Here is a 71,435-nt window from a genome sequence, read left to right on the forward strand (position 1 = left end):
GTTTCTGAACATTTCGGTTGTGTTTCTTGTCTATGGAGGGTCAGGTATCTCTCAGATTTCATCATTAATATCTTAATTTGTGTTCTGAAGATGAACTTAGAGAAGGTCTTACAGGTTTGGAAAGACGCAAGGATGAGTAATTAATGAAAGAATTTTTATTTGGGGTGAACTAATTCTTTAACATAAGAGAAAGCGATTTATTGCACCAGGCTGAAAAGACGATCTTTCTGCAATAAACAAGTGGACTTTTGATCATAATATAAAAACTCCTAAGAAAGCAAAAGTATATTATATCAAGAAGCAAAATGAAATATAAGACTTAACTTCCTGACATTGTTCTTTGGGGAGGAACATTTTTGTGTTGATCTGAACCTCAAGAGTCGAAGCTCCCGATGAAGATGACAAACTTGTAATGTCTGGTTTGGACAGATTTATCCAGATATTTTATCGATTTAATGCATTGTTTGTTGAGGACGCTCATCTGAAGACGATCTACCTACTGTGATTGCTTTTGGTATGTCTGTGTAAAGAAGAGGACTGATTAAAACGCTTCCCACATTCAGCGCACTGATACGGTTTCTCTCCGGTGTGGATCCTCGTGTGATTTCAGAGTCGCTGACAGACTGAATCTCAGGTCGCAGTGTGAACACTCGTAGGGTTTCTCTCCGTGTGGATCCTCTCGTGCGTTTTCAGATTTGACGACAGGCTGAATCTCTTGTCGCAGTGGGAACACAGTGTACGGTTTCTCTCGGTGTGGATCCTCGGTGCAGCTTTAAACTGTTTGCCGAAGTAAACGCTCTTCTCGCACTCAAAGCACATGTACTCTTTCACACCAGCGTGCGCTTTTCTGATGCACCTTCAAATTCTGTAGACACGAAAAGTCTTTCCACAGGAGTGACACGAATGCGGCTTCTCCTTTGTGTGAACCGTCAGGTGTGCTCTCAGGTTTGAAGGCCTCAAAATGTTTTGTCGCATCGATCGCACGAGTACAGTTTCTCTCCGTGTGGATCGTCTCGTGTGTTTTCAGGTCTCCTGACCGACTGAATCTCTTGTCGCAGTGTGAACACTCGCATGCGGTTTCTCCCGGTGTGCATGTTCATGTGAACCTTACGGTGCGACGACTGCGTGAAAAGTCTTCCCGCACTGATCACAAGCGAAACGGTTTCTCTCCGGTATGAACTCTCATGTGGCGCTTCGAGACTTGTTTTTGCGCGTGAAACTCTTTCCACACTGGGTGCAGGTGAAAGATTTCTTGTTTGCCGCTTTCGTTAAATCTTTCTGTTTCATTTGAGACAAACTCAAAGGTTTTTCTCAGGTTTCGCATGATTTTTCTCCTCAACGTCACTCAATTCATTTTCCTCATTTTCTTCAATATGCTCTAAAATAAAAGTAAACAATTGTTAATTTCTAATCACTCATAGAAAGCAGATAAATGTAGATATAACAGTGTAACCATTTTTTAATATATATCAATTATATGTCCCTGGATTTTAATTTTTGAGACCCCTGAACCTAACCCCGAAACTACCCGTTTTATATAAAATATAAGACGCAATTGGCCGAAATATGCAGGAAAACAACCATACACTTTTTTAAATTATACTATTTATATAGCATATATGAATTTCTATCATTTCATCAATAAGCCTTTTAATTTTAGCCCCTCAACCCAAACCCGCCACCTTTATATTGTCTATAAAACGCAAATACCTGTAAAACGTAATTAAATTGACATTTTATTAAACAACATTTTGTAAAATGCACAACAATCATCATGAGATCACGTTGAAATCACAAATTTATTTTTATGTACACGAATGTGCATTTTATGTACAGAATTAATATTTTAATCCACAGGCCTGCGTCTGAATGAATGAATGAATGAAGGCAACAATCAATCACTGAACAAACAAAAGCGATGCACGGTTGGTTTTCACTGCGCATGTCTGCCCCGTATCACGTGTAGGTCAATTCATCTGAGGTGAAGATTGGTCGCAAGGTTCGTCGTCACTAATAGAGTTCGATACAAGCTCGCGATGCTTTTGGGAAACGCGCCTCTGATCGAGACTTGGCGCGCTCTCCATCAGAAGTATGGCATCTTCAGGGGCTTATCCTTCGAGCATCGCTTATTACACCCGAGATCAAATCACACATCCAGGATGATGTTATCCCCCTAATCCGGATCTGGCTAATTCAGTTCTTTGAATGCACATCTTGTTGATTTGTACGGCTGGATTAATATCTAAACTAACTGAACGTCCATTGGCTGGATTAAAAGGGATTAACACCAACCTCCTCGTTCCTCTCGTTTTATTCTCCAGGGTTTTGGTTCTTTCATGTTCTCTTCACCCTCCCCTTCAGTAAACACAATCTTCACAGCAGCAGATCTCAGCTCAGATGATACTCCTGCTTGCATCAAGACTTGAAGTTGAGATTATTAGAGGTATTAACTGACCTGATCAAAAACGGTATTTTTTTTAACGCATCATCATGACAAAACAACAGAGCGAGGTGAAACTGAACTTCTTCCTCTGAGGTTTAATGGTAAACAGTAAGTGTTTTAAGCGCCACCCGCTGGACTGGAGACTGAAGAGGGAGATCATACGTTTCCGATAACGTTGTCTCTTAGCGCTCTACGGAGACTCTAAAGGTGTGCCTCAAGTCGAGGTGTAGCTGTTCTAGGCGTGTTCCCCGGATGATTAAAGCAAACCTTCTTACGCGCGACGTTTCCAGGCGCTGTCCACGACCTGGTGCTGAACCGGTTGACATCGATGACTCGAGAATGGGTTACTCACTCTGTGAGAAGACGAGCTCTTTGATGTTTTACTTTCGTTTTCCAGCATACATCACGTCAGGGAAGAAAACCAAGAAAGATCAAAATATTAAATCAAATATTCTTCACCGCGCACACCAAATACAGCGGGGAAAATAAATGGGGCGTTGCATTATAATTTGACAGCCTTTCAGAAATGAAAAAATAATAATTTCAAATTATCAGGACTCATGGCATCTTATAAATATGATCCAAATTGTAAAGTAAGTCTAACCCTGGATATCTTACACCCGCACTTATCATGAGTCTCCACTGGCCTTTAAAAGGGTCAGTTATATTAACAAAATATAAATGTTTAATTTTCCATATGTGTATTTGGGAGTGAGGATAAGTTATTAGTCAAATATTTGACAGATTTGGCATCAACTATGAGCATCTTTGACTTTCAAAATAGAAAAATCTGCACCTTTTAGTTTTAGTTTAGTACAGTTTTGTCTGTAATACTTATATAAGGGCAAACAAAATTGCATGGAGTCATAAAGATTTTAATCTTTTGGTGTCTTCACAGTATTTAACCCCTGTCCAGGTAAAGGTTTTTCATGTTACAACAAATTAAAATCTATTCAAGCTCTACAACCACCTGCATATTATTAATGAAGAATGAAACAGACACCGCCCTGTTTGTTCTTCAGTATCTTCTGTGTGTTTGATTCTGTAGCTCGTGAGATCTTCTCGCTGTCCTCTTTACCGATCTCTGATGATTTCAGCTCTTCCTGATGGATTTATTGATACATTTCTGTGGGAGGAGCTTCGCTGATTATGTAATTATTGTAGGAGGAGCCAGATTTTAAACACTTTTAATATTCTGCTTGTCTTAGTAAACAATATAATTACAGAAGGGTCACGTTTTAAATAGGAAACAACTTGAAACTCTTTGGTTATTATTGAGCGCAAGGCTACTGCTCTAATCAGATCCAATGATCTATGCTGAGAAAGATCTATCACCAGACCCGGAGATTCAAAAACGTAAAACTCATCTTATTAACTCTGGGGGACTTGGAGAATGAGCCTATTTTAACACTCCTGATTATCCTCAACTGGTTGCTTAGCCTATCCATCCATTTCAATGCATTCAATGGCACCTTTAAACTATTTTCAGGTAGGCTTAAAAAAACGAGGATGTCATCAATGACAGATTATCCAACAATTATATCTAAAACAACAAAACATTCATACATCAGACTCAATCAAGAGTTCCTAACAGACAAAGCAGCAGTGTCATTCACGCGTGCAGTAAATATCATTTATTAGGCAATTGAAAGCTTCACAGGAAATTGTAAATAGGATGTTCTCTCAGTAACGGATAACGGTTTGTAAAAAGCTTTAACCTTCCGTCGTGTGAGTAAGACAACTGAACATAGCATGAAATAATAAGAAAGAGCAGTGATATCATTTATAACATGAGGTAAAATGATTTGGTATGTGAAGATGCGTGTTGAAAACAAAATTAATCGTCTGAGAATCAGGAAGCCATTTAGTTATTGTGAAGATATCCAGTTGCACCTCCAGAAGAAGTATCACGAGGGAGCATTTCTCGATGGTATTTTATATTAAATGTTTACCATGAAATAGGTCACCTTTAACAACATCCAGCCCTACACGGTGCGCAAGTTTCAGTCGTCAGAGGAAAGAAATCACTTGTTTAAAAATAAATGTGTTTTGGCAGCATGAACTTTAAGGTGTCCTTTCTGTGTAAAGCTCTTTCCACAGTCAGAGCAGCTGAAAGGCCTGTTCCCGGTATGAACTACCATGTGATTCCTCAGGTTTCCTCTGCATATGAAACCCTTCCCACACTGAGAGCAGGTAAAAGGCTTTATTTCAGCATGAATTAACATGTGAGTCTTAAGGTATCCTTTACACGTGAAACTCTTCCCGCACTGAGAGCAAGTGAAAGGGTTTTCCGAAGAGTGAGTTACCAGATGATCCTTAAGGTGTCCTTTCTGCGTGAAAGTCTTTCCACACTGAGAGCAGCTGAAAGGTTTTATCCCAGTATGAACTACCATGTGATTCCTCAGGATTTCTTTACATACGAAACTCTTCCCACACTCCGAGCAGCTGAAGGGCTTTATCCCGGCGTGAATCAACACGTGCTTCTCAAGACTAGCTTTGCGTGTGAAACTCTTCCCGCACTGAGAGCAGCTGAAAGGCTTTTCTGAGGAGTGTGTCACTAAATGATTGTCAAGGTGTACTTTCTGCGTGAAACTCTTTTCACACTGAGAGCAGCCGAAAGGCTTTATTTCATTATGAATTAACATGTGCTGATGAAAGCTCGCTTTACGAGTGAAAGTGCTTCCACCGAGAGCAGCTGAAAGGCTTCTCTGAAGAGTGAGTTACCAGATGATTCTCAAGATGCACTTTTTGCGTAAATCTCTTCCCGCACTCAGAGCAGCTGAAAGGTTTTATCCCGGCGTGAATTAACAAGTGATCTTTAAGGTTTTTGTTACACGTGAAAGCTTTTCCGCACTGAGAGCAGACGAATGGCCTTTTCTCGCCATGAATTCTCATGTGTTTCATGAAGCCTCCTCTACGCTTGAACGTGTTTCCGCACTGAGAGCAGACGAATGGCTTTTCTCGCTATGAATTCTCATGTGTTTATTAAGGCTTCTTTTATGTTTGTACACCTTTCCACACCGAGAGCAGCTGAAAGGCCTTTTGACCTCAGTAGTTTCTCCACTGACATCCTGATGTTCCTCCTCCACCTCGTTCAGATCTTGTCCTTCTTCTTTCACTTTCATGAGGCCTAAAATGAAATCATCAAAACGATGAAAATCAATGGGAAAATTAGGAAAATAAAGGAATAACAGAGATCCAGAAAAATGACTAAAAGCACTATTATGACAGGCCAGTAGATGCTGATGTCATTCTGCAAGGAAACGCTACACGATTTCGGCAAGGAAAACTTCAATTAAGAAAACAGACAAAGCGGGTTAGTGAACCAGCATAGAAAACAAGCAAATTAAACATTTTAAACATTAAAAATCAAAACAAAACAGCTACAAAGGTTGTCATTTGTGTGTGCATGCATTTAAGACCCCCTTGAAATGAAACGTCACATCTCAAGGGGCTAGCCTTTCAGTTAAATCGATTTAAAAGCATGCGTCTAATCTGCATGAATTTACATCTGTCTACAGAGAACCTGCAGATATCAGCAGATGCAATAAGTCTTAAAGGACTTTGTTTTAAAGGTTTTTGACTTTGTTTTTAATCTCTTCATGCTGATCGGCCGATACCGATTCTGATGCTTCAAGCTTTATATAAGGGATATGTAAGCTCACGGTTAACCCAATTTTAGATAAAGTAATACTACAGATGGTGTCTTTTTGTTATGCAAGCAATATCGAGAAGACGTGCTGTATCCTGAAGAAATTACGGCTGAAGGGCGTTAGACACGGCGTGAACCGAGATCGTTAAATGCTGTCCTTCTGTTAGAAATATTCATGCTTCTTTCTCTTCTCAGGTCTACGCTTTGAACCGAACACTCGAGTACTTGAATGCTGTTGCACATCTAATTAACACATATAATTAAATATCCATTTTATACTCTGATTTGAGCTGTCTGTTCGAAGATGGCGTCTGCTGAGATATTTGCATAGCAAGCATTATGTTAAACATGTTTTTTACCACAACAGCTGTCTAGATGAACTAGATGTATTCCCATCACATGAATGTATGCAGCACTCTCTGCACTCTCAAATGCTTTCATCAAAACCAACAGGAGAAAATGTAACTGATATATGTTAATGAATGCAAATTAATTAACTGTAATTAAATGTAAACTAAAACGAAGGTTCTAAGTGTCCAGGTAAACTGGGATTTTTCGTTGATCGGTTTCAGTATATAATTTAACCGTTGTTTAGATTTTTTTATAATAATAAAAATACATATATATTTTAGTGTTCGGTTCAAAGCATACATGTTTTTATTTGTTATTTCCTATTAGGCATAGCTATAGCATGGTGTATTTTTTGTTAATAAAATGTTCTACATTGTATTTTGACGTTGAATTGCCGTGAAAGTAATATTCGCATGCTTCTTTTTAAAAGTAGGCTATTTAAAAGTGAGGGACGGAGGGAAAAACTCAAACGAACTAAAAGCAAACAATTGCTTGGTGATGCAAATTTAAAGCGAAAGTAAAACACACAGGGCGCTATAAAAGCGGGGGTGATATCGGTACTGTTACACGATATTAAACACAACCCGATTAATCACAATATAAACAATATAAATAACCTTATATCAGGAGTTATGTTGAGTTTGGTCCTGGTTTTATTAACCGATACACACACAAATGGGACAAGTAAAATCCGTCTTATTTTGAATAAATGACAAATCAGAAATCCCGGTTTGACTTTATTTTGATGGTCCCTTCCATTATAGTGTTAGAGTATTAGTAGACTGGTAGGGTTAGAATAAGTTGACATGTTCTTGAAGATTGTTAATAATGTTATCGAAATAGAACAAAAACAAGTTTACATCTATATCTTACAGTGAAAGTCTGTTTGCAAACCTGCTACAAAACTGTTACTGATTTTCAGCGAAATGCACTAAATGAAAAAAAAATAATAGCGTACTGAGACCTTCACATGGTTGAGAATAACCACAGTTCTATAGGACTTCATTTAAAAATACTTCTACCCAAACAAATTCTATCTAAAACGCTCTCACAGAAGTTTTATATTTTAATAAAGTCTAATACATACATCTGCTTTGTGTAGATTCAGACATGTGTCCACATTGATTCAACGTTTTTAATAGCAGTTAAGGTCCTGTTTTTACATTTGGATCTGTGAATGTACTGAGAATAAACACTAACCTCCCTGTTCCTCGTGTTTTATTCTCCATGTTTCTGGTTCACTCGTGTCCTCCTCACTCTCCTCTTTAATAAACATCATCTTCACAGCAGAAGATCAGTTCAGATGATTCTCCTCCAGATATTCCTGTTTACTTCAAACCAGCATCACGAGCAAAAAAGAGCTCAGTGAACCTAATCTTCTTCATCTGATGTTTAATGGTGTTAAAACACTTGTTAGCGCCATCTTCTGACTGGAGAGGAGGGAAATAAAAAGGCGCGTGGATGTTCTTCTCCTCCAAGCCTCCAGGGCTTAAAATGGTGCGTCATCTTTTGTCTATCACAGCAGCAGCCACGGAGATGCTAACCATAACCGTAGCAAATGATTCATAAAATCATTTCTGTATTACAAACCATCATCAAAATGATTTTTAAAAATGTGATTTTTTCCTCTGGTGTTTACCATGAAATAGGTGACCTATTTCATGGTAAACATTTAATATAAAATACCATCGAGAAATGTCACACAAACTAAACGACTTAATTAACTCAAAACACCTGAACACAATAAGACAGAAAGTAGATCACAGAGCACGTGGGACATGAAAACAACAACAAGAATCCAGATACGTGACAATCCCTAGATAAAAGGTCTCATGAGGAATTCAGTCTGGAGGAGGCAACCGGGTCTTTAGCCTGTGGGTTTATATCGTGTGATGCTCGTGATGCTCTGTGTCTTTAACTTCTGCTCCAGAACTCCTTCCTGAGTTGGGATGATCAATAAGTGTTGTTTTTTTGTGGTAATGTTGCTGGTTTGTGAAAGAAGATCTGCTTTGATCATGGTATCGTGGGCAGATTTATGGCGTTGTTGTCCGGTCCTGGGCCTCTTTGTGGAATTTCAGCTCCTCATTTTTCAGTGTTCAGATCGAATTGATGTCTGATTCTCTCTGATACCCTACAGATTGTTAAATTATGGGACGCTAGATTTAAAAGACCTACATGCCTGAGTCTGGTTTCTCCCAAGGGTTTTTTCTCCATTCCTTGCCACCGTCGCCTCTGGTTTGCTTAGTTGGGGACACTTAACTTCTAGCGATTATTGTTGATTTCATTACAGAGAACATTGAATAAAAAATTAAGTGTTTAATCTTGTCATTATACATTATTATGAATCTATTCTTCTATTTGATACTGTTCAGTGCTTCGACACAATCTGTATTGTTAAAAGTGCTGTATAAATAAAAGTGATTGATTGATTGATTGATGCCATTGGATTCCATCATTTGGGCAAAATCTATCCACAGAGACACAGTGATATATTCAGGTGTGCAATATACCATTCAGTTAATCTGAAATACGTTCTGGTGGCCTTCTCTGGTCAATACTCTTATGTTCTTTTCACGAAAGTTTGCAGCCTGACCACCAGTTCCTCAGAAATCTTCCGAGTACCGATACAATCCCCTTCCTGTTCTCATTTCCAGTTCTGTGTAATCTGTCTCTGACAAAATAAATGCTAATATATAAAGCCACTGTGATTTTTGTGGCAGTCGTCTAAACAGATCACAGAGCTCTGTTGATCGTAAAGCAGGAAGCTGCATGGAATGTATGCCTCATCAAGTCCAACCAGTTTCTGAGTTTTTCCTCTGTGAGGACATCACAGCTTTTTATAGCTCGCAACATAGTTTCTTGCTACCTGAAGTGATTTACTGAGGTAGAATTGGGTGAAGATGGATGATTCTGGCCGATTACCCAGACAACCCGGTGAGTATGTTAACACATAATACGACCATAAGCTTTCAAATAAGTGCAAACCGTTCATATGGATTCATTACAGTACTGTTGTGTCAAGGAGAGGAAATATCTTCGCCGGATTACACTTACTTTCTTGGTTCTTATTAAGATGGCAAGAATAAATAAAAGAGGGGGGTTTCTAGCTTGCCATATGTTTCGACCTTTTAAAGGTCTTTAAACTGTGGTTTGTAGTTTTTCACTTTTCAAATGTCAAAACACGACGTGAGTCTCCTGAAATGTGTTATTTGCGTATTGCATTTATAGTTTCTCTTTCATTTGAAAGCCTCCGCAGCAGACACACACTCCTGAAAGACCAATCGCTTTGCAGATTGTGCTCTTTGTTTTTATATTATTTTATTTCTTTGTTTATTTTGAGAGACCAAACTAAAACATAATTGTTTTGGACTCCTCCAGGAAGGATAGGAGACCAGCCACTACTGGAGAACGATGAGAAGATCCTGGAGGGAAACAGAAACCAGAACTTTTTGAGGTTAAGGACTGCTGAAACAACAAACAATCCATTTCTGGGTAAACACTGACTTCAACCATTGACTGAATATTTATATCTAATTAATAAAGACACGTAACTCTATGAAACTCTATAAAGCACAGTTTAATAAAGTGACAAGAGGCCTAACTGTGGATGATATCAATTGCTCCCCTCTCAAGGATTACGTCCCAGTTTTCGTAAACTGACTCGTAGGATAAACCAATCACAAAGTGAGTATTATTATTATGTTTATGATGATGATGATTATTAATAATATCTCATTCATTTTGTTTTGTGCTGATTTCTGATTGACAACATTCCTTACAAGAACTACTCAAAATGACAGAGACCAACTACAGCGGCCTTGTGACTAGTTTACAATGACTGTCTGATTACAGAAATGACAAAAAACAGCACACATACACACACACATTGTGTTTCCATGTTTTATGGTGTAATGTCTTTATTCTGTACAGACTGTATGTGTGATTGTCTTCTTACAGGAAACTACTCACGTTTTTACATTCTCAAAAAATTAAATGCTGTATGTTTTATAAGTTTGTTTCCTCATGGAGACCTAAAAACAACATTTATTGGTATTCCTATCCTTGTGGAGACATTTGGTACCATAATGTGATAAATACCACACACACACACACACACACACACAGTCTCAAACTCTCCATTAATGAATATCCTGAGCTTTAAAATCTTCCATAAAAATGCCTTGGAGAGTCTCCTAAAAATATTCCACCAGAAATGTTTTATGGGGACATCTATAGATTTAATTATTTTATACTCAATATTTGATCCCTTAAGTCTAAACCTACCACTAAACTAACACAGAAAACCTTTTGTAAAACATCACAGGCTCAGAAATGACTGTTATAGCTTTTTGTAATCTGCAGAGATGTGTTGTTTGGAAGCGATCATCAACTAAATCTTAAACTGTGCCTGACGTCTCTAAATGTGCTTCTCAGGGTCGCTGAATTCCTCTGGAAAGCAGAAGCTGAATCTCGTGCTGTGTGGATGTGATAGCACCCACAAGGTCTCAGTGTCCAGACTTTTACAGGGGAAAAAGATAAAACGCTCACGTCAGAGAGCTCTCAGTGAAGAGTGTGTGAAGAGAGAGGAGAAGATACATGGACGTGTGCTCAATCTGCTGGAGCTTCCAGCTCTTACTCGGCTCTCAGAAGAGGAAGTGAAGCGTCAGACGCTCAGCTGTGTATCTCTCTGTCATCCTGGAGTTCACGTTTTCCTCCTCATTGTTCCTGCTGTTCCACCTAATAATGACGAGAGAGCAGAAATAGAGAAGATCCAGAAGATGTTTTGTTCCAGAGACCATTTCATGGTGCTTTTCACAACAGAGCTCGTTATTAATAAAAAAATTACTGATTTTGTTGAATCCAACCCAGAATTTCGGAAGTTAATCAGTTGTTGTGAAGGTCAGTACAAAGTGATGGGCTTAAATGAACCTGAAAACTCAAGACAGATCCCAGATCTACTGGATTATATAGAGAACATGAAAACTGAACCCTATTCACTTCAGATGTATGTGAACGCCCAAGAGAACAGAGTCAGACAGGAACTGGAGGAACAGCTCAAAAAGACATGGAAAATAAAATCAAAGAGCTACAAGGTCAAGGTCAGCCTGAAGGTGAATATATTCATTTTTGTGGTGTGTGACATCTTCATGAAGTAGTTGCTCTCGCTCTCATTTAAGCAATTTGGAAAGTGCATAGAAAGAAAGAGTAAAAGTTTAATTTGCACAAAGGACGACTGTATTTGTTCAGTGCTACACGACCCCATTGTTTTCAATTGTTTGTCTTATGTGTTATATGAAACATATTTCATTCTTTGTATTTTACAAGTATAAGTGATTTTATAAATACTGTATAAACACATGTATTTAATGCAAAAACTGAATACAAAAACACATAAACACTATAAAAGTAAAAACAGGCAGAAGTAGGTAGGAGTATCCCCAAAAACATCAACCGCGGAGGCATATTCTTCTTTCTTTGAAGGCTTTTCCAGTTTATTTTCCTCTCGAGGTGCATGCTTTCTTTCTTTGTGAAATCTGCGTTCGCTAACTTTTTGTCGTTCTGTTCAGGCGCTGAAGGTGGAGCAGATGATCTGGAGTGTTTGAGGATTGTGTTGATCGGGAGTACAGGAAGCGGAAGAGTGCAACAGGAAACACTATTCTGGGAAGAAATGAATTTCACAGCCGAATGAGCCCAGATTCAGTGACGACTGCTTGTGAAAAGAGACTTGGTGAAGTGGATGGTCGATCATTAGCTGTGGTTGATACTCCAGGACTGTTTGACACATCACTGAAAAACGAACAAGTGGCGGAAGAAATAATGAGATGCGTTTCACTGTCGTCACCTGGACCTCACGTGTTTGTCATTGTGTTGAGTTTGGGAAAATTCACCAAAGAGAAGGTGGACACTATTGATCTGATAAAGAAGATCTTCGGTCCAAAAGCTGCTCAGTTCAGCATCGTACTCTTCACTAGAGTAGATGAACTTGAGAACGAGTCCATAGAGGATTACGTGAAGAGAAGTAAGTCTGCACAACTCAAGAAACTGATCAGAGATTGTGGAAATAGATTCCTGGTTTTCAATAACAGAGAAAAACACGACAAAACTCAAGTGATTCAACTGATAAGCATCATAGAAGAGGTGAAACATGCTAATCAGGGTCGATATTTCACTAACAGCATGTTTGAGGAGGCGGAGATATCCATTAAGAAGAAAACGGAGGAAATAATGCAAGAGAAAGAAAAAGAAATTCAGGTCATGAAAGATAGGCTGCAACAACAGCAACAGAAACATGAGAAGGATAAAAAAGACATGATGAGGAAACATCAAGATGAAGCCAGAAAACAAGCAGAAGAATTTCATAAGTCGACAGAAAGAAAACTGCAGCATGTTCTGGAGATCACAGAGATGCTTCAAGAGCATCAAAAACACTCAAGGCACTATGAAAAATTGTAAAAATGTTAAAAAGAAGAGGAAGAAAAGAGGATAGAAAATCAAATAAAACAATTCAGACTAAAGTTTAAAGAGCATATTTGATGATTATGTATTACAAAATTATATTAGCCTATTTGAAATGTTTTGTTACCTGATGCTAACTGGCTAGCTGATGCTAACTGGGAAATTTTTAAATATAAAATTTAAACTAGTTATACTAGAATACATATGATGGAAAATCAAAGGATTTGATGCTGTTTATTAAATAACAGGTGCTGCCTATCTACAGGCCCTACTGTCCTCATAGCTGTGATGTACAACAGTTATGGGTTACAACTGGGCTTTTAACAGTTTTAGCTCTTGGAATGCAACGTTCATCAGGGGAACCCTGCCAAAAAAATGTGTATTTTCCCGTACGTGAACACAAGTTTGAGCAGCAATTGGGCAGGCTTTGTATTTACCTGAAATGCTAAAATTGTGTGGTTTTATATGCAACACACTAATCTCACTGTTAAATTATTATGATCACCGCTGATGCACCATGAGCAGAGAGTGCTAACCTCAGACACTATACTGAGACATTATATAAATATTTATGTTCTACATTTATAATGATGTGTTTTATCAATAGTTTCATCAGTGCTGCTAGCTGTTATTTGGGTTGAACAGTGTAACAGCTGTACTTTGGCCCCAGCCTCGGATGAAGATTAAACTAATCCACAAGAATTCCCACATTACTGACCAGACTGACTGTCGAAAGGAAACAAAAACAATCTTATTAAGAATTAGAGAGGTTGAGATGTTGATGTTTTATATGAAAATGTATTTTATTGTAAATCGTAAACGCAACACATTTTTTATGAGCTGAACTCAGACAAAGGGCCTGTTTGTCTCCAATATTGTTCACAAATCTGTCTTAATTCACCTGACGTTTAATTGTACGAGACCTGGCAGCTAACGTCATTTTTCCTAAGATCCGAAGCCTTTCAATCTGAGTCATGATGGAGTTTTGTCTAGTGGCTGAAGCCTTTCAGTCTAAGACATGACGCTTTTTCAGTTTATGATTGAGGTCTGAAGATGTCCTAAAATGTACAGCGTACAAAGGATACCCCATGCATTAGATTATTGTGTCTTGCACACATTGCAGCAGCCAGAGAAACAAACAGAAAGCGTCATGGGTCAAGAGTCCAACGAAATGAAACATTAACCCCCATAATGTCGACTTTACGATATCATCATATAAATCTCTGTAATTACCATTGATAACTTATGTAGATGTTCGTCAGGACGTCAGTGAGATTAGCAAAGAGCTTATTCATTAACATTTACATTTCATTATTTAGCAGATGCTTTTATTCGAGGAGAACAACAGAAGCAATCCGACCAACGAGAGACCAACGAATGCTACGACAAGTCTCAGTTAGCCTAGCGCAGTATGTGTAACTGAGATAGAATAGAAAAAACTGAATTAGAATTAGAATAGAATTAGAATAGAATAGAATAGAATAGAATAGAATAAGTGGCTAGTATCAGCTGTTCAGGTGTTAACGAAAAAGATGTCTTTGAAGATGTTTTGTCTGTTCAAGTCCACTATAATAAACTCATGGAGTGAATGAGGTTGTAAAGTGTGATTCGGTGACAGTTTCTGAGTGTTGACTCTCAACATTAATAATTTACTGTATTATGCAATAGTAGGAAAACAACAGATACACCCAGAATGCATTGTATCATCGCTATATATTATGGTGTTAACAGAAAACAGTATGCTACTGTTAGAATTCATTTTTACATTGTGCTTTTATTTGCTTGCTTGAATTACTGTTTAATTTATGTGAATAACAATAATGTGAATAAAAGAGTTGATCTTTAACATCTTCAAGACCGAGCACCAATCAGGAGCCTCCTCTCACAGTAACAAAGTGCAGCATTAACTGAAGTGAAAGTAAATCTAAACCTGGCAGCTGCTGCTCTCTCAATTTTTTTCTTTGTTGCGTGTGATTTATTACTATTTTAAGGTTTTGTTTTCTGTGAAATATCATCCTTGTCTGGAGTCACTTTCGACTATCGATTAAAGATCTTCAGTCTTCCACACCTACAGGTAAGACACATTTCTCCACACAGACTCAAAGACTTTATTTTTTGTTGCCAAACTGACTTCTCTTCCTCGAAGTATCTTCCTCATGTTTTTTACGACTTATCTTTCATTACCCGAATTTCTTTTTCTTTCTCTTGCATTATTTCCTCCGTTTTCTTCTTAATGGATATTTCCACCTCCCAAAAAAGTGTAGTTTGATTATTTAATATAATCCATTCCTGTGGTGCACTTTAATCACTGTGCTCTGAAAAAAACATTTGTAAAAATTAAAGCTATTTTGGCTTTAGTCGAATATTACTTATAGAATATAGAATATTACTTGATGAACTAATTAGATGTAAGTTGCATTACCATCAATGTTTTTTATTACATTAGAGAGGACTTTAATGTCATTTTAAGGTCATCATTTTTTTATGACATCAATTTTTTTGTTGAAATTATTATTGATTACTCTACTTTGCTCTTTAATTGTATTTAATCTCATAAATCGTATTCCTATAACACATTGAGTCTCACACCAGCCGGTATACAGACTGAATAATATCCTAGACGTAATATCCTCATTCTAGAATAATTGTATTAGTTCCCATAGATCTATACACACTTAAGATAAGACTATATCTAACCAGAGGTCATGATCTTTACTATAGAACCAAGTTGATCAACTTAAAGCTGCAGTCCAGAAAACTTGTGTATGCCACAAGCGAGTACATTTTCCAAACCACGTTTTTGGCTTGTCCTGAATCAGTGCAGTACACCTTTAAAAAGTGTTTACAGACTATCCAGACTGGTTCGTGTAGCCCAGTACCTGAGAGATTTGTCACAGACATAAATAGAGAAGTAGCTCCGGCTGCAGTGTTCACAAGACACACATTTCTGTTTATTAACCGCTAGAGCAGCAAAAGTTACGCAATGGAGCTTTAACTTCTTCTAAGTTACTTTAAATAATGCTGTGATTTCTCATATATGCTTAGTTAGACTGTAGAAGTAAAGACACCATTATATTTTAAGTAAACATTAGAACTGTCTGTAAAATGAACCCAGGATTTGCGCTACTCAAAAACTAGCCAAAAATTATTTGAAATAAACAAATTTAAGAGCCAGTAAAATAACCTAGTTGGCTAAAAATAACTTACGTTTTGTTTGGGTTTTTTTGGAGTCTGTATTGTGTACGCATGGCCTGCATTGACCTGTGCTAATTTTGATCTTATTCCATCCATACGTCACTTTCAGAGATGTCAGCGATTAGTCCAGTTGATCCGGTGATCCGGATTCTTCTGATGGGCAGATATGGTTCTGGGCAAAGCTCATCAGGAAACACCATACTGGGAGAAAAAGTGTTTCAAGTGAAGAAACACGAGACTGAAGTGTGTGAGGGTACGACGCAGATCGGTGGAAAGCATATACAAGTAATTAATTCTCCAGATCTGCTGGATCCAGATCTGAATACAGAGCAGCTGATGGTGATGAAGGAGAAGCTGGTCTCTCGATGTTCAGCGGGTCTCAGTGCAGTTCTGCTTACCGTTTCTCTAGAGGAACCTTTGGAAAATGAGGAAGAGACCCTGGATTATACCCTGAGTTTATTTGGTCCTGACGTTCAGAAATACATCATGATTCTGTTCACACATGTAGATGAACTGGAGGAGCTGGATCAGACCATTGATGGATATCTACGGAAGGAAAGCAATGCAGATGTCCAGAAACTGGTGGATGAATGCAGAGGAAACTTTCACTGTTTTAATAATAAGAGTAAATCAAACTATCAAGTAGAAGAACTAATGCAGAAGATCGAAACAAAGCTGAAGAAAAATGGGGGGAATTTTTTTATTGAACGAATGAGGAGGAGTGACAGCAAACGAGATCCCCCTGTCATGTGTAAGTTGTGTTTTATTATTATAAATAACACGTATGATGATTTGTTCATAACTAATATTTCATTGCATTTCTCATGTGAGAAGATCCCTGAAGTATGTACTGACTTGATTTGATCTGTAGTTTCAGGAGAGTCTTCATCAACAGATCTAGATGATATTGGTGTGATTCCGTTAAAAAAAGACCAGATCAGACTGGTTCTTCTGGGAAAAACCGGATGTGGGAAAAGTGCTACTGCAAACACTATCATCGGAAGAAACATGTTTACATTTTCAGCTAGCTCAAAATCTCAGACCAAACAGTGTCAGTCAGAGACTAGAGTGAGGTTTGGTAAAAAGATCACAGTGATCGACACGCCTGGATTTTATGATACTGAACTCAGTAAAGAACAGGTTCAAAGAGAAATAGTGAAATGTGTAGCATTATCCTCTCCTGGACCACATGCTTTTATTATCATCATTAGAGTGGGTCGATTCACCGAGGAGGAGAAAAATACAGTGCAAAATCTCAAAGAAGTGTTTGGAGAACAGATGCTAAAATACACCATGATCATCTTTACCCACAAAGATCAATTAAAAGAGGAGAAGAAAACCATTGAGCAGTATCTGCAGGATTGCGATCCAGATCTCGGAAAACTCGTAAGAAGTTGTGGAAGTCGATTCTTCTGTCTGGACAACAAGTCTGCCAGTTTCCCACAGTTCAAAGATCTGATCAGTAGAGTCGAGAGGATGGTGGCAGAAAACGGAGGGACTCACTTCACCAATGAACTCGTTGAGAGAACAGAGAGATGCATTCAGGAGATTCAGAAACAGAAACGGCGCGAGAAGGAAAAGCAGTATAAACAGACTCACAGACGGCTCCATAAAGCAGAATGGAAGAAAATATGCTTTAGTTTAGCTGAGGAGTCACGGTGGGAAGCGCAGCGATCATTTTCTGATATAAACTTGCACCTCCTGGGAAAGGGTGTAAAACTGACGGGCGAGGAGGGAGCGAACGCCACCGAGGAGGCCGAGACCCGAGGAGTCCATCACTTCAGAGCAGTTATACATGCACTCAGAAAGATGTGCGCAATTCAGTGAAAAAACACAATTATCAGACGCTAAGAGAGTCAATCCATCTCAAGTTGTGCAGTGAAAGGTACTTGACAGTGTAAGCAGTTGTTTTCTTTTGAAATGAATTCTTCAAAAGGCAAGAACTTAGGAACTCTAGCAAAGACAGATGCCACACAATAATGCCGTGAAGTTAATCTGGGGAAGGTATCTCCAAAACCAGAAAAAACACATCTCCTTGCTCATTTATGACCACCTTCTCCCCTCTGCATCCTCTTTCCCCCAAAAGGCTTCACTCAAAGTTCATTAAGAGTCATGTAATCTTGTGAACCTGTTGTTTTCACTTCAGTTTTGGTACGGTTTTAAGGGTCTCTGTGTGATTGGTGTCAATTTCAGAGTAGTGAAAAACTGTCACGTCTTTGGATCCTCATTGTATCATTGTGTTCAGGTGTGTTTGAGTTTTGTAAATTAGGTTGTGTATTTAATTCAGTTTGTCCGACTTGGTCTTTAATTTGTGTGGTTTTTGTTCTGTCTGCTTGCCTCTATAATATTATTTTGTTCACTTGAAGAGGATTAAATACTGTTTAAAAGATTGACAGAGATCCAGCATTCCGGATATGTACGGGAAGATCGTTCCACCAGCCAGGAACAGAGAACGAGAAAGTTCTGGAGAGTGATTTCGAGCCTCTTTGAGATGGTACCACGAGGCGTCGCTCGCTAGCAGATCTCAGACTTCTAGAGGGTGTGTAGATTTGTAATAGTGAGTGGAAGTAGACCGGTGCAGAGTCTGTGGTTGTTCTATATGCAAGCATCAGTGCCTTGAACTTGATGCGAGCTGCAATCGGTAGCCAATGTAAGGAGATAAAGAGAGGTGTAACATGGGTTCTCTTGGGCTCATTGAATACCAGCCGTGCTGCTGCATTCTGAATCATTTGTAGAGGTTTTATTGTGTTTGATGGAAGTCCAGCCAGAAGAGCATTGCAGTAGTCCAGTCTAGAAATGACAAGGGCCTGGACAAGTAGCTGTGCAGCTTGCTCTGTTAGAAAGGGCCTGATCTTTCTGATGTTGTGTAGTGCAAACCTGCAGGATCGAGCAGTCTTTGCAAAGTGATCTTTAAAGGTGAGTTGGTCATCAAGGATTACACCAAGATTTCTGACCGAGGTTGATGGGGTAATTGTAGAAGAACCTAGCTGGATGGTGAATCTATGTACAGAAGCTTCTAATAATCAGCATGCTACAACTTTACCTGACTAATAATAAATTGATTGAATATTTGAAATAATTTTCCTCTAGTAGATAACTGTGTAGTGGTACCGCCGCAAATCTGCATTCAGGACAGATCGTATGAGCACAGATGGAGGAACCATGAGGGAAGCACATGATGGCGTCTGATTTTGATTGTCACTTGCTTAACACGCTGAAAATAAATGTTTTGTTATGAATATGCAGATGCAGCTCACAGTTATTATAACCACTCTGGGAAACACTTTAGGATATTCTTCAGCTGTTAATGAATGGCAACACTTTACAATAAGGTGTCTTTAGTTAACATTAGTTGCACTGCATCCATAATGCATTAGTAAATGCTGAAATTAGCCTTAACGAAGATTAATAAATGCTGTAGACATATTATTCAGTTAATCTTAGTTAATATGATCTAATGTTACTAACTAATGTTAACTGATGAATCTTATTGTACATCCTGGAGAACTTTTAAGAACTACAGGTTCATAATTAATGTGAATGATGCATAATGAACATTCATTCTAAAATTAGGATAATGGTAACCCACTATGATGCAAATATCACCAAATCCTTCTAAAGGAACCACTAATTACTTGGATCAGTATTCTGAAGTGGACTCATAACTAATATCAGACGACGTCATTGAAAGCTTTTGAGATTTAAGGTTTTGGATAGTAATGAGCGTTACTATATCCTTCTGAAGAAACTACTAGTTATTTGGATCCATATTCTAAAGTGAAGATCATGGTAAGTAGTGATTACCAAATCTAGCTAAATTAATTACTACGCAGAACCTCAACAATGACTTAAGTAGTTACAAGAGGGATATCATGCTTTTCACATTAGAATTCTAATATCAAATAATTAGTCAAAATGATTTGATAGATTAGAAAGATGTAGTAACACCTGACTAAGTAATACTTTACAAAACTCTCAAAAAGCTTACAATGATTTCAGTCGTTACTAGGATGTTATCATAATCTTCACTAAATAATTTGGAATCTAAATAATTAATAATGCCCTTTGAAGTTTTTGGTAATACTTTTAAGTCACTTATGGGTTACCATGACCTTCACTTTATGTATTATTCATATTTATTGCAAACCTGTATACAGTTGTTCTTAGTAGTTCTTAGGGAGGTATTAAAAAAAAATATAATAGTTATTCATATATTCAACTAAGCACTATTGCTTATTACCTGATTAATCAGAATGTCTGATAGTAATAGATACTAGAGTGCTTATATTGAGTTACTCGCATGTTCTTGTATAGTTATTCATTAATAATGTTACTCCACTCTGCACCCTCTGAGTAAAGTTCAGTATGAATCAATCTGAATGTTGTAGCCTGCGTCATTGCATCCCCTCTTTGGAGTAAAATCGCTCATTTAGCGTATACGAGTAAAAATGTAATAAACATGCACATTTCCACAAACATGCCATCAACAGAGTGGTCCAAGTATGAAAAAAGTACAACAAAGGCTGGGAAAAGGAAACACAGCTTTGGATGATCAAAGTAAAGCGGTGTGCAGATACTACGCTCCTTCACACCTGCAACTTATAACTTATCTGCAGCTGTGTGGGTTTCTGTGACACTCTTCACTCAGTCTTTCTGCCAAACAGTGAGTGAAACCGCAGTGACTCCGCCCACTGTGACATCATGATGAACAGAATTGTTTTGTTAAAAAAAAAAACTTTAGTCATAGTTGACTGAGAAAAGCTGCATGCAGCCGAAGAAGAAGATGAGCAGGGAACTGAATGCGTGAGAATTCACAGCATCTTGAGAGATGATCTCAGCTCTACTGGTCAAACACGTCTCCAAGATACAGCAGTGACTTCATCTTTAAGGTACATAGTTCACATAGTTGTTAAATGAGAAAACACACACATCATATATATATATGTAGTGGTGGGAGGAGCCAACGACAGACACAGTGGGCGTGGCGTCAGGCCTCGGAAAGACTTTTTATGAACAAAAATATACAAAATAATAAAGTGTCCAGGGGAAAGAGTGGCCAGGTCAGGCAGTGCTCCAGGGGGAAGGGTCCAAGTAAGGGGCGGAGTCTGGCGGCAGCACGCGCTCCCCTCTCTGGTCCGGGGCGCGAGGCGCGGCGGCTTCTTCTTCTTCGCTTCTTCCTCCGGTCGGCAGTCAGAAGGGATAAACAGCTCGGCATCCTGGCCCGTCAGCGGTACACGGGTGCAGTCTTAGCCAGGACTACGGAGTCCGACAGCGCGCTTCTCTGGCGGCGGGGCGAGTCCCTTCACGCTCCCTTCCTGGACCCACGAGGACACCAGCGTGCATTCACGGGAGAAGAGACCGGTCTCCGTATTTAATACCATGCCCCTCCTCTTAGACACGCCCACTCCCGTCGGGAGCCTGGTGAAGGACGGAGTGATGATGATAATAAAGGGAAGGGGCAGCCGACTCGTCACAGTATATATATATATATATATATATATATATATATATATATATATATATATATATATATATATATATATATACACACACACACACACACACACACACACACACACACACACACACACACATTACAAAAAGCACCTCTACAAAAATAGGTTTTACTTTATTCAACAATTAAACAAAAACGTTTTGGCTGTGATGTCTTAATGTAAAATGTGGAACATAAAAAGAAGACGATTTGAGAAATGTCTATTTTCATTTAAGTACTTATTTTATACAAAGTGGATCAATTGTAACGAAAACAGTCTTCTTACATGTTTTGTCGTGGAAGTGATATAGGTTTAAACACTCAGAGATCAGAGGAAGTGAACGAACACAGGAAGAGCTGAGAGTATTTAAAGAAAGAGTTGAAGAGGAAGACTGACAGAAAGAGAAGATGTCTGATAAGTGTGATCTGTGTCTGCTGGGACTCATCTTTCTCTCTTCACTTCTCACAGGTAAAGACATCTTCTGTTTCTTATTCTTTATGTTCTCATTTATTAATATATAATATAATGATGAGTCAGATGTTGTGTTTCAGGTATCAGTGAAGTAGATGATCATGTGTTCATCAGTTCTGGAGAAAATGTCAGTCTGTCCTGTAATAATGCTCTTCATGACTGTACATCAACTGTATGGATATATAATAACAGACATTCAGCATCAGTTGAACTGATTGCTGGAGGAATAAAGAAGAAAGACACAGAGAGACATGAGAGACTGAGTCTGGGGTCTGACTGCTCTCTGAACATCAAGAACATCACAGAAGAAGATTCTGGACTTTACACCTGCAGACAATATGTGAATGGACAACAACATGGAGCTGATGCTTGTGTTTATCTGCATGTTCTTCAGAGTAAGTTTATGATTATATAATTACTTTAAAAGTAACAAATTCTTTGTTTATTCTCCTATAATTACTGAAGAGTGTGTGATGTGTGTGTCATTTTGTCTTTCAGTGTCTTCATCATCTTCATCATCCTCACAGACTGAGATCAGTGCAGACTCTGTGACTCTCTTCTGTCAGCTGTATTTATATTCATATACTAGAGACTCTTGTGATTGGATCAGTTCTGAGAGAATTGAGGTGTTCTGGGTGAATCAGGCTGGTGTTAAACTGAAGAGATCAGACTCCAGAGATCAGATATTATTCTCATCAAATCAGTGTATCATCAGACTGACTACAACACTCCTGAATGAAGATCTCAACAGAGAGTGGAGATGTGAAGTTACTCACAGAGATCAAGTCAAGACCTCAGTCACATACACTGTCAGGAGATCAGGTGAGAAAACAAGCTCATGATATTAGTAACACTGAGGAATATTAATATTGAAATATTATGTGTCCTTCAAGTCAGACAAAGACTCAGATGCACCTCAGATGAAATCCATTGAATCTTTACAGAAGTGTGTCTTAAAGGACCCATAATTAAGCGCTCAGCTCAGCATTATCTCAGTGTGTCATGGGTCTCTGTGGGAGAGATGTTTTCAGATCATCATGAGGTTACACTATCATTGGCTCTCCATGACGTGTCTCTGTGTTGTTTGTAGAGGTATAAAGGTCTGGTCTCAAAGACTTGGGTTAAGATTGTTTGAAGGATGACCTGCTAACATCTCTAACCACAAAAGCTTCTCTCAGTCTGACAGAAGAGAAACTCAAAGACCTGCTGAAAACCTGTGAACCACAGTCGAGTTTAACAGAACAGAAAGTGCTGCTGTAACTAATGAGGGGCTTTAACTTTATAAGTGTAACATATGTGTAATATAATGATCAGAGTTTATATATGATTGTCATATTCTACTGTCTGATTCATCTTTACAGCTCGAGCTGAAACAACGACAGCAGAAACTTCACGAGGTACAAAACAAACCTTCACTGTCTTGAGTTTTACTGCATCCCTCTTGTTCTTCTTATTTAACAGATGCATGTCATCACCTGATTTAAGAGTAATTTTAATCAAATAAAGGGATTGAAATTAGCTTTTAAATTATGAATTCTTGAGCAAAGAAAGATGTTAGTTCAGTTATTTTGGGCTTTTAAGGAGTTTATGTTTTTTGTGCAGTTTTCATAATTGTACTGATGCATTGATTAACAGTTTTAGTTTTTCACTGCATATTATCTCTGAGCTTCATGAGTCAATTTATTGATTGCCACTCTTTATACAAAGATTATTTCATCCTGTAGATCCTGCTTTCTTCACGTATGATGGCTGTTTTCAAAATAATGTGTAGTTTTGACAGAAGGGCATACAAGCCATTAGAAGATAACACAAGATAACACAAGATGTTGAATATGTTACAGTGTATTTCTGGCCTTTCTTAAGTCTTAAAGAAAGTTAACAGCTCCACAGAAAAGGTTTCTACAGATGATGAACGTTCATCTTTTATAGCTCCAGATTCAGTGACACAGATTCCAGTCAGCAGCTCAAACTCTGAGAAGAAATCAGGAGAAACTCCAGCAGGTTCATCAAACTCTCACTAACAGCAGTCTCTAACAGACAGGTTTAACAGAAGTCATCTACAGAAAGTAGTTCTTCAGTTAGATCTGTCAGTGAAGCTTTGGCATATCCATATGGACAGTATTTTTACACTCTTTCTGATTCATAAATATAGAACTGTTAGTATAATTGCACCATAACTGTAACACTCAACATCCTAAAATACAGCGTACAGATGAGAAGGGAACAAACTTCATTTCAATAATATTCCAGTGGTGTACAAAGTCAGGTACAGAGCATTCCTCACATCTAAAATCTAATGTAAACATATTCTTTCATTGTATGACAATAATAAAATTCAGGGTTAAATCTTAAATGTAGAAAATAATTGTTTATTAAAAGTCTTAGTGAACAGTTCTCAGCGCATCACTGATATAAACTGATAGCAGATAACAGTTTGTGAAAGAAATGATGTCATGTGTTCACTGACGAATTATTTTTCTATTTACATTTTGTTTCAGTTGTAACATTCAGTTCAGAAACAGCACCAGTTTCAGACACTGAATCAAGATCTCTGCATCGAGGTGAGTTTGTACATCATCGTAGTATGGTGAATATGTGTCTGTATTGTCAGAGGTACGATAGTTCATTAATACTGAAACAGTCTGCAGTGCTTTGTGAAGAATTGTGATGTAATTGTGTCTATCATCTATCATCTTCTCTGCAGTGATTGTGATTATTGTAGAGTTTGCAGTGTTTGTTGCTCCTACTGTGATTCTTCTTCAGATCATCTGTATGAGAAGAACTGGTGAGGTTTGAGATGATTCACATTGATCTGGAACAATCTGTTAACACGAGAGCTCAGGAAATGATATGTTTTTAATTATTTTCCAGAGAAGAAGAAATCACAGCACCGAGAGGAAATAGTGATGAATACGAGATAAGAATGAAATACTCTTCTCATGTATCCTCGTGTCAGTCCTCAGTTACTTGCATGCAGTTTAGAAAGATCTTTACTAGCGCTCCAAACTGTATAGAAAATCTAGAATATTAAATACAAGAAAAGCAGAGCTGAATAGCATCTGATTACATATAACCTGGATTACATGATCAGATTAAAAAAAATAAGTACTTTGTAACACCTAGCCCTCACCCGAGTACTAGCTGGGCTTACCCTCTGCTTCTTCTGCCTTCATTTCCTGTTTAGAGGCCTTTATAACCAGAGGCTTTCCAAGTATTCCCAGTATTACCTGCCTTACAGAGAGTTCTCTGTCTTCCCCTCTTGCTGATCTTGTGTTTGATTATTGCCTTTTTACCTGTTTTAAGACCTTTGGATTTTCCCTTCTGTGTTGTTTGCTGGATTGGATTGATGACCTTCTGACCTTCTGCCTGCCTTCATGTTTATGATTGTTGTCTCAGCCCTAAATAAACTTCTGCAAATGGTTTCAAACACAGCCTCCGTGTCCTCGTCACATACTTGTAATTAGAGTAAGTTACATTTTAAAATATTTGTAATCAGACTACAGTTACTTTTTGTTATAATTGCGTGATTACAAAGGATTCACACTATAGAAATAAATTATTAATCATCTATTGATTCGCTCTCATTTTCCTTTTTCATCTTTGAAATTTTCCTTTCTAAAATATATTTTTGCTTAAACATATTCAGAAAGTCTTATAGTTTTGAGGACGTTCCTTGGTGAGGTTCTACACTGCATCAGACCACTGGATTTATCATTTAATTAATTTGTTAGCTTTTTGTTAAACTCACAAACCCCCTGCAGTTCCTTCACAAACACCTTGATTTAATGTAATATTTAATATACTTAATGTTGTTCATTACAATGCATTTAATATATTTTCTTACTTGTATTTTTACATCTTTCTGGTATCCTTTTTAAGAATCAAAGTGATTAGGGCAAAAGTAATCTAAACGTAATCTAATTATATATTACCTAAAATGTATACTGATCATATTTTCTTGTGTAATTTGAAATCAGTAACAGATTATTAAATGTGAACTTAAATACGCAAGTAATTCACCCAGCTCTGAACAAAAGCATATTTAATAACCATAAATCTTTATTACAGAAACAATGATGTAAATACATTTTTGATTTCTGACGCTGTCACTCAGTCTTTCTGCCAATCAGTGAGTAAAACCGCATTGACTCCGCCCACAGTGACATCATGATGAACAAAATTAGGCTGCATGTCCACCACCGTTTTTTTTGTTTGTTTGTTTCTTTAGTGTTCTGTTTAAAATACTTCAGCAGTTTGATCTAGTAAGAGATAAGCTATATTAACTTGTTTCAGCTGTACTACAGGCGGTAGTCCCACCCCTCCTCCACTGTGATTGGTTGGTTGTCTAGAAAGTGACAGTGATGACGGACGAGTGCAGCGTTTTGTTTTACGGAACGTTCTTAAGATCATTCTTCAACTGACAACTGAAAAAGTGAGGGAAAACGTTTTGGTGGACACTAGACTCATTCTGGTAAAGATGCTCAAATTATGTCACGGGCTGCGTCTCAATCTTGTTCAGTCGTACGGTCACTGATCAGGGAGTCGGCCATTTTAAAGACCGTCTCAACCGTGATGTGCACTGGAACGTTTGCTTCCTGAAAAATCCCACAATGCATTGCAAAAACTATAGAGCATCGGCTCTCATCATGCTTCCTTACCAGAAATGATGTCACATTTCTGAAGCGTGAAACATAAACCACAAGAGAATGTGATAAATATAACGACACACGGTAGAAGATTCGAAAAGAGGGACAGTTTTTTAATAAATCAACATAACGATGTGTTTAAAGAATAAAAAGTAATATGAAAATTAGATTGGTCCTGTGTGTTTATTTTATAATTCTAGTGATGACGTTCTACTATGTTGTTCGTTGATGCTGCAAGTAATCACCTCACTGGACTTGGAGTGATATCTGTCCCAGCATGCATTGAGCCAGTGAACTTACCAGGGACTGATCTCGTGTTCACCATCGACTGATTCAAGAGCTCGGGAGATAACGGATTGAGAAGAGCAACTAGTTAACTGAAAAAAGCTGCATGCAACAGTTCACTTGAAGAAGAAGAGTACCAAGAAACTGAATGTGTGAGAATTCACAGCATCTTGAGTTTAATCTGGTTTCAGGGATGATCTCAGCTCTACTGCGGAAAACAACAGCAGTGACATCATCTTTATCTTTAAATCAGAAAACATATATACATTTATACAATACATTATAAAGAAGTAGCTCCAGAAACCTCTCATGTCTCAGGAGCTTTATTAATTTATTCATGTCATATAATGTAAATGGACTCAAGTAGTGAGCTGTTGACCTGAATCATGAAAGATGACCTGCACAGGTCTGGAGCAGTGTGTCACGTCTGATCATTTTGAACATGTTAATTGTTCATAAATTTATAGTTAAAACATGTTAAAACATGTTACCAAATAACAAGATTCTTGATTAAATGTAAAGGTTTTACCTGGATTTAAATCAATCAATGAATGTGGTAAAAACTGTTAATTATTTGATGAGTTCAGATAAAGGTTTAACTTCAGTTTATTAAAGGGTCTGAACTAATGTCACTGTTAACTGAAAACATGCAGCAGAATCAAGAGGAAGTGTCCTTCACAGCATCTTCAGTCTAATCTGGGTTCAGAGATGATCACGGCGGTCAAACACACATCTCTGAACATCAACACTGAGATCACTCTGAAACACTGCTATAATTAATACTCTGTTTTAAGTTATGAAAGTGTAGAACTGCTGTCAATCATCTCCACTCTGAAATAGATGGAAAACATGATGGAAGGACTTTATAAATACAAAGTTTGATTTTATAATCTGCACTGCAGTGTGACGATCAGACAGAAATTTCCTGAATATGATGTTAATTCAACACTCGTCCATCATGCAGTGATATAGAGTTAGTCAGAAGCAGATCGTGTCAGGAACAAACACTCAGTGTGTAGATCAGAGGAAGTGAACGAACACAGGAAGAGCTGAAAGTATTTAAAGAAAGAGTTGAAGAGGAAGACGGTCAGAAAGAGAAGATGTCTGATAAGTGTGATCTGTGTCTGCTGGGACTCATCTTTCTCTCTTCACTTCTCACAGGTAAAGACATCTTCTGTTTCTTATTCTTTATGTTCTCATTAATTAATATATAATATAATGATGAGTCCGATGTTGTGTTTCAGGTATCAGTGGAGTGGATGATCATGTGTTCATCAGTTCTGGAGAAAATGTCCGTCTGTCCTGTAATAATGCTCTTCATGACTGTAGATCAACTACATGGAACTATTATAACAGACATTCAGCAGCAGTTGAACTGATCGGTTTAGGGATAAAGAAGAAAGACACAAAGAAACATGAGAGACTGAGTCTGGGGTCTGACTGCTCTCTGAACATCAAGAACATCACAGAAGATGATTATGGACTTTACAGCTGCAGACAATATGTGAATGAACAACAACATGGAGCTGATGCTCTTGTTTATCTGCATGTTCTTCAGAGTAAGTTTATGATTATATAATTAATTTAAAAGTAACAAATTCTTTGTTTATTCTCCTATAATTACTGAAGAGTGTGTGATGTGTGTGTCATTTTGTGTTTTAGTTTCTTCATCATCTTCATCATCCTCACAGACTGATATCAGTGGAGACTCTGTGACTCTCTTCTGTCAGCTGTATTCATATACTAGAGTCTCTTGTGATGATTGGATCAGATCTGAGAGAATTGAGGTGTTCTGGGTGAATCAGGCTGGTGTTAAACTGAAGAGATCAGACTCCAGAGATCAGATATTATTCTCATCAAATCAGTGTATCATCAGTCTGAATACAACACTCCTGAATGAAGATCTCAACAGAGAGTGGAGATGTGAAGTTACTCACAGAGATCAAGTCAAGACCTCAGTCACATACACTGTCAGGAGATCAGGTGAGAAAACAAGCTCATGATATTAGTAACACTGAGGAATATTAATATTGAAATATTATGTGTACTTAAGTCAGACAAAGTTGTGACTGTGCCTCAGATGAAATCCATTGAATCTTTACAGAAGTGTCTCAAAGGACCCATAATTAAGCGCTCAGCTCAGCATTATCTCAGTGTGTCATGGGTCTCTGTGGGAGAGATGTTTTCAGATCATCATGAGGTTACACTATCATTGGCTCTCCATGATGTGTCTCTGTGTTGTTTGTAGAGGTATAAAGGTCTGGTCTCAGAGACTTGGGTTAAGATTGTTTGAAGGATGACCTGCTAACATCTCTAACCACAAAAGCTTCTCTCAGTCTGACAGAAGAGAAACTCAAAGACCTGCTGAAAACCTGTGAACCACAGTCGAGTTTAACAGAACAGAAAGTGCTGCTGTAACTAATGAGGGACTTTAACTTTATAAGTGTAACATATGTGTAATATAATGATCAGAGTTTATATATGATTGTCATATTCTACTGTCTGATTCATCTTTACAGCTCGAGCTGAAACAACGACAGCAGAAACTTCACGAGGTACAAAACAAACCTTCACTGTCATGAGTTTTACTGCATCCCTCTTGTTCTTCTTATTTAACAGATGCATGTCATCACCTGATTTAAGAGTAGTTTTAATCAAATAAAGGGATGGAAATTATGTTAAATTATGAATTCTTGAGCAAAGAAAGATGTTAGTTCAGTTTAGTCTGTCATTATGTGTTTTAGATTATTATTATTTTTTTTGTTCTTTTTCTTATGTAGTTATGACAGAAGGGCTGAACTGTAAAAGCCATTAGAAGATAAATCATAAATCATCTTTAAAAAACAAAACAATGACATTTAGATTGACTCAGATAGACTATTCTGATTTGTTAAATATGTTACAGTGTATTTCTGGCATTTCTTGAGTCGTGAAGAAAGTTAACAGCTCCACAGAAAAGGTTTCTACAGATGATGAACGTTCATCTTTTATAGCTCCAGATTCAGTGACACAGATTCCAGTCAGCAGCTCAAACTCTGAGAAGAAATCAGGAGAAACTCCAGCCCCGACTTCTACACAAGACTCTTCAAACTCTGAGAAGAAATCAGGAGAAACTCCAGCAGGTTCATCAAACTCTCACTAACAGCAGTCTCTAACAGACAGGTTTATGTAGCCGATATGAATTCTTTATGAGCAATAAACAAAGACATCAGATAAGATGAATGTTATTACTTCAATGCTTTATATATATATATATATATGTGTGTGTGTGTGTGTGTGTAGTGTTTTAGCTCCATTTCTATTATAAACTGCTAACGGATTTTATTCTGTATTACAGAAGTTTGCAGAATATTTCTTAGTGATCTGTTCATGCATTACTTTATGATTTTATTTCTATTCTATTTTAAGTTATAACATCAACAGAAACAGCACCAGTTTCAGACACTGCAGCAAGATCTCTGCATCAAGGTGTGTTTCTACAGGATCCTCATCAACCCCCAGAGATCTTCTTCATGATAAATGAGGATAGTTTTGCTCTTAACTGTGTCATTCATCATTTTAACTGTAGATTGTGATTTATCTATATTTTGATAATCAGAGTAATGCTGATTATTGTATTGTCTGTCTCTCAGGGATTGTGATTGGGATTATTATCAGCGCTTCACTCGCTCTTCTTCTTCCCGCTCTGATTCTTTGGCTGATTTGTAAAAAAAGGGGAGGTGAGTTTTTAGACTTTCTCATACTCCGTTACAAAGAGTCCAGAACATCTGCCCTAGCATTTATAGATATTTAATAGAAATGTATTTATTCTGCTGCACTAGAAATCTTCTGGACTCTTTCAGAAATCAATTGGTTTGTGTTTGATCTTAACTGTTCTCATGCCGTTATGTTTCAGGTGTCAGAAAAATGACTGAAGACTCTGTCGTGAGTTTTGTAGATTGATCTATGAGTTATTTATAATCATAAGCTCATGTTTACTCATCCTGCTCCTTCTGAACAATGTGGTGCATTTGTTGCCTCTTCACTGGAGTTTAGGAGCAGACAGATGATGTGACTTATACTGAAGTTACTGTGTACAATAAACACAGAGCCAAGAAGAAGAAGGTGAGCAAACACTTCCTCAACACACTCTGTGTCAGTTTTATTGTCTGTAGTTCTTCAGTTCAGACATCATTCTGTAATAATTGTGTTAAAACACTGACTGTGATGTTGATTCAGGTTCGCTGTGATGATAAAGTGACTTACGCTTCCATCGGAGAAGTTCAGGAAAACTGCAATGAGCTTTAAGCATCGGTGAACAAGAGCCATCTCAAATCAGACAAATAATTATTCATAAAACACATATTATATAATTGACTAAATACTTTCAGTGTCTTTTACATCTTTTTAGTCATTCAAGTCAGTTTATATCATATGTCTTTATTATTAATTCAGTGTTTTGTGTTTGTAGTATGTTTTATTTGTCAATTATAAAACAGTTTTATAAACATGTATGTATGGTGAAATACATTTTCTAGCATGTCAAGATAAATCTTTTTATTACTGGATCTGTGGGTTTCTCTGAGTATCAGTTGATTTAATAAACGTTAGTTGAGTGGACTGATGGAGTTTAGTAATAACTGCTTCAGTTTGTTCCTGTGATCTCAGTTTGAAACTGTATAAATACAACAGATGGAAATTAATGTTTACATTTGTTTTTACGTTTGTAGTGCCGAGTATAGAAACCAAATAATCAAACATATGTTAAATAGCATTGCATAATCATTACTATATAAAATGTATAATAGATTAATTCTTGTTAAAAGCAATTCAGCTTGGAGTAACAGCTTGGAGGTCACTTTAAGAGATAATTCACCCAATATAATGATACACAAACAATTTTCAAAAAACAGTTTTCTTTTTCTGACAAATACACAGTGCCTGTTTACATGTGATACACCTTGCTATGCAGTTAATATCACTCTTTTTGAGTAGCCTTAAATATTATTGAGAACACAGTGATTACAGTTGAAAAATATATATATTTTTTATTACAGTTCAACATTACTACAAAATAATTGCAAGAAAAAAAGATATAAATGTGTACTGTGCTTTGTAATCTTTTCTTTAACAGAAACATTTCATTCCCAACTCTGTGTGTGTGTGTGTGTGTGTGTGTGTGTGTGTGTGTGTGTATGTGTTGGGTTAAATGCAGAGTATAAATTCTGAGAATGTTCACACGTCTCATCACTTTATTATTTTCAGAGCACTGATCTCACTGCTGATGTTTAGAAACATGTTATTGTTGGCTGTTAGAGCTCAGTTTATTTGACCGCAGAAATTACTAAAGAAACTCTGAACACAGTTTAGACTGAAGCGTGAGAATTCTTACACATTCAGGAGGCTTTGACATGACTTCATTTTCAACTAAAATCATACTCAGCCAATACTTTTTTTATGTATACTCACAGAGCAGTGAGAAAGTTTTTGAAAACATTGTTACAATGATTAAAAAAATAAACGAATGAAGAAATAAATAACTAATACACGGCTGGGTGAAGCGCTCCTCCCTTCAACATGGAAGAAGCATCCGCCAAAAACAAATTGAGGAACACCTGGCTACTCGACATGGCGAGGCTGAGCAGGAGCTTACCGCCCTCTGTAAAGCTGCAGCTCAACAAGCTCTGCATTGAGTGGTACCTGTAGATGTCTGAAACGACTCTGAGGTCTGGAGAGAGATTCTGGCTCACCTAGGCCTATCATCCATCTCTGCTGCTCAATTATTCCATGACTCGGAATCTAACCCTCGCATTCCAGCCCATGCCCAAGCTGCTGAACTAGCGTCTAGCTCCCAGCTTGCTCATCCTGCTTCCTATCATCGAGGTGCCCTTCGAGAGCATCGGGATGGACGTTGTGGGCCCGTTGTCAAAGTCTGCCTGCACATGTGCTGGTGATAGTTGAGTATGCCACCCGCCATCCAGAGGCAAGTCCCCTAAGAAAAGCTACTGCGAAAGCCATCGTGAGGGAACTGTTCCTTCTGTTTAGCTGAGTCGGCATCTCAGCCGAGATCCTGACCAATCAGGGTACCCCCTTCATGTCTCAGCCAATGGCTGACCTCTGCTGGCTGCTGCGGGTGAAGCAGTTGAGAACCACAGTATACCTTCCCCAAACTGATGGACTTGTGGAGCAGTTCAACCCCTCAAGCAAATGCTGCAGTGAGTAGTTGCAGAAGAAAGAAGAGACTGGGATCTGATGCTGCCCTACGTACTCTTCGGAATCCAGGCCTCAACTGGCTTCACCCCTTTCAAGCTCCTATTTGACCGGCAGCCCTGCGGCCTCCTGGCATGATATCCAGATGGCCCCAGGATTGTCTGGCAATGGCCCTACCACGTTCCTGAGGCTCATCGGCAAGTTATTGAGGACAAAGTCCGACAAATGCTGAAGTTGGGGGTAAGCAAACCATCTCACAGCCCATGGTCCAGCCCGATTGTGATGGTCCCAAAACCGGATGGCACCCTCTGCTTCTGCAATGACTTCCGATGCCTGAATGAAGTGTCAGAATTCGACGACTACCCCATGCCTTGGGTGGACAAACTGCTGAATCAGCTGGGGAGAGCTCGTTAAATTTCCACCCTGGACCTGGTATTGGCAGGTACCTCTTTCAGAATCAGCGAAACCTGAAACCTGCGTTCTATACCCCTAGTGGCTACTGGGAATATAAGACCATACCCTTCAGCCTCCATGGGGCACCAGCGACGTTTCAGCAGATGATGGACATCATCTTGCAGCCCCATCAGGCGTACGGGGCCGCCTATCTGGACAACGCTGTAATCCATTCCGAGGCATGGGAAGAATATCTGGAGATTTTGTGGAGGGTGCACTGTACCAAAGCAAAGTACCCGAGTCGTACCCAGGAAAAGAGGGTAGAGGTGATCTGGGAGGTTCCAGTGCCCCTGACCAAGATCCAGGTACGAGCTTTCTTGGGGTTGGCAGATTATTATCACTGTTTTATCCCCAATTTCTCCGCCGCCTTACTGACAGACCGGACAGACCTTCCTGTTGCAAATGGATGCTTTCAACAGAGGAGTCAGAGCTCTATCCTGAATCCAGGAGGAGAGGAGCATCTGGTACTGTACATCTGCTGTTGGCCCCCGGCCAAGAGAAATTCTTGCAGCGTTAAAAAAGCCCTGGTCGTCAATTGGGCAGTCAACTGTGGTAAATTCAGTTGATTGGACATGATTTGTAAAGGCATACACCTGTCTATATAAGGTCCCAGGGTTGACAGTGCATGTCAAAGCACAAACCAAGCATGAAGACAAAGGAATTGTCTGTAGACCTCCGAGACAGGATTGTCTCGAGGGCACAAGGCTGGGGAATTCGGTTACAGAAAAATTTCTGCTGCTCTGAAAGTTCCAATGAGCACAGTGGCCTCTATCCGTAAGTAGAAGATATTTGGAACCACCAGGACTCTTCCTAGAGCTGGTCGGCCATCTAAGCTGAGTGATCGGGGGAGAAGGGCCTTAGTCAGGGAGGTGATCAATAACCCAATGGTCACTCTGTCTGAGCTCCAGCGTTTTTCTGTGGAGAGAGGAGAACCTTACAGAAGGACAACCATCTGTGCAGCAATCCACCAATCAGGCCTGTATGGTAGAGTGGCCAGACGGAAGCCACTCCTTAGTAAAGGGCACATAGCAGCCCATTTGGAATTTGCCAAAAACAGAATTAAATTCATCTGAAGGAGCCCATAAGAAACAAAATTCTCTGCTCTGATGAGACTAAAATTGAACTCTTTGGAGTGAATGCCAGGCGTTACGTTTGGAGAAAACCAGGCACCGCTCATCACCAGGCTAATACCATCCCTACAGTGAAGCATGGTGGTGGCAGCATCATGCTGTGGGGATGTTTTTCAGCAGCAGGAACTGGAAGACTAGTCAGGATAGAGGGAAAGATGAATGCAGCAATGTACAGAGACACCCTGAATGAAAACCTGCTTCAGCGTGCTCTTGACCTCAGACTCAGAGGCACAAGGCGGGGACGGTTCATCTTCCAGCAGGACAATGACCCAGCACACCGCCAAAATATCAATGGGCCTTAGTGGCTTGATCACAACCCAATGGTCACTCTGTCTGAGCTCCAGCGTCTTCAGGAGAAACTTTGAAGACAACTCTGGCAGCAATCCACCAATCAGGCCTGAATGTCCTTGAGTGGCCAGGCGTTACGAGAGCCTTACAAAGCACTTGCTGAAGAAGGAACTGGAAGAGTCAGGATAGAGGGAAAGATGAATGCAGCTGTTGAGATACAGTTCATCTCCTCAATGGGTGGCTTCACTAACCAGAACAAACCAAGGATATAGTTCAAAATATTCATGCAGTTCCTTTTGCTTCAAAATCACACTAAAGTAAAGCAAGGGTTATTATTAGGAGCCAATCACAGATTTATATTATATCCTTTAGTGTTCTTCTTCCTCGTCCTCTATTGAGTCTATGACAGAAAAACCCACAGGAAAATGAGATTTGACGCACAGATAAGAGACAATATTAATATTAAAGTATTATATTAAAGTAAATCTGGAGTCTCTGAGTCTATGCCATGGAAATACACACATAAAGTCCTCTTTGGATACTTCACATGGCTCCCAGCCCTCTATCCGGTTCACATGGATTCAATCAATCAATCAATCAATCAATCAATCAATCATTTTTTTGTATAGCGCTTTTAACAACACAAGTTATATTAAAGAACTGAACAGTATAAAGCAGAAGAATACAATGATAGGGATGTATAATGACGAGATTGAACAATTTGTTATTAAATGCAGAGACTGTCTCTGTAATCAATTTGACGGTAATCGCTAGAAGTTAAGTGTCCCCAACAAAGCAAGTCAGAGGAACCAAAACCTCATTCATACAGAATGGAGGAAAAAACAAACCTTGGGAGAAACCAGACTCATTTGGGGCCAGTTCTCCTCTGACCGGACGCCCAGCACTTAACTTCCAGTTCAATTTTAAACTCAGCTGTGTCAGGTAGTGTAAATGACTTAGTGTGTGTGTGTGTGTGTGTGTGTGTGTGTGTGTGTGTGTGTGTGTGTGTGTGTGTGTGTGTGTGTGTGTGTGTGTGTGTGTGTGTGTGTGTGTGTGCATCAGAATCTAGTGATCTGTCCACGGGCTCATCTAGGTGTTCTGGTCTCTGATGAACATAATCTCTGGGTGCTGATCCACCATCTAGTCTGGATACAAACTGTGAAACAGATTGAGAAAGAAACAGGACTAATATTAGCGTAGATGCCATTCTTTTTACGATGTCACAAGTACATCGTGTTTTAGGAGTAGTGTTCCCGGTTCCAGCTGATCTAATTCATGCAGCCTAAAAATCCTTTAACGGATTTGAATAATAAAAGTTTATTAGTGTTATGTGTAGGCTAGGTTAAAAAAGATGTGTCTTTAATCTAGATTTAAGAGTTTAGGTGCTAGATAGGAAAAGGATCTGTCATCTGGCTGCCGGAGGAATGAAGGAGCTCGACAGGGTCTGCTGTATGGACACTCTGGAGCAGTTTAACAAGCCGACCTGTAACCGGGCCTCTCAGTGCTTCTACCTGTTTGAGGTGAGAACACAGGAGGATACTGGTTCCACACCAAGGCTATAGAATCTAGCGAACAAGTTAGGGGTCGCCCAGCCTGCAGCTCTACAGATATGTGCCAGCGAGGCGCCACGAGCCAGCGCCCAGGACGATGCAAAACTTCTTGTTCAGTGTGCTCTGTTGAGCTGGTCTGAAGTCGTGAAGCTTAGTGTCCAGTCAGTGTAGCATCTTAGTGCTCGGATGGGACAGAGCAAAGCTAGGGCTGGGTCTGCCTTCTCCAGGGGCAGCGCTTGAAGGTTCACCACCTGAATGGAATGGTGGGAACCTTGGGCACGTAGCCAGACCATGGCCTCAGTGTTACATGGGAATCCGTGTGCCCAAACTCTAAGCAGAATTCATTGACCAAAAAAGCCTACAGGTCCTCTACCCTCTTGATGGAGGCCAATGTGAGCAGGAGCAGAGTCTTCATTAATAAGAATTTCAGGCAAAGGCTCAAATGGAGCCTGCTGCAGCACTCTCAGCACTACAGACAGGTCCCAAAAGGGTACCGTGGGGGCTGTGGGGGATTTATTCTCCAGGCCCCCTCAGGAACCTGATGACCAGGTCATGCTTACCCACAGACTTCTCATCTATGGGGTTGTGATTTGCAGCGATCACAGCCACATTAGAAATTATGGGTGGAGACAGCCTTCACTCCAACCCAATTTCGGGGGTCTTCTCCCCGAGAAGAACACCAATTGACGAACAGGCTCCACTTCAAGGCATAGGCATGGTTTTTTTGGATGGCGCCCTTGCCAAAGAGTTGGTGTCGATTACCCCTTGTGGTAGGACGCTTGGAACCTCCATGTTCTGCTTTTTCCATATTTGGGACCAGGCATGGAGTTTCCAGAGGTCTGGACACGGGTGCCAAGTCAGTTCCTTCCTTATTGGAATCGGCCAAGGAGGGGCTGTCATGAGGAGCATGAGTTCTGGGAACCAGGTCCGTGTGGGCCAGTAGTGTTCTATCAGCAGGATCTGCTCCTCATCTTCCCTGACTTTGCATAGTGTCTACGGTCTGCGGTCAAATAAACTGAGCTCCCACGGCCAGCAATAACATGTTTCCAAACATCAACAGCGAGATCAGCACTCTGAAAACATTAAAAGTGATGTGACTTGTGAACATACTCCAAAATTATACTATGCATTTTACCCAACAGACACACACACAGACACACACACACGCAGCAGTGGTGTCCGGGGATTAGTTAGGTTTTAATTTCCATTAATAAACAGATGACAAAAGCACAGTGCACCTTTATATCTTCTTTTTATGTGAAACTATTTCTTGTGGTTTTCTTGTGGTAGATTTAAACTTTTATTTATATATACTTTTATATATTTTTAAAACATGTTTAAAAAATAATTTGATTCTTTAGTTAGGCTACTCAAAAAGCTGCATAGCAAGCTGAATAACAAGTAAACCGGTAACCGGTAATATTTGTCAGAATAAGTAAGGTTTGTTTTTTGTGTGATTGACTTTTGCTTTTATACAATTCTTTGCAAGTAAAAAACTGTGTTATGTCTTAAGTGAAAGTAAACAGTACAATTGAGAGAGAAATTATTTGTGTATCATTATATTGGGTGAATTACCTCTTAAAATGGCTGCGTCTTATTTACAAGCTGCTCTATGTGTCCTAATGTTACTCCAAACTGAATCACTTTAAACAAGAATGAATCTATTTATTTTTTACAGTAAAGATTATGCAATGCTATTTAACATTTGATTATTCGGTTTCTATACCTGGGCACTACAATTCTAAACATGGAACAAACTGAAGCAGTTATTACTAAACTCCATCAGTCCACTCAACTAACGTTTATTAAATCAACTGATACTCAGAGAAACCCACAGATCAGTAATGAAAAGATTTATCTTGACATGCTAGAAAATGTACTTCACCATACATACATGTTTATAAAACAATGTTATAATTGACTAATAATACATACTACAAACACAAAACACTGAATTAATAATAAAGACATATGCAGACATATGCTACTATACAAAAAAAAAAAAACATGAGATACAAACTGACTTGAATGACTAAAAAGATGTAAAAGACACTGAAAGTATTTAGTCAATTATATAATATGTGTTTTATGAATAATTATTTGTCTGATTTGAGATGGCTCTTGTTCACCGATGCTTAAAGCTCATTGCAGTTTTCCTGAACTTCTCCGATGGAAGCGTAAGTCACTTTATCATCACAGCGAACCTGAATCAACATCACAGTCAGTGTTTTAACACAATTATTACAGAATGATGTCTGAACTGAAGAACTACAGATAATAAAACTGACACAGAGTGTGTTGAGGAAGTGTTTGCTCACCTTCTTCTTCTTGGCTCTGTGTTTATTGTACACAGTAACTTCAGTATAAGTCACATCATCTGTCTGCTCCTAAACACCAGTGAAGAGACAACAAATGCACCACATTGTTCAGGAGGAGCAGGATGAGTAAACATGAGCTTATGATTATGAATAACTCATAGATCAATCTACAAAACTCACGACAGAGTCTTCAGTCATTTTTCTGACACCTGAAACATAACGGCATGAGAACAGTTAAGATCAAACACAAACCAATTGATTTCTGAAAGAGTCCAGAAGATTTCTAGTGCAGCAGAATAAATACATTTCTATTAAATATCTATAAATGCTAGGGCAGATGTTCTGGACTCTTTGTAACGGAGTATGAGAAAGTCTAAAAACTCACCTGCCCTTTTTTTACAAATCAGCCAAAGAATCAGAGCGGGAAGAAGAAGAGCGAGTGAAGCGCTGATAATAATCCCAATCACAATCCCTGAGAGACAGACAATACAATAATCAGCATTACTCTGATTATCAAAATATAGATAAATCACAATCTACAGTTAAAATGATGAATGACACAGTTAAGAGCAAAACTATCCTCATTTATCATGAAGAAGATCTCTGGGGGTTGATGAGGATCCTGTAGAAACACACCTTGATGCAGAGATCTTGCTGCAGTGTCTGAAACTGATGCTGTTTCTGTTGATGTTATAACTTAAAATAGAATAGAAATAAAATCATAAAGTAATGCATGAACAGATCACTAGGACATCTTCTGCAAACTTCTGTAGTCCAGAATAAAATCTGTTAGCAGTTTATAATAGAAATAGAGCTGAAACACTAACACACACACACACACACACACACACACACACATATATATATATATATATATATAAAGCATTGAAGTAATAACATTCATCTTATCTGATGTCTTTGTTTATTGCTCATAAAGAATTCATATCGGCTACATAAACCTGTCTGTTAGAGACTGCTGTTAGTGAGAGTTTGATGAACCTGCTGGAGTTTCTCCTGATTTCTTCTCAGAGTTTGAAGAGTCTTGTGTAGAAGTCGGGGCTGGAGTTTCTCCTGATTTCTTCTCAGAGTTTGAGCTGCTGACTGGAATCTGTGTCACTGAATCTGGAGCTATAAAAGATGAACATTCATCATCTGTAGAAACCTTTTCTGTGGAGCTCTTAACTTTCTTCACGACTCAAGAAATGCCAGAAATACACTGTAACACATTCCACAAATCAGAATAGTCTATCTGAGTCAATCTAAATGTCATTGTTTTGTTTTTTAAAGATGATTTATGATTTATCTTCTAATGGCTTTTACAGTTCAGCCCTTCTGTCATAACTACATAAGAAAAAGAACAAAAAAATAATAATAATCTAAAACACATAATGACAGACTAAACTGAACTAACATCTTTCTTTGCTCAAGAATTCATAATTTAACATAATTTCCATCCCTTTATTTGATTAAAACTACTCTTAAATCAGGTGATGACATGCATCTGTTAAATAAGAAGAACAAGAGGGATGCAGTAAAACTCATGACAGTGAAGGTTTGTTTTGTACCTCGTGAAGTTTCTGCTGTCGTTGTTTCAGCTCGAGCTGTAAAGATGAATCAGACAGTAGAATATGACAATCATATATAAACTCTGATCATTATATTACATATATGTTACACTTATAAAGTTAAAGTCCCTCATTAGTTACAGCAGCACTTTCTGTTCTGTTAAACTCGACTGTGGTTCACAGGTTTTCAGCAGGTCTTTGAGTTTCTCTTCTGTCAGACTGAGAGAAGCTTTTGTGGTTAGAGATGTTAGCAGGTCATCCTTCAAACAATCTTAACCCAAGTCTGTGAGACCAGACCTTTATACCTCTACAAACAACACAGAGACACGTCATGGAGAGCCAATGATAGTGTAACCTCATGATGATCTGAAAACATCTCTCCCACAGAGACCCATGACACACTGAGATAATGCTGAGCTGAGCGCTTAATTATGGGTCCTTTAAGACACACTTCTGTAAAGATTCAATGGATTGCATCCGAGGCACAGTCACAACTTTGTCTGACTTGAAGGACACATAATATTTCAATATTAATATTCCTCAGTGTTACTAATATCATGAGCTTGTTTTCTCACCTGATCTCCTGACAGTGTATGTGACTGAGGTCTTGACTTGATCTCTGTGAGTAACTTCACATCTCCACTCTCTGTTGAGATCTTCATTCAGGAGTGTTGTATTCAGACTGATGATACACTGATTTGATGAGAATAATATCTGATCTCTGGAGTCTGATCTCTTCAGTTTAACACCAGCCTGATTCACCCAGAACACCTCAATTCTCTCAGAAGTGATCCAATCACAAGAGTCTCTAGTATATGAATATAAATACAGCTGACAGAAGAGAGTCACAGAGTCTGCACTGATCTCAGTCTGTGAGGATGATGAAGATGATGAAGACACTGAAAGACAAAATGACACACACATCACACACTCTTCAGTAATTATAGGAGAATAAACAAAGAATTTGTTACTTTTAAATTCTGGACTATAAGCCGCTACTTTTTTCATAGGTTTTGAATCATGCGGCTCATACAAAGGTGCGGCTATTCTGCAGATTTTTTCCACCGCTAGGGGCGCTCTAACCGGAATTAGAATCAAAACTAAGACAAAATAAATGCAAAGAAGAATACGCTAGTTCAAGAAGAATACGCTAGTTCCTCTTTAGCAGATATAAGTCGGTAGAAGCAGATAGAAGGACGACAAATGACCAATCCTGTCAAACTCTATCTTTTCAAATCCTCACCCCTTCATCATGGAACCCACACGAAGAAGTTTGTATGATGCAAGTTTTAAGTTGAAGGCCATCGATCTCGATATACAAGAAGGAAATGAGTCTATGGTGAGACGCTGGAGGAGGCAGCGGGAAGAGCGTTTTAATCAGCAAAGTTGCTGCCGTGTTAAAATACAGGTTAGGAAAGGATCTATTTAGGTACATACATGTACATTTACAACTCAAAACCGTTCTGTTCCTGTAGTAAATATATAATCTAAAAACATACATATCTGTGGCTTGCAAAACTTTTTTAAATAGAGCGGATGCGGCTTGTATGCAGGTGTGCTTTATAGTCCAGAATTTACGGTAATCATAAACTTACTCTGAAGAACATGCAGATAAACACAAGCATCAGCTCCATGTTGTTGTTTATTCACATATTGTCTGCAGATGTAAAGTCCATAATCTTCTTCTGTGATGTTCTTGATGTTCAGAGAGCAGTCAGACCCCAGACTCAGTCTCTCATGTCTCTCTGTGTCTTTCTTCTTTATCCCTAAAGTGATCAGTTCAACTGCTGCTGAATATCTGTTATTATAGATCCATGTAGTTGATGTACAGTCATGAAGAGCATTATTACAGGACAGACTGACATTTTCACCAGAACTGATGAACACATGATCATCTACTTCACTGATACCTGAAACACAACATCTGACTCATCATTATATTATTTATTAATAAATGAGAACATAAAGAATAATAAACAGAAGATGTCTTTACCTGTGAGAAGTGAAGAGAGAAAGATGAGTCCCAGCAGACACAGATCACACTTATAAGACATCTTCTCTTTCTGTCAGTCTTCCTCTTCAACTCTTTCTTTAAATACTTTCAGCTCTTCCTGTGTTCGTTCACTTCCTCTGATCTACACACTGAGTGTTTGTTCCTGACACGATCTGCTTCTGACTAACTCTATATCACTGCATGATGGACGAGTGTTGAATTAACATCATATTCAGGAAATTTCTGTCTGATCGTCACGCTGCAGTGCAGATTATGAAATCAAACTCTGTATTTATAAAGTCTTTCCATCATGTTTTCCATCTATTTCAGAGTGGAGATGATTGACAGCAGTTCTACACTTTCATAACTTAAAACAGAGTATTAATTATAGCAGTGTTTCAGAGTGATCTCAGTGTTGATGTTCAGAGATGTGTGTTTGACCGCCGTGATCATCTCTGAACCCAGATTAGATTGAAGATGCTGTGAAGGACACTTCCTCTTGATTCTGCTGCATGTTTTCAGTTAACAGTGACATTAGTTCAGACCCTTTAATAAACTGAAGTTAAAGCTTGCTTTATCTGAACTCATCAAATAATTAACAGTTTTTACCACATTCATTAATTGACTTAAATCCAGGTAAAACCTTTAAATTTAATCAAGAATCTTGTTATTTGGTAACATGTTTTAACATGTTTTAACTATAAATTTATGAACAATTAACATGTTCAAAATGATCAGACGTGACACACTGCTCCAGACCTGTGCAGGTCATCTTTCATGATTCAGGTCAACAGCTCACTACTTGAGTCCATTTACATTATATTACATAAATAAATTACCATAAATTCTGGACTATAAAGCACACCTGCATATAAAGCGCATCCGCTCTATTTAAAAAAGTTTTGCAAGCCACAGATATGCATGTTTTTAGATTATATATTTACTACAGGAACAGAACGGTTTTGAGTTGTAAATGTACATGTATGTACCTAAATAGATCCTTTCCTAACCTGTATTTTAACACGGCAGCAACTTTGCTGATTAAAACGCTCTTCCCGCTGCCTCCTCCAGCGTCTCACCATAGACTCATTTCCTTCTTGTATATCGAGATCGATGGCCTTCAACTTAAAACTTGCATCATACGAACTTCTTCGTGTGGGTTCCATGATGAAGGGGTGAGGATTTGAAAAGATAGAGTTTGACAGGATTGGTCATTTGTCGTCCTTCTATCCGCTTCTACCGACTTATATCTGCTAAAGAGGAACTAGCGTATTCTTCTTGAACTAGCGTATGCTTCTTTGCATTTATTTTGTCTTAGTTTTGATTCTAATTCCGGTTAGAGCGCCCCTAGCGGTGGGAAAAATCTGCAGAATAGCCGCACCTTTGTATGAGCCGCATGGTTCAAAACCTATGAAAAGTAGCGGCTTATAGTCCAGAATTTATGGTAGTTTGGTTTCTTGCTGCTGTCACTTTTGGCACGCTTAGTTTGGGAACGCTTGATATTTGCCAACATTGTTGACTTGTTATCACAGACACTATTTGAACTGATTTCATCTGAATATTGACTGCTTACTTTTGACTTCTTTCAAGAGTTGGTCTGTGTTCACGTCACTGAGTCATAATTTTCTGATGCCGTCCTGGTCACTCCGTATAGACTTTTCTTTCTTTGGATTACGGACGATCAGCACTTTTGGATGCCAGACCTCTAATTTGGTGAGAGCCGACTCTTCACTTGCGGATGAACTGAATACCTTTTATGTGTGCTCTGAGACAGAGTGTAAAAGCTCTAGTCTACCAGCTAACAAAGTGGAAGTGTCATGACTTCAGTCTGATCAGTTTGTTTTTGTTTGTCAAACAGTCTGCCATGTGCTTGTGTTTCCCCGCCCCATTGTCATCTGATTAATCACTTTAGCTGCCTTCTCACCTGTGGCTCATTAGCTCCTTAACTGTTCCCCTACTTAAGCTCCCTTTGTTTGCAGTCTTGTGTCTGACCGTTGTGGTGTGTGGATGCTGTATTTGTGTCCAGTCCAGTCCAGTCCAGTCCAGTCCAGTCCAGTCCAGTCCAGTCCAGTCCAGTCCAGTCCAGTCCAGTCCAGTCCAGTCCAGTCCAGTCCAGTCCAGTCTCCAAGTGTAGCTTGTATTTTTTAGTTTTGCTCTTTGCTCGCTCTGCCATCTGTTTTCTCCAGACCTCTGTTCACCGGCTCCAGTCCTGGTTCCTCCGGCGCCGTGTTTGGCAGCTCATCCTCACCTGCCCCCTTTGGATCTTATGCTGGGATCAAGCAGCAGGACTGTGTTAAAGACTCTTTGGGAGGATTTCCTTATGCTTGTTGTTCCCTGCCTAAAGGAGTGACTGGAGGCTTGTTTTGTTGACTTGATCTTGTTAAATTTACTTTTGATGTTAAGCCTTTTGTTCCTCTGCCTCAGTCAACTTTTTGTTCAAAGACTATAAATAAATTTAAGTTCTAACCTGCAATTGAATCTTAGTTCGTTCCTGACAGGAAGTGTTCAGCGAGCCGCACGTGGAACGTGCAATCACTGTCTTGGAGGACGAGGTCCGCAGAGCACTGAAATGAGTGAACACCAGGTGCCAAAGCTGCCAGCCTGGACGGCATCCCCTGTCAGGTTTTTAGGTGCTGCGCTGATCAGCTGGCTGGTTTATTTATTTCCATCTTCAACGAGTCACTTGCTCAATCTGTTGTCCCTGCATGTTTAAAAAAAATCAGTTATTGTTCCTGTACTGAAGAACAATAAGCCCTCTTGCCTGAATGACTCTTGACCTGTAGCACTTACATTGCTAGTTATGAAGGTCTTTGAGAGGCTCAACATTTGCTGTTCCATCCTGAGCAACTTAGTTGGACAACATACTCTCACCCATGTCAATAACCCCTGGAAACTACGTCAGGCTGTTGTTTATAGACTATAGCTCAGCCTTGAACACAATTGACCCTCAGAGACTGGCATCCAAACTCAGGAACCTTGGTCTGAATTCCTCCCTCTGTGACTGGGTTCTGAACTTTCTCTCGGACAGACCCCAGGTTGTGAAGGTCAGGCAGACAATGTCCAACATCATCACCCTGAGTACAGGTGCTCCATAGGGATGTGTCCTAAGCCCCCTACTGTACTCTTTATATACATGACTGTCTTCTCTCACAGTTCCACCTCCATCGTCAAGTTTGCGGACGATACAGTTGTACTGGGCCTCATATCCAACAATGAGGCAGCTTATCTTGATATGGTGGAGAAGGTGACAAGTTGTGAGTCAAACTGTCTCTTTCTGAATGTCAGAAAATCCATGGAAATGGTGGTTGATTTTAGGAGAGGACAGCGAAACTATACTCCACTAGTGATCAGAGACACACCAGTGGAGAGAGTAAGTAGTGTCAAGTACCTAGAAGTACTCAAAAGAAGCTTCTTCCTCCAGGCCATCAGACTCCTCTATACCGACAATTGCTACACTCTAAGAACTGACAGTATAATGCCGTCACTACTCATTGCATCTGCACTTTAAATCGATAACATCCATACTTCTACATTTGCACATAATCCACTGTCTACCTCTACATAGCTACTTTTTAATCTGTTTACATTGTGCATATATATATACACATATATTTTGTAAGGGTCCCCCTTTTCTTGCAGAACGGAATACAGAGGCCCTGGTCGAAGGTAAATTCGTCTTTTTGCGTCTCGTTAAAAATCACTAATATTTATTAATTGTTTGTTTCCAATTATAGTACTGACCTTATACATAATTTTATCTGACTCCAATCTTTCGTGATTTTATTTATTAAAATGTAACTGCTGATCCCTCTAGTTGTGATTAAATTTGGATCATTAATTAACTATAATACTTCCTAGTTTAGACTTTAGGAGTCTGGGTCGCTTAGAGACCTTGTTTGGCCAGAACAGACTCACGACACATCTGGGCTAGTCCAGGTCTTAGTCAGAGGCTACCCCGTAGATCACTTACCTTAATGCAGCCATCTCCTCGATAACACAAAACAAAATAAAACAAACTTAAAAGGTCAGTATACCTGGTCTTTAAAAAGTACATAGTGTAGTGTATCAGGACACACACCACACTACGGGCCGATCTGGCTACAGAATCACCCTTGTTGTGTTTTGTCACTTTCCTTATATACTCAGACCAGACAAAGAGATCCCAAATGTAGTTATAAAAACCTTTTGGTGTTTAGGTTCCTGTGCTCCAGTGTCACACCTGCTATGTAGTAAGGATAAAGTAGGCGAGCATGTCCAAAACCTTAAGAAGTTCCCAGATGTCCCACTGCTTCTGCTCAGATTCTTGAGTGCTCGTCGGTGGATACTTTTCTATCCCAGAAGGCCACGGGAGAGCGATACGTTCAAATGTGAGGATTATACATCAAAAACATTGCAGTTGAGCTATTGTTTAGTAAACTGTTGATTTGCTTGAGCTGTAAAGACATTAACCATACACGTCTTAAAAGGTGATTACTAAATGTCTATTTAAAATGTTCTAAAAGTATTGCAGTGAGCACATCACGACAGAGAGTGACGGTTGTGTGATATTATGTAGTTGATTGAAAATAATGTGCATAAAAAAAAGTTTTGTCCTGAAGCATTGTCAAAAATTAAGGATAAAAGGTGAGTTAATACATCAAATGCTTGCGGTATTGATCAGATAAGGTGACTCTTGTCTGGATGTTTCAGGACAGATGAAATACTGAGTGTTTATCCGGTGAAGAGTCACTGATGAAGGAATGCTGCCATCAAAGACACTCAGTGAGTATACTACAGAGATGATTAAAACATCGTAGTTCATTTCAACTGTTGTTATTACTCTTCAGATTCTTGATTGATGTTGTGGAGCAGGTGACAATGGCTGCATTTGTGGAAAAGTAGGAACAAAAATATAAAGTACGATTATTTTGTTCCTAATAGAGCTGTGAGGATGGAGAAGTTCACAGCATCCTCCTGGAAATGGTCCAGCATGGTTAATAAAGTCCTGCTGGTGTCTGTTCATACAGCATCAGTCAATGAATCGAGTGTCAGAAGCTTCGAAAGCATTTTTAAACCATTTCACAAAGAATCTGAAAGTAAGGGCTCTATTGATTGTCATGGTTACTTTTATTTACAGTTCACTCATTTTTTCATATTCCCTGTTGTTATTCTGTCACATGTTGTGGTTGTAGCGAATCGGCTAAATGAAGGATTTCACTAAATTATTCTTTTAAATGTAAGAACTTAGCGTCAACACACATAATATACCATCAACAGTAAGGACTGACTGGTATTTAAGCACAAAGACATAATTTGGAGAACAGAAACAGGTGCACCAACAGGGGAGGAGACTAATTAACTAATTATCACAGCAACGAGGACAGGAACAGGAAAAACCAAATAAGGGCAATGAGAAAGAGAGTAAAACATTAAACAGGACATCCCTGTAACAGATGCATTAACATATGCATTCATTCATTCATTACTTGACTGAAAATTGAGATCTGTTTCTTTGGCTGCATTTGTCTAGTAGTGTCTGGTCATGTGTGGCTTTGACATATAAGACAGCTTGTTTTACTGCAAAATATAATTCATTATTGTTCAGCATTTATCGTTATCGTTCATAATTGTTGGGCTATCAATACTTTCTTGGTAAACAAAAATACAGTGTTTGAGCAATTAAAGGTGTTTGTGCACCTCTCACTCTTTTCCTCCTTCTTCTTCTTCTTCTTCTTCTTCTTCTTCTTCTTCTTACTGCAGAACATACTCGTGAAAAGATGGTAGTGTCTATAACAATGAACAGTCATAATAACAAAAAATAATGTGTTTGCTTACATCATACATCATAAAAAAGATTACATATCTTTGAATAACCATAAAACTCATGTAATCTTAATGCATTAAAATAGCATTCGTTATTGTTATTTGTAATTAGCTCGAGGGATGAAACAAAAGAGTCCTTTAACAAAAAAAGGAGGAAAACAAATAAGATTTAAGCCAGTTTTGTGTGTGGATGAACAACTTTGCACATACAATTAAGAAATTATTGACATACGATATGTAATAAATACTAACTTTATGGGTGGTTATTAGTACAGTTAAAAATATAAAAACATAAATAAACCCAAAATGTCAAAATCAAAAGGGCAGCTGTCTCTTTAACAAGACAAAATTAGCAAATGTGATTAGCAACAATATAATAATTATAGATAGATACATTAAGCCTGTCACTAATAGTTAGTTTTTGCACTTGTTATAACGTTACTGATCCCACGATAGCTTAAACGTGGCGGATAGCATATTAGCATTCATACTCAGAGATTGGGCTTTATTAGTACCTACTCTTTTCAGTACTAGGCCTCTGTATTTACACCATGTCATCTGATTGGCTGACGTCATAGTAATGGTAGGTTTAGGGGCGGGGTTAGGTCAGGGCGATCGTTATGATTGCTTGATTGAGAAACACCAAGCTTTCGGTCCGCAAAGACCTCAGTCTCACTCTTTCACCGCTCGGAAATTAAGTTTCAGATTCAGCCTGAGACTAGCATTACAGAGATATTAAAAAAAAAGACTGTGTTCGTCTGAAGGAAGAAAGTCATATACACCTAGGATGTGCGTAAAGAAAAAAAAAGAAAGAATAAAATAAGTACAAGTACAAGTTGGATGACAGTACCCCAAAAGCTATACTTTAATTTCAATCATTTCAGAAGTGGACAACTCTGCAGTAGATTAATTAGAGCTCAACGCTAAGAATGACCAAACATGCATCCAGCGGACATTCAGCAGCCATCTGCTTTATCTTGAGACATCACAAGACCAAATAAGAAAAGCTTGCTCACACTTTTTCAAACACACCCCCCACTCTTTTATTTCTCCTGAAAGTCATGTGATTTACTGACAAGGGAGAGGACATGCCCAGTGAACACAGGTCCTTTCTGATTGGCCGACGCACATATTACGTAACGTCATATATTTATTGAAGCCCACAGTACAGTGGCAAGAGAAAACAGCTAAAGATCTCTCGAAAACAGGGACTCAGGTTGCTGTACGGATTTCCTTAGGTTTGACTCATTTACATTTATTTAATACTTAATATTTGATTCATGAAATCAATCTGTAAATGGATTTAATTTAATTAAATATTTTAATTGTTTGTTTCTCAGTTGGTTATTCAGAATGTAGCCTATGATGTTGTGTATGTATTTAGGTAAATTAGCGATCGATGCTAAAGCACTTAACACATTTTAACACATTAGACTGTTATGTTGTAGGATACAGTCAGGTTTGTGATTTGTTAGCACCATTTTTTCTATACCACTTTATTTAATGCAAACAGTGCAATATTGTTTTTTGTTCTTTTGCTGTTCTTTTGTTCATTTGCAAAAGTTTTTCATTTTTAAGTTCATTCTAAATGCATTTTGGTAAAACTGAAACTGCTGGCCTTCCTCCAAACATCGTCCCACCCCAAAGAAACTCAGGAAATGTTTGCTTGCTCTTTTCCAGGAAATACAGAGAGGAGAAACCATGACTGGAACGTTTGAGAGGGTGGACAGTGATAGGAAGAAGATTATTATTAGTATTATTAGTGTTATTATCAAAGCCCTGCAGTATCAAGACATAAACAATGAAACAAACTAAATCTGATCAAATTAAACCAGAATATGGGTGATATGAGCATTATCGCAGAATTTGGAATATTTAGCAAATAGCAGATGGAGTAGTCCGAACAAAGGCAACAGAAATACTGCATACCAGATGCCAAATCTGCAATCGGACAAAGGCTTGCACGATGTGTTACTTGTTGTTATTCACAACTCCAAAGGAAAACGAATGAAACAGATTTACCATCAGACAGGGTGACACCAGATGATCCAGAAGAGTAGGTGTAGATTCTTTTGGACCATTTATGGTAACGTGGAAGAAGCCTTGTCAAGAAATGTGAATTATGCAGTGCACGTTGAGGTTGCTTGTTCGTTGGTGTAACATGGAGAGGCAGAGTTGGAATCCATGTGCGGTAGTTTATAAAGTACTGATGCAACAGACAGATAGTCAACAGGCAGCGGGTCAGAAACCAAAGTAGCAGTCCGATCCGTCAACGTACAAAGGGCATATCCAAAAAGGCAAAGTAAGTAAACAGGCAAAGGGTCCAAACCAGAATCTTAATCCAAACAGGCGAACAGAGCAATCGGAGTAATCCAAGAAATCAATAAACAGAGAAACAAGCAGTGACAACAAGAGAAAACACTGAGAGCATGAAGGGCCCTTGGTTATGAAGCCCACAGGAAATGGGTGTAGAAGAAGCAGAGGGGTTGAGCAGCGCTAGTATTCCCTCTGCTGGTTGGACGTTACAGGTGGACACTGATTCCTGTCTATAATAAATGCTATATGCTGGTTTGTAGCAAGAAGAGGACAAGTGAAAGTTCTCAGGCAGTGGGACCGATTTTATAGCTGCTGAGCATGAGTTAAGACAATTAATTGAACAATGAAACAACCAGAAGATTCTGGACCACCTCAGTCAGCAGCAGCATCTGGAAGAAAAAACCTTCATTGCCTCCAGGACTGTTTGACAAACAACTTATATTCTAGAGTTTCTGATTTCTTCTGGAAATAGTTGCCAAAGAAACAAAGGTGAAATAACTTTTCCTTTTGGTGACATTGTTCTAGTACCCTAGTGACCCTAGGAATTAATGGATGTTAGCAAGAGTCATTGAAACAAGCCCGTATTAAGTCAAAAACTAACATTTTGGAAAGACCTATAACAAAACTTGACTGTTGCAGGAGGCAGAATAATTATAGTGAAGGCAATACATATTTAGGAAGCTGAATTGGTGTTGCTTTGGACCAACAATTAAAATAATAAGTCTCATTTTTAAATTTAATAGTTTCAAAGAGTTTGAGAACCATTAGGGGGTGGTAATGTAGGAGCATATTTTGTTGCCTTTGTTATATTGGTTGCAACTTGCATTATTAATTTATGAACTTACATATGCCATTTGGATAAAACATTCTGCAAATGTTACATGTTATGTAGTGTGTTAAAATTGTGTACTGGCTCTTTAAGAATCGCGTCTGTTCAGTCAGTGCGTTCATCGGAATACATTCATTGGAATTCTCTACCGCATCCGTGATATGTAGTAGGATTATAATTTTTTGTCTTGTTTATCTCCATGTCAAGATTAAAGGAAGACATCTGAAAAGAAAACAGAGTACGTTTATTTCTTTATTAGACACAGAGCGAGTAAGACTGAAACTGAAACTGAAACTAAGATGCGCACAGGGTTGCATAAGTAATATACATGCTTTTTTTTGTCCTGACGTTGATAATATGAACGTTTTTTCAACCTCCCTTTACTTATCATTTGTTTTAAGCCTCACAGCTGTATGTACAAATATAGCTTAATTATTTACTCACAGCTCTTAAGATTATCTAAATCTAATTTAGTTTTTATTATATTGGTAACTGGGTCAAAGTCCAGATCTCAATTACATGTTGTGTGAGACGCATGATGGAAAAGGTTCGTAAAGGATAAGGTTAATTTTTAGGAGATGGATTCTCTGGTGGTATGCAGAGCCTCTTCTGTAATATGTTTTAAATAACTTTTGTGAAAACAAAATGTGTCAAAATGTAGGTCAAATAATGTTCCATTCATCAAAAAATTAAGCAACATGGTTATCCTGACCTTTACTTATTAAAACGTGAAAAAGAACAGTGACAATATAATTATAATTTATTAAATGATTAAAAACTTCTTGCTAAGCATTGGGTAAAACCTAGTTGTGTGAAGGACAGAGGCAAAGTACAACGTTTTAAAATTACAATTAATTAATATTTACTTAAAATTAATATATATATATATATATATTTATGACTTACATATATATATATATATATATATATATATATATATATATATATATATATATATATATATATATATATATATATATATATATATATATAGTCTTCCAATTTGTCATTTATTCTTGTTGTGTCCTAAGCACAACAAAAAGAGGTTTCGCTTTCACAACGAAACACAGCATCAGCGGCAGTTTACAGACTCGGGCTACTTCAAACTTCAAACATAGTTACACTTTTCTCTCTATAGCTTCTTTTTCTCTCTATAGCTTACTTTTTCCTTCTTTTCCAGATTTTCAGAATCTGTTTTTTTTTTCCCCACAATTCCAGTTCCTCCATTTTCCTCTTCCGCTATGGGCGTGGCAGATGAACTGTGCGATGAGCTGTTCCGTTGGATTCATCAGCAGGAGAAATGTGCAGGTCATCTCAGGGCTTTGGCCTCCGAGCTGGAGTCGATAAGGGAGGTGATGACTGCAGGCCAGTTGGTGGGAAACACAGCTACTGTGCTTGGGTCGGCCGCTCTGGTTGGAACAGGCATTGTGACATTTCTGACTGGAGGCCTGGCTGCACCCTTGCTGGCAACGGCGGCTGGTATCACGGTCGGAGTGGGTACTGCGACTAGTCTTGCGCTTTCGCTTGTGGAAAAATGGAAATCCAGTCAAACAATGAAAAAGGCAGAGAAGACCGTTGATAAAATCAAACAGATTCAGAGGAATATTGAAAGGCTCCAGGAGAAACTTCAAAAGGAGTGTGAGAGTGAGGGCTTTCAAACTTCATCCTCCAATGACGTGCAGTGTGAAATCACAGCGAGAATCCTGAGAGCAATGGCCAAACGGAGCGGTAGAGATCTGCCCCTCAGTCGCATAAGGGTCCTCTTAAGAAGCGATGGCATCTATATGCTTCACAGATATTCACCGTTTCGTCTAAAACCTGCATTCTTCTACACATTGACTTCTGTCCTAGTATTCCTTGGATATTCTGCCGTTCTTCTGAAAACGGCAGCAATAAAAGGACAAAAATATTATACTCCACTTGTTGTGAAAGGAATGATTGATCTTTCAGTTAAATCTACGTTAAAGGGAACATGCCAGGTATGTTACAGTGCATGTACAGTACAGTGTTTTTCATCATTAAGGTCTAAACAACTGTTGTTTGGTCATAACCAACTTTTACAAATTAAAACAGTTCAATACGGTTTTTTTTACCAAAAATAAACCAACATTCAGAAATGAGGTGGGGAAGAAATAAGTCACTTTCATTAAAAGTGTGATCTGGGAAACTTGCAGTCATCGGAACTAAGATAAACTTTATGTAGGAATATTCTAAAGAGAAATGTGAGGCCTTCTGTCCGATCCCAAGCAGAGCAGCAAATCAACATCTGAATGACTGAAGAAACAAAAAAAAGTCCAGGCCTCAATCCCATTGAGATGCTGTGATGTTTTTTTGGTGCACAGATTAATGGTCTAAAACATCAATGTATTGAAGCAACGACATTAAGAAGAGAGGGTTAGAATTTCTGCACAATGATGTGCGAGACTGAAAACATGTGCTTCCAATAGAGTGTACTATTTCTTCCCACACATGGTTTCTTAATGTTGGTTTACTTTTTGGGGAAAATGCAACATAGTGAAAAAATCACAAAGTTTGACGATACCCGACACACATCATTTTTCAGGCCGCAGGAGGAATCTTTGGGCTGATATTGACGGTTCCTGATCTGATTGATAACTGTGAAGAACTGATTAAAAACAAACATCAGACTGAAGCTAGCTCATTTCTGAAGACAAAAGCTAATGAAATCTGTGAGACTGTGAAGAAATTAACAGAGCCACTGAATGAATTGCAGTAAGTGCTTCTCTGAACATTTTATATAAATGATATATTGAGTGAGCAACATGAGTGAGACTAACTATAATACAGTAATAATACAATAGATCTTGTATTTATGTCTCACTGGTTTCATCATCTCTAAATTTATCTTTCAGAGAGATGCTCAATCAAATCCCTGAAATGGTGTGTCACATTGATTTGGCTCAGGAGATGTTTGGATCTCAAATATACACACAGGGCACCATTTGTCTGGAGTATACACAGAACCAAAAGCAAGACACAAATACACAGAACTTCATTCTCCTATGCACAAAAAACCTAGGATTAGCTAGGTGTGGTTCCACAGGTAAAGCCAAATCAGCTGACAACAAGAACAAAAGACAGAAGAAGTGTACTTCAACCGAACTCAGATGCCTCAATCAGCAGAAGGAACCTGCTTTTCAGAGGAAACCACCATACAAGTCTAAAACACAAGTAAAGGAATTTCAATTCCGCTTTCCTAAAATAATGATGTCTAATGTGCGCTCTCTTCCAAACAAAACCAAAGAGCTTAAAGAAATGATGGAAAATGTGGAAACCGTTGATTCCGATATGATGTGTTTCACAGAGACATGGTTGAACAGCAACTCACCCAGCATTAGCTTTGATGGATATCAGACTTACCGTGTTGATCGTGATGCACAGCGTACTGGAAAAGGTAGAGGAGGTGGACTGATGCTGCTTGTGAATGAGGCCTGGGCGAGAAATGTGGAGGTGGAAAACATCCAGAATACTCCAAATTATGAGTTAATGGTTGTGTCCATTATACCAAATGAACACCCTAAGGATGCGCCACCCCTTACCTTTATCCATGTGTATATCCCTCCTGGAACTAATGCTAATCAGGCGGCTACCGGCATTGCTGGAGCTTACTATGATGCTCTGGAGCAGTACGGTGGTCCTGTTTTCTTGTTGGGTGACTTCAACCGTTGTGATATCACTCATCTCTTGGACCTGGAGCAATATGTCACATGCCCAACTAGATACGGTATCACGCTGGATCACTGCTATGGGAATGTGCCAGGGGCTTATAGATCTGTATGTAGACCCCCGCTTGGCCGGTCAGACCACAACGTCATTTATTTGATTCCTAAAAGTCCAAAGTCCAAAGATGAGAAGTGTACGCATAAACATACCCAACCCAGAAAACAATGAAAAGCAGGAGAACAGTTGTAGTTCTGTGTTGTTTTATGTAGCACTATGGTATTGGAGGAACACTGATTGGTTTTACTGCGTGCTCTACTAGTATATCATAGCTTGTTTTGTCCCAGTCATTGGCCATGTTTCCATCCACCTTTTTTATGAACATTTTGGGTTATCGCACAAAAACTCTGGATGAAACTTTTTACAACTTCTGGATGACTTTACATTCTGAAAACGAGCATTAAAAAATGTGCATTACTGAGCTGGATATTCTTTTTATCCCGTATGAAAAACATTTTCATAAAGTACACTGGAAACACATCGCCACAAATAAATGCATGAGAAACAGCTTTGGCCTCTTAGTTGCAATGCACTATTCAACAAGCTAATCATGCCTAGAGTTTAGGCGGGTGGATTCCCAGGAAACTCAGAGACCCCAGGCCGGCTACGTGCCCAAGGTTCCCACTACTCCATTCAGAGATCAGGTGGTGAGTCTGCAAGCGCTGCCCCCGGAGAAGGCCCCCTGGCTTTTCTCTGTCCCGTCTGAGCACTAAGATGCTACGTTGATCGGACAAAATTAGCTAAATACATACTAAATAGCCACATAGCACACGTGCTAATGAGCAAGTTTTAGTGATATCAAAAAATTATTATTTAAGTAACAGGGCAGTATGTTGAGATTAGCCCTCTCAGACATGATTGAAATATCAACAAACATATTGAAAAGAAAATAAGACTAATATTTTCCAGTAAGTTCCAGAAGATCTGGATAATGCAACTTCCTGTGAAAAAAAAAATGGGCAATTTTCCATGTTTATCAGAGGAGGAATGTGTTAGGATAACAGGAATGAGTGAAAACCTGGACCTAATGTGTATTTTATCAAAAATGTTATTTTCTTCTGAAAAAATAAAATCATTGGCCAAAAAAAGGATTTTAATCACAATATCTCATGGTAAATTACAGCAGAGAGTGGGGACATGCAACAACTGCTATGTTTTTAGTTTTCCACATAGGTTTTATATATGATTTAATCATAGTCATAGTCTGGCTCAGTTCAGATAGTGTCTGTGTAATTATCAAGAGGCAGAGTTCTGAAAACGTAGCAGACTAAAAGCTCACTCAAGGTGCTAAACCATTCAAGGCTTTATAAGTCATTAGCAAGATTTTAAAATCTACCCGATGTCTGAAAACATGCAATTTTTTTTTCTACCTCTGACTTATGTTAGATGTTGAATAGTATGATTTACGCACTCATACTGTGGTTCAGTACTTACTACTTATAGCATGCATGTTGACAGTGTGTGTCTTTGCTCTGTGAGAGTAAGAAGGACAAAAACAATACTTACCATTCATATATGGAATATATAAGAACCACTGCAAAAGTTAATAAAAAAATAATACAAATAGCACTTTTATAACTGTCTGGTTCAGCTCAGCTGCCAATTCTGACCTCAGAAGACTACAGAGGGAGGTCAGGACTGCTGAGAGAATCGCTGGTACATCCTTCACCGCTCTCAGGAACTCTACTCATCCAGAATGAGCAAAAGGGCTAAGAAAATCACATCCTTCACATCCAGCACACTCTGGTCGATAGCTCTCAGGAACAGTCAACTCTATTATACATCCATGAATTTAGCATACAGGCTTATTTACACTTAAAATGTGCACATAATTTCCTGCTTAGACCTGAAATGTCTATAGTATAGATGGTATTTTTCTACTTGATACATCCACTTTGCACATTTTATATTTTTGCACATTATTCTGTTTTATTATCTGTCTTGCCATCCACTAAAACAAATTCCTCTTATGTGTAAACATACCTGGCAATAAAGTTGATTCTGTTTTACTCGTGTCGCTTATAGACTGGTCTCGTACTGTACAGCCCCAGCTGGACGCTTCAGGAACAACAGGGGCGTAAAACTAGTAAAACTTGTAAAACTACCCCACTGCGGTTCTTCTCGACCTCTCTCTTGTCGTTCAGAGCACAATGAGCGATCCGGAGATTATTCCGCTCGGAGAGAGAGACTCTACGGTCCGCGGACAGAGAGCCGAACAGAGCCAGCGGCAGCGGGACGGTGTAGAGGAGCAGGCCGATCTGAACAAGCTCCAGAGCCGCGAACGCAAGCCGCTGATGCGCGAGATTTCAGCGGTGCTTCTGCTGCTCGGCTTCGGGTTTCTGCTCTGGATCCTGGTCCTGATCTCAAACCAGCAGCTCATGATCAGCAGCAGCCCGAAACACTTCAGCTCCGTCCGCGCCAGGTACACTTTACCATAGTTCACGGCTCCGCGAAGTTTACTGTGGTATTGCGTAATCACCATACGACATGCTTCCTATGTAATACTGATGAAATATTTAGCAACCTTTAAGCGTTAATAATATCTGTTTTGACTTGAAAACACTTTTAAAAAGCTTAAAAATAATACGAATGGATATATTTGCTATTAATTTTATACAATTCATTGTAATGAATAGAATATGATAGATGGATTTCAATAGAATATAACTGTGAATTAGGCCACGTCCTGATTTTTTTCTGGTTCAAGAGATTTAATTATAAGTGAATGATACCGATGTATTGAACACTGATTGTATGTCTAAACTTCACATAAAAACCATAAACGGTTTCTTCAAATCTAATGGGTTAATAACAATGTTGTTGTAGGGTCAGCAAAGATGTTGATCGTCGAATTCAGCAAAATCAGGTTCTGCATAAATTCGGATAGAATAGAATAGTCTTTATTGTCATTATACCAGTTTTTTTTTTTGACTTCTCCACTTCGGTTCTGTAACTCAACAGGAACAAAACCCACGTAGATGAATATAATAAGAGCAGAATGAAAAGTGTGAAGTTGTGCTTTCGTGAATCAGGAAGCATCTGGAACAGATCACCAGCATTGGGCCGAGGACGGTCGGGAGCCCCGAGAACGAGATCAGCACAGTCAAATACCTGCAGGATCAGATCGAGCAGATCCGCTCCGAGACTGACAGAGGACCTCACTCCATCCTCGTGGACATCCAGCGGCCCAGGGGCTGCTTCTACATCAGCTGCTACGACCGTGTGACCAACATCGCCGTCAAACTCCAGCCGAAGACCGGCGCTCAGCACTTCATGCTGGCTAACTGCCACTTTGACTCGGTGCCCGACAGCCCCGGTACGTTTCCACAGCTTCATCGCTTCTTCAGAGACCCTGCTGAAGTCTCTCAGGAGACGCCGAGGTTATACGCTTTAATGCAGTTATGCCTTTATTTCCTTCAGAGCTCATTTAAGATCAGTGATGCTGCTCAGCTCTTGTGGGTTATGGAGGTAATAAAATGTCCCTGCTCAGAAGTTGCTCTTTTAAAGACTTGAATGAGACTTTTAGAGACTTGAATGAGACTGAGATTGTGAGAAACTGAGAATCGAATTAAGTATTTAACTTTGTCTAAGATGTTTCACCTTAAATGGGAAAATATTTTTTTAGATTCTCTCATCATCATTGAGAGATGATTCAGAGTCTAGAGTGTGGAGATCATTAGATGATTAGATTCATGACCTTTTTCTCAGTTTTGTTTGTTGTGGTTTGAAGTGACATCGATCAGATTCGTCGTGCTTGCTGTCAGTCGTCAGTTTGTTTGTATCTAACTTTTTTTTTATTTGACCCTCTGTCAGGATACAGTTGATTATTACACACTGATCAGGAGGGGAAACAGCAGTAGCATTGATTAGTGTGTGTGTGTGGCATTTATCGCGTTATGGGACCAAATGTTCCCACAAGGATAGGAATCTGTAAATGTTGACCTTGTGGGGACATTTTTTTGTCTCCACGAGGAAACAAACTTATAAAACATACAGGATTTCATTATTTGAAAATCTAAAAATGCCAGTAGTTTCCTGTAAGGGGTAGGTTTAGGTGTAGAACAATAACACATACAGTCTGTACAGTATAAAAACACTTATGGAGAGTCCCCATAAAACATGGAAACAGAATGTGTGTGTGTGTGTTCAGGGAGCCAGTGATGACGCCATCGGCTGTTCAGTGATGCTGGAGGTTTTACATTCTCTAGCGAATCTCCTCTCCTCTCAAACACGGCGTCATCTTCCTGTTCAACGGAGCCGAGGAGAACGGCCTGCAGGTGAGAGGTCACAGCGCAGCTGACCTTTGACCTCAGTGAGCATGTGTTGCGGCAGTTTGATGTGAACTCACACCACTTTCATTCTTCATGGTCTCTCACACACACACACACACACACTCATGCATGTAGAGGCTATTCTGATCTCCGCTCTCTCTAAGGGCAGTCACGGCTTCATTACCCAGCATCCCTGGGCTCAGCAGGTGCGAGCGTTTGTGAACCTGGAGGCGGCAGGAGTCGGAGGGAAGGAGCTGGTGTTTCAGACAGGTGTGTATCTGAGCTCAACACCTGCAATCTCTTACCGGTAGAGTAACTATATACTTCACAGTCAGCTGAAACAATCAAAATCAAGATATATCTTGCATCCATTCATCCCAGAATTCACATCGCCTTGAAAAACTGGGAGCAGTGCTTTGATACGATCTGTATTATTAAAAGCACACACACACACACACACACACACACACACACACACACACACACACACACACTACAGCAGATGAACCAGCAGAAAGATTTCAAGAGAGGAAAGTCAAAAAGGTTGAGGATGTCTGATATGAAATGCTTGCTGTGTTTTGTTTTTCTGTGCAACACAAGTTTTTTGTCTGTTCATGTTAACTCTATCATTCTGAATTAACATCAGTCGTGTGTGTGTGTGTGTGTGTGTGAGGTCCGGAGAACCCGTGGCTGATCCAGGCTTACGCCCGAGCCGCCGTACACCCATTCGCTACAGTGATTGGTCAGGAGATTTTCCAGAGCGGACTCATTCCTTCAGACACAGACTTCAGCATCTTCAGCCACTTCGGGAATATTCCTGGTATGAGATACACAAAAGTAGTAAAAAAAACATGGTTGCTAGAACTTTACCGTACAGTACAGATACAAACTGAAAGTATATTTACAGTAATAGCACATATTTATTGTTTTCATGTATTGCTGATGTAAGAAGAAAAGTTGAGTGAGAATCTTCCTCCGTCTCATTCTGCAGGAATTGATCTTGCGTTCATAAAGAACGGTTTCCTCTATCACACTAAATATGACACTCCGGGGAGAATCCACAACGACTCCATCCAGAGAGCAGGTGAGACGCCTGATCTACAGCATCGCATGAAGATATTAGGAGATAAAACGTCTGCTTCAGAGAGGAGGAGGAAGTTTGGTCGCGAAGGAATTCAGATCACCAGGGCTTAGACGAGACAGGTCTGGAGGAATCTCATTGACAAGAGTCAGTCCAGAGATGAGACATGAGGAGATGAGGGAAGACAGGAGGAGAAAGAGTAAAGTAACTAGTGCTTGCTGTCACACGGTCAAAATGTAGGTTAAATGTTATGAAGAAATGGTGTGTAGAGGTTTTATCAAAATGCTGTCTGCTATAGAATCGCGTGTGTGATTGAAGTCAAGTTTGTTACTTGATTTGTGTGCGCATGGTGGTGTTTGAGATCTAATGACCCTTCAGCACAAAGTTTCTCCAGTCCTTTAAGACTAAGAGCGGACCGCTGTCTTCTGGGTTGAGGACAGAAGCCCATCCAGATCCTCCAGTAAAGTACTACAAGATGAAAATTTATAGGAGCCTTTACAGTAATATCATGAGATTCAAATGAGTTATTATACAGGAAGAACTACAAAAAGCAAAAGCTTCTTCTATTATTCCTCTGTTATTCTATTTCTAGAAGTATTCTACCATTATGAATAATTATAATGATAGAATAAAGTATAAATAAATAGACAAACATCATATTCTCTCCTAGCAGCAAGTTCAAATCTAAACAACAGCAACATTATGTATGTGTGTGTGTGTGTGTGTGTGTGTGTCTATGTATCTGTCTTTCTGTCTATGTGTGTGTGTGTGTGTTCATGAGATCTGCTCTCTTGTACTGTATTTCTTGACTTCGACTGTTGTATTGTTTTTGTAAAGCTGCAGAAGAGCAATATAATGAAAGCAGCCAATATTCCGTAAGTAACAAAACTTATTAATAAAACACTAATCAAAATGAACGAGGCATTAGCCAAACAAAGTCTTGTATTCAGTTCATGTGTGACACTCTTGTAGACGCCGGCTCGTCCAATCAGTGCTGTGTGTTTTATGATGTCATCAGTAATTCTCTGTATCTCTCTGAGTCATCCGTCCTTCAGCTGTGATGACTTCCTGTTTATCTCTGTCGCCAGGCGACAACATCCTGTCTGTGCTCAAGCACCTGGTGATGTCAGACGAGCTGGCGGATCCCTCTGAGTATCGTCATGGTAACATGGTGTTCTTTGACCTGCTGGGATTGATGATGGTGGTGTATCCCGCTCACATCGGCACCATCATCAACTACGTGAGTGGCCGCCGCCACGGTGATCTACCTGGGCGGGAAATGCTTGTTAACTAGAAGTGCTGGTATGTAACGGATAACACGAGCAGATATAGATCTGTCACTCGTTCTGGTTGTTTGTTTTTATTCTATCACTGAATGCCTTTTATTAAGAACATTCATTATTGGGCATAAAAAAATGCCCAAATATCATTATGTAAATGATGTATTTTATAATACAGATACTTTTAAAATCACTTAATTTTTGTTTTTATTTATAATACTATGAGTATGTATTGATTCATTCATTTATGTATTCATCCATTTATTCATCCATGTATTTACCCATCCATCCATCTATTCGTTCATTCATTCATCCATCCATGTTATTCACTCATTCATTCATGTATTAGTACATTCATTTGTTTATTTCATGCATTCATACGTCCATTCATCCATCCATCTATTGCTTCATTCATTCATTCATTTATAAATCCATTCGCTTGTTTGTTTGGTTATTCATCCATTTGTTCATCTGTCCATCCATTCTTCTATCCATCCATCTTCTATTGATTAATGTATTCATAAATTTTTTTTCATTCCTTCTTTATTCATGTATCCATTTGGTAATTGGTTTGTTCATCTGTCCGCTCCATCTATCCATCCATTCATTGATGTATTCATTCATGTATTGAATCATTCCTTCATTTCTTCTTGTATAGCTGTAAGAAGGTCTCTCTCTGTGTCAGGGGTGTATTGGGGGCGCCACATGATCTGCGCAGTGGGCCGGTTCATGCGTGATCTGGTGTGTGGGGTGTTTGTGTTGGTCTTCAGCTGGTTCATCTCTCTGCTGGTGGCTCTGCTGGTGGCTTGCTGGCTCACGCTGATGGGCCGCCCATGTTCTGGTACAGTCACTCGACGCGCGCGTCTTCCTGTACGGACCCGTCACCGTCATCGCTCTCCTGCTGGTCCACGCCTGCTGAAGAGCCGCTGCTGCAGGGTGAGTGAACTCATCTGACGTCACAGATCTGAAGCAGACAGACGGGCTGTAGCTGAAACATGAACTGCTTCAACAGCAGCTGCTTTTCCTCCGTTGGGAAGAACACATGACACGGTTCCAAACTGTTCTCTGGGTTCACGGGTGTTGAGTACACTCACTCGGCGTCACGCTGTGAGTGTAGAGGACTGTTGTCTGGCTGTAGGGAAGTGGTTGGACATGAAAGCATTCTGTCCACGTCAAAAGTGAACAGTGCTACTGTATTTTTTTTCTAAAGTATCAATGAGTAGATAGATTGTCACACTGGTTTATTTACACTGTTCTCTGTCTTATTTTCAGTAAGTGTTTTATTGTGTCCTGTAGTTTTTCTGATCAAAGCATAAATAAATGTTGTTCACTTGTTTTGAATTGTTAAAGCAAACTGTTTCATTTAGACGGATGGCATTGTGAATTGACTCCGCTGGATCTCACTGTGATAAAAAATTGAGGATTTTTTTGATTATTTTTGACAACTTCAAATAAAGTGTAGAGCCGTGATAAAGTGGGGCATTTAATCCCGTCTTGTCCGACAAAATAGGAAAGAGATTTGGTCCTTCGTGCACTGGAGGTCAGGACGTCAAGCTGATATAAGGCGCTATAGGATGAGTTGAGTTTATATCTAAAGCTTCAAGCAGACAATACACTTGATCCCATACCTGATGATAATCCTCTGTCTCTATCAAGACATCCTAGATTGCCACTTTTTGAACATCAGTGTGGTATTTTCTGGTAAGTGTCTTATTGTGCCTGTAGTTTTTCTGATCTTAGCATGGTGTGTTGTTGAAAGTTTTGAATTTTATCAAACAATGTTTGTGTGAAAAAATTGTGCTTTTTGAATATTTTTGACTTATATAGAGCCACAAAGAATTATTTTCAGTCTTTGAGACAGTGGTGGATTTTTGTAAAGCATCACTGTTCAGACGTCAAGAAGATATAAAATCTATAGTAAAGGCATCTATAGTAAAGCTTCAATGACAACAGCGAGTCCCAATGATGCGGATCCTTTCCCAAACATCCTTTTTAGCCCTGATCTTAAGGCATTTTCTGGTCATTTTCTGAATGTAAAGAAATTAGAAGATCTTAGCTTACATGATGTTAAAAGCATAACTATAACCAATGTCACGTAAAGGCTTGAATGAGGCAAATATAAAAGAACGAAACGATACAGTGTTAAAAGAGAAACTGGCACCATGAAAAGATTAACAAATGAATTGAAGGATTGAGAAACGCAGGTGATATTCTAACATTTCTGAACGAAGTTGCTGTAAATGCATTTGTGAATGTCATTAATTGTAATTAATGGGTGCCTTTACAATTAAGTGGGTGTACTTTTTGTAAGATGAGAAAGACAATTTTTTACTGTTTTTTGGAATGTTCAAGGCTGCATGATTATTTTATTTTCTTGATGCTCTTTTTGTAAATTTTGGGGAGACGTTTTGCAATGAGTACTTTATTCTGGGCCCAAAATATAGGGTGGCACAAGAAATGAAGAGCCAGTTATTGAATTTTATGATTGGTCAAGGCAAACTGGCAATATATATGACACGGAAAAATAAACTAGAGGGTAGACAAGAGCAACATTTGGAGCAAGTCAAGCGGCACGCTTAATTTTAAGTTTTATAAATGAATGAATGATCTAGAATGTTTTTTGACTACGGGGTGTTTAAAGGAAGCTGTTTGTGCAGTGGTGAAGGAAATGTTGGTTTTCTACCATGCTGCAATAGGGTCTGGATCTGTTTTTGCAAACCTGTTTTTAGTAACGCTGTTTGGTCGTTTTTAATGTTTTTGCAATGATCGAATCGAGTGTGTTGAGGTCTCTCTCTCTCTCAGAGGATGAGTGGATCTGGCCGAGCTCTTCTTTGACAGCAGTCTGCTCGTGTGGGTTTTGTGCTGCTCTTCTTCACTCACCGCGGCTGGTGTTCAAGCGATGTGCCCATGATGATGGTGCTGTTCCCTGCCATCACCAAACTGCTGCTCGCTAAGCTCTTCAGAGCCAGAGGTCAGAGGTCACGCCGCACACATTTAATAAGTGCCTTGTGTATGAATGTACGTGCATCATAAATAAAGTTATTTTCTCTCAAACGAAAGAGTTGATTCTGAGCCGCTGAATGAGTTAAATGAATTTCGTCACAGTTTAATTTAACATGTCTTGAGTTCAAAAGCGCATTAAATCATATTCATATTACTAATTTGATGTTAATTTAATGCTCCTTTAATAGCCACATGTTAACTGGATCCATTACTAACTCACTTGGTTAAAGTTGGCTTACCTTTCCTTTTGTCTTTCAATCACAGATAATCTGCTTACAGTTAATCACTCTGTGGATAACTCATGTTAGAATCATATCACTGAGAAATGAAACGAAAGTGCTCTTTTTTAATATTATAACTAAATAATGTGTATTATATCTAGGACTTGTGATCTACTGCCACATGGTTTGTGCTGGTGGTCATTTGTTGTGTGTGTGTGTGTGTGTGTGTGTGTGTGTGTGTAGGAGCGTCTCTGCAGTACTCTGTTCTGTACCTGGCGGGTCTTTTTTGCCGATATCTACATCTTTTCCCTCATTTGGTGATTTTTGACGCCTTTACACCCATCCTGGGCCGCAGCAAAGACGTAATCCCACCAGACTTCATCATGGCCTCACTTGTTACCGTGGCGACTGTAATAATGTCTTCCTATTTTGTGAGTCAAAGTACCACAGTACACACTGTGTTTATGCACTGTTAAGACAATTGAGTGCATGTAGTGTTCAAAATATCACATTTTTTTTTGCTATTTAAGTACATCATCCGGGTATTAACAGTGCCATTTTTATTTGGGGTGAAACAAATATAAGTATGCCCCTTGAGACGCACTTACAGTGAATTAAAATTTAAACATTTAAAACTGAAACTTTTAAATTGAAACATTCAAATGAAAACACTCAGGTTTAATGCTTTAATAAAACCAGATTAATTCAGGAGTGTCTCTGACACACAACAATAGAGAGAACTGACCACCGACATCCCATCCTGGATTAAATCATCTCGCTCCTCTCTCTCCAGATTCATTTCATCTATCTGTCTCACAGCACGAAGCGGGTCTTGGCTGTTCTGGGGTCAGAGTTCACGCTGATGTTTGTTCTGGTCGGCTGTGGTCTGTTCTTCCTCAGATTCTGGCGACCCTGTCCGGTCCACGACCCAAACGAAGTCTTCATCCAGGTATAGCGCCGCGAGCGCTTTTTACACTTCAGTGCGACTAGAAAATATTATCCCTCATTTTGAAAAAAACATTGCATTTTTACAGAATTTATTAATCTTTTCTAATGTTAATAAACATGTTTGTTTTTGTGCTTTTGATTAAGAAATACTTTTTTAAATTTTAGTTTATGCTTAACTAATTTTTACAAATTAAATATTTTTGCATAGTATTTCCATAAACAACTAGTACACACATTAAAAATGATACATGACTACAAAAATAAATTAAAATTCTAAATAATAAAAATATTGTCAAATGTCTGAATTATAAAACATTATAATAATAGTAAAATACCTGTCTTAGAGGCATAATCAATCAGATTCTTTAAGAACCATAAATAGGAAGCTTGTATTTTTCATTTCAAAAGCACAGGTAAAATGTGTATATCATCTCTGATGTGTGTGTTTTCTCAGCACGTCACACGGTGTCAGCACACACTGAACGGATCTCTGCAGAGCTCTGACTCGGGGTTCTGTATCAGTGATCTGATTACACCGCATGCAGCACATCTCTCCACACATCCCTCAGATCAACGACAGCCTCTACACGCTGTCTGGACCTGCTGCCCTACCACGGCTTCCCAAGGTCCCTCAGCTCCCCTCAGATGAGTGTTTCATGAAGTTCACGTTCAGAGCTGAGCCTCCTGACGTCTTTCTCTCGTGCTTTCAGGAAGAGCTGGTATCTTCCGGCCCTGAAGTCTCTCCAAAAGCTCCGCTGGAGATCCAGCTCTTATCCAGGCAGCAGACTGAAAGAGGAACCGTTAACATGACCTTTGAGGTCAAAGGTAAGGTTCCTGCTCTCATATTAGCATGATTAAAAAAAAAACAACAACATATATTTGATAAAAATTATAAATCAATATGAATTCATAAACTTTATGTATATGTCTAAAATATATATTTATAATATGAAATACATTTATATATATATAAACTCCACATGAAAAACTGTCACGGTCTGTCTACACTGTAGTGTTGAGTTCAGTGTTTATCGTGTTGTTGTCGCTCAGGTCCGAAGTCACATGACTCTGCATCTGAATCCTCACGCCGGAGTGTCTTTCAGGAGCTGGTCGCTCGACTCATTATATGTTCAATTACATCTTTTACTCACACGGTCTCAACGCTCCGGTCTTGAGCTTCTGGATTGAGGTCAAGGTGAGTTTGCGCCCACAGATTTACCCTGAGGAGCATCACAGTGTTTATTGTGTTTATTTGTGTTTTCAGCCTCTCAAGTCCTCGGACGTGTCTCCTGAAGAGGGCTTGATCTCTCTGACCATCTCCGCTCATTATATCTCTGGAGTCAGACGGGCGCCGGAGCCGCTCGAGTCCTTCCTGAAGAGATTCCCAGACTGGGGTCTTCTCTGTCCTCATGGATCAGCACTAAACACAAATACAGATACTGAGGGACGGACACACCGATTTCCTTTTTATTGGGACATTTCATCTTTATTCTGTTGTAAAAAGTGTATTTTCTATCCTCTATAACTTCTAAAATGACCCCCTTATGGGTCGCTTTCATGTCATTCTATGACATTCTAGTATTTTATTACATTTTTGCTTATCTTTAACTTGTTTTTGTATTATCCTTACTTTTACCAGGAATAATCACACTGAGATATAAATGTGTCACGGCCTGGTGAGGTTTCAATGAGCAAAGGCACAAGGGATAAACAAAAAGACCTTTTAAAGATTCAGGGAAACACTAAGGCAAACTAGACAGACTTCGTAGCATAGACGAGAATGGACGAAGGCTAATGAGCAAAGGGCAACTTATATATGGCTAGCAATAAAGTGTAACTGACAAGATACACCTGACCAGAATAAGTAAACAATCAGCACAAACTAGGCCACATGGGAAACACCAGGAACATGGGGAATAAAAACTGTAAACAAGAGTTTAATTCAAGTGAATTAAAAAATAACGTGTGGCTGTGAAGAATGTGTGGTCCTATGATATAAGCATGAAATGATTTCTGACTCTTATTATTGACATTCCATGATTTTATCAGCATTTCTTTTAAAAATGACATGTACTTGTTTAATAGTGATGCAAAACATTAAGGTTTTGCTTTTGTTGTGAAATGTGAGTGTCATGTGATCCAGGGTTCTCAAATCTTACTCCTGAGGTCCAATGCACTGCAGAGTTTAGTTCCTGTGGTTTTCTAATGATCCTGAAGACACTGATTAGCATGCTCAGGTGTGTTTGGTTAGGGTTAAAGCAAAACTCTGCAGGAAAATGGATCCAGATTTGAGGATCACTGATCCAGAGCATGACGCAGTCGGTCTAAAGTGGTCATTGTTTAAGGAATGTATGTTAATCTCATGTTATTTAACTATATATGGTAATACTAAATATAAAAGCAAGAAGCATGCTCACTTATTTTTTCACACATATGACCTGATGGCCTGATTGGTCTGACCTCAATTTAAGAAAAAAGCACTATCTTGTGTTTAGTTTTTCCCACCAGTTCAAGAGATTAATTTGTTCCAACAGGATAAAAACACTATGAAATATGGTGTTTAGGTCTGTTGCATAACCACAATATCGTAATCGCAGAGGAAGGAAAGTGGGTCGAGAGGATCTCATATGTAGTACTTTATTTAAAACAGGCAGGATTGAGAACCAGCAATCAGGTGTGACAAAGGCAAAAACACAAGAATAATCCAGGTACAAGTGAGGGTCAAAACACGGAAAACAATACATGGAAAACAAGGCTGAGACTAGACACAAGGAAATGCTTCTGTAAGGAGGTGAACTCGACACTCGACTCGGGGACAGAATGATAATCAGTTGTCAAGGAACAAACAAGGGCAAGGAACAGGAACAATGTCAGACACACACGCTACAAAATAATAGAGTCTTTGAACCAGACAAAGAAACATAGACAGAAGTAGCACAAACAAGTCTGGGGTGGAGTGCCCTCTAGCATGTTCATGGGCACTCCAGCTTCCGATTTATTTATTTGTTTAGTTTATGAGGCTGTGTCCTTCTTGTTTTACAATTCATCATTGTTATTTTTGACACACTCTCCTCTGGGAGATCCTCTCATGTCATTGTCCTCTCTCTACAACTCTGGTTCTTTATTGCGTTCCCACATGGATGCTTTCCTATTCTGTGGACGTACAATTTTGTCCTTCTTCTTACTGTTCTGTAACATCTCTCATAGACACATGTGTCCGGATGTTATAAGGGTTCACTGATGTGTGCGCTCCCCCCCGAGCCGTGGTGAATGGGTTTACGCTACACTTTTGATACTACTTGACAAGAAGAAGTGTTTTTCTGTGTCCTAAAGTATTCCTTATATGTTCTTAACTTCCTTTTGATATCTTATATAAGTACATATCTTTGGCATGTATACAACATGTGCCCTCTTTTGTTTCATTGGCTAGAGGGGTAAAACTCCCCACTGAAGATGTCTATATAAACCATTATATTTGGGAATAAACTTTGGAGTAAGATATATACATCTCTGTTTGTTTTCTTTGCGCCCGGCCGTAAACACCCTATGAGATCGAAATTCATCTAGTTATTCTCACGACAACAGCGGGACCGCAGTGATGTTAATTATTTAACAATCATTGTGCATTAAATGTTAAATAAATTAATAATAATGATACAACAGTGTAATTTTCTTGAAAACTATTTATATCCAGTGTTACATTAATTTGCAGGTGCTCGCATTCCAAAACCTAATGTCCCAGCAAAAAAGGTCCCTTGTGAAAAGAGAGAAATCCAATCCCCAACGAACATTTAAATGGGAACTGTTTGGAAAAGCACCATGCAGGACAGGCGAGCCTCCAGAAGGTGGTAGCTGAGCTCCCTGTGCTGCAGCACATATTTACCAGGCCAGGGAAGATCAAAGGTCCCTTTTCTCTGCTGCGTTCAAACTGCCTCTGAAGGCAAACACAGAGACAAATGAGGAGGAGCTTTTCCTGCAGGCCATTCGATTTGCCAGGCCACTTACATTTGGACAATTGCACTAGCCACTTTGCACTGGACATTGCCAGCCACCACTTACATCCAATCCCTATTTTACCATATCACCCCCTCATTTAAATTTTGTTTCTATTTTTGCTTCTTCATTTCACTCCTCATGTATGTAAGAAATATTTGAATTTGTGAATTTAATTTGAATGAATTGAATTGGTGAATGACTTGTTATGCTACTTACCTCTTGTGTTTCTCCCCAAGTCCCAGTTGTCTCTAGTATCTCTGTCAGTGTCTTCTGTGGTTGACACTGATAAATACTTTGTTGTCATTTTACCCACTCTCCTGGCGTGAGTTTGCTTCCAACACATTTAAAGGTGTCATCTTGTTAACTGTCATCCAACCATTGAAGCAGGCCCAGGCTCCAGCAGTCGAGTGGGTGGGGCAGGATTCCTCCTCCGAGCAACTCCTCTCGCACCGGGACAGAGAAACTGGGAATCAGTCGACAAGCTCAACAAGGCACCGGCCAAATGGCAGCAAAGCAAACATCACGTACCCCTCTTCTGGCTGGGAGCGAGTCTCAGTCATTCCTCCATCCAACTCTGCTCTCTAAGCTCCGCCTTCTGCCCGTGATTCTCCACCAGTGTAACGGAGAAGCTAATGACAGACATTGGGTGGGAAGGCCAGGCTCTCAGAGAGAGAGGCCTTTTTAATAAAATAAAATTAGCAAAATATATTGTCCTGGGAAAAAGAGAGAGTCCAAAATAAACGTGGGGAATTGGTGTCCTTGTCGCACCATTAGGGGGGAATGCAGGTATGGCAGTGTTCCAGGGGGAGGGTCCAGGTAAGGGGCGGAGACTGGCGTCTTCCTCGGCAGCCTCTCCTCCGCTCCGAATCAGGCAGTCAGAAGGGGGATAAATTCTACTACTTTTCCAAAGCAGCACGTAAACATATGTGTATTTGTGCAAATGAGTAACATGGTCGAAAGAGTTTTTAGTGCCCCCTAGGAATATTGTTAAACCCCTGCAATCCTCCCTGAAATCACATAAGGTTAATATAGATTAGATAGATTCTCCACAGCTGGAATGTGCGTAGGTATGCACGGGAGTGAAAAGCAACAGAAACATTATAAATGTTTAAGAGATGCTTGTGTAGTGTGTGTGAAGATCAAGTTGACACTGATGTTAATTCTTTTTCTAAAAATTATGATGTTAATCTTTTTTCTAAGTCTTTCTTTTCTAGTGGAAAACTTGTCAGTGTTTAAACTTTTTATTAATAATAATTTTATATTAATTTAAACAACATGCTGGAAACTGAAAAAGAGGTGAAACGGTAACGTAAAGATAGCTTATAGATTGTGTGGCTCAGCGAATGTGTGCGTCAGATTAGAGGAAGTGAAAAAACACAGAAGAGCTGAGAGTATTTCTAAAGAAAGAGTTGAAGAGGAAGACTGATGAGAGAAAGAGAAGATGTCTGATGGGGCAGATTCTGTGTC

The 71,435-nt window shown here is 39.0% G+C and overlaps 5 protein-coding genes and 2 pseudogenes across 10 annotated transcripts; 6 read left to right on the top strand and 1 right to left on the bottom strand.

Annotated features, from left to right (window-relative positions):
• Positions 1–9,117: 9,117 nt before the first annotated feature.
• LOC122333125 lies at positions 9,118–13,210 on the top strand (annotated as a pseudogene).
• A 1,657-nt stretch (positions 13,211–14,867) lies between these two features.
• LOC122333120 (GTPase IMAP family member 4-like) lies at positions 14,868–18,488 on the top strand. The gene is made up of 3 exons (XM_043230626.1): positions 14,868–14,976; positions 16,207–16,848; positions 16,969–18,488. Exons 2-3 carry the CDS (start codon positions 16,209–16,211, stop codon positions 17,922–17,924), a joined length of 1,596 nt encoding a protein of 531 aa, XP_043086561.1. The 5' UTR covers positions 14,868–14,976; positions 16,207–16,208; the 3' UTR covers positions 17,925–18,488.
• A 3,216-nt stretch (positions 18,489–21,704) lies between these two features.
• On the top strand, positions 21,705–25,484 carry LOC122333121. 2 transcript variants are annotated; one of them, XM_043230627.1, is made up of 8 exons: positions 21,705–22,060; positions 22,144–22,458; positions 22,562–22,885; positions 23,425–23,460; positions 23,993–24,064; positions 24,562–24,624; positions 24,768–24,848; positions 24,935–25,484. In XM_043230627.1, the coding sequence occupies exons 1-8, from the start codon at positions 22,000–22,002 to the stop codon at positions 24,982–24,984; spliced, it is 1,002 nt and encodes a 333-aa protein (XP_043086562.1). In that variant the 5' UTR covers positions 21,705–21,999; the 3' UTR covers positions 24,985–25,484. The 2 variants fall into 2 exon arrangements, with proteins under 2 accessions (XP_043086562.1, XP_043086563.1); XM_043230628.1 differs by lacking the exon at positions 23,993–24,064.
• A 2,436-nt stretch (positions 25,485–27,920) lies between these two features.
• LOC122333122 lies at positions 27,921–31,585 on the top strand. Its single transcript, XM_043230629.1, has 10 exons — positions 27,921–28,155; positions 28,239–28,553; positions 28,657–28,977; positions 29,514–29,549; positions 29,988–30,116; positions 30,403–30,462; positions 30,627–30,713; positions 30,890–30,918; positions 31,030–31,098; positions 31,213–31,585. The coding sequence occupies exons 1-10, from the start codon at positions 28,095–28,097 to the stop codon at positions 31,279–31,281; spliced, it is 1,176 nt and encodes a 391-aa protein (XP_043086564.1). The 5' UTR covers positions 27,921–28,094; the 3' UTR covers positions 31,282–31,585.
• Positions 31,586–38,603: 7,018 nt separating this feature from the next.
• On the bottom strand, positions 38,604–43,677 carry LOC122333124. Its single transcript, XM_043230630.1, is given in 10 exon segments — positions 38,604–38,808; positions 38,923–38,991; positions 39,103–39,131; positions 39,308–39,452; positions 39,455–39,618; positions 39,922–40,050; positions 40,488–40,523; positions 41,063–41,386; positions 42,083–42,397; positions 42,481–43,677. Coding segments are annotated over 10 exon segments (1,341 nt in total). The 5' UTR covers positions 42,542–43,677; the 3' UTR covers positions 38,604–38,739.
• A 5,436-nt stretch (positions 43,678–49,113) lies between these two features.
• Positions 49,114–55,520, top strand: LOC122333138. 5 transcript variants are annotated; one of them, XM_043230643.1, is made up of 6 exons: positions 49,127–49,520; positions 49,963–51,087; positions 51,635–51,665; positions 52,646–53,406; positions 53,991–54,160; positions 54,301–55,520. In XM_043230643.1, the coding sequence occupies exons 4-6, from the start codon at positions 52,669–52,671 to the stop codon at positions 55,337–55,339; spliced, it is 1,947 nt and encodes a 648-aa protein (XP_043086578.1). In that variant the 5' UTR covers positions 49,127–49,520; positions 49,963–51,087; positions 51,635–51,665; positions 52,646–52,668; the 3' UTR covers positions 55,340–55,520. The 5 variants fall into 5 exon arrangements, with proteins under 5 accessions (XP_043086579.1, XP_043086574.1, XP_043086578.1 ...); XM_043230642.1 differs by lacking the exon at positions 51,635–51,665 and having other exon boundaries at positions 52,608–53,406; XM_043230641.1 differs by lacking the exon at positions 51,635–51,665.
• Positions 55,521–57,077: 1,557 nt separating this feature from the next.
• LOC122333137 lies at positions 57,078–67,492 on the top strand (annotated as a pseudogene).
• The last annotated feature ends 3,943 nt before the right edge of the window (positions 67,493–71,435 follow it).

Source organism: Puntigrus tetrazona, unplaced genomic scaffold, assembly GCF_018831695.1.
Source record: "Puntigrus tetrazona isolate hp1 unplaced genomic scaffold, ASM1883169v1 S000000181, whole genome shotgun sequence".
Lineage (NCBI taxonomy): Eukaryota > Metazoa > Chordata > Actinopteri > Cypriniformes > Cyprinidae > Puntigrus > Puntigrus tetrazona.

Excerpts from the sequence above, each read along its gene's own strand:
- LOC122333120 (XM_043230626.1), top strand. The coding sequence starts at position 16,209 with ATGTCAGCGATTAGTCCAGTTGATCCGGTGATCCGGATTCTTCTGATG. Across the intron at positions 16,849-16,968 it reads ACGAGATCCCCCTGTCATGT|TTTCAGGAGAGTCTTCATCA; the intron begins GTAAGTTGTGTT and ends TTTGATCTGTAG.
- LOC122333121 (XM_043230627.1), top strand. The coding sequence starts at position 22,000 with ATGTCTGATAAGTGTGATCTGTGTCTGCTGGGACTCATCTTTCTCTCT. Across the intron at positions 24,065-24,561 it reads ATCAGGAGAAACTCCAGCAG|TTGTAACATTCAGTTCAGAA; the intron begins GTTCATCAAACT and ends ATTTTGTTTCAG. Across the intron at positions 24,625-24,767 it reads ATCAAGATCTCTGCATCGAG|TGATTGTGATTATTGTAGAG; the intron begins GTGAGTTTGTAC and ends TCTTCTCTGCAG.
- LOC122333122 (XM_043230629.1), top strand. The coding sequence starts at position 28,095 with ATGTCTGATAAGTGTGATCTGTGTCTGCTGGGACTCATCTTTCTCTCT. Across the intron at positions 30,117-30,402 it reads ATCAGGAGAAACTCCAGCAG|TTATAACATCAACAGAAACA; the intron begins GTTCATCAAACT and ends TTCTATTTTAAG. Across the intron at positions 30,463-30,626 it reads AGCAAGATCTCTGCATCAAG|GGATTGTGATTGGGATTATT; the intron begins GTGTGTTTCTAC and ends TCTGTCTCTCAG.
- LOC122333138 (XM_043230644.1), top strand. The coding sequence starts at position 52,669 with ATGGGCGTGGCAGATGAACTGTGCGATGAGCTGTTCCGTTGGATTCAT. Across the intron at positions 53,407-53,990 it reads CGTTAAAGGGAACATGCCAG|GCCGCAGGAGGAATCTTTGG; the intron begins GTATGTTACAGT and ends ATCATTTTTCAG. Across the intron at positions 54,161-54,300 it reads GAGCCACTGAATGAATTGCA|AGAGATGCTCAATCAAATCC; the intron begins GTAAGTGCTTCT and ends TTTATCTTTCAG.